Consider the following 60,948-nt stretch of genomic DNA (forward strand, 5'->3'; position numbering starts at 1 on the left):
CTTGTCTTCAGAGGTTGCCTCCCATCCTCCTTTGTAAACCTCTTGCTTGAGGAGGCCCCAGAAGTCTTCGATGGGCCTCAGTTGAGAGACATTTGGGGGGTTGTCCCCTCGTCCCACGACCGGCACACCCAGGGTATATTAATTGAAGGGTGGGACGAACTCTGGTAGGAATTTCTAGTATAACTACTAGAAAATCTACTATATGTGGTCGGAACTAGCAAAGTTAGTTCAAACTAGAATATGGTAGCGCTTATGGCTGGCAGTCGTAACGCGCACGTGACAGTCATCTCTTAGATTTCTTAAATAACAGGTTTTAGGGGCCGATTCTAGCCAAAATCATGCGGCGCTCCCAGGATTGGAATTCACGACCCTCGGATCCGTAGCCCGATACGCTACCGACCGCGCTACCGAGGACCGCGCGCCGACGATCGGGGAGGCGGATCGCGGGTGCTGGCGTGCAGAGAAATCTTTACCCTGTACGCCGTAGAAGATCGGCTGGGCTTCGTGAAAAATGGTATAGGAGTTGTCGAAAGAAAATTCATCGATCTATCATTTCAGACTAAGAACCATTGATTTCTTCAAAGGTTGATCGAGATATCGCTCGCCGAAAACAGGCCATTTAACATGTAAACCCTATGGGCTGGTAGGAAATGTACGCCGTGGAGCAGCAGTGCTACCAACTAACCGGCGGGGGTCGGGCACACCTGCATCTTCCAGGAACTGGAGCGTCGCACGCGTTGAGTGAGCAGCCGCGAGATCTGGCCAGAAGGTGTATTAAAGGTAGTGTGCCACCTTTGAAAGATTTCCCATTTTATTTTTCCTAGGATAAGAAGCTTCTGTTTTTACCTAATATCGCAAAAAAAATCAAAAATGGGCCTGGAATAGTGCCTTTTTCGCCTAAAAGTTTATCGGTTTTTCGATATGTATAACAACTGTAGTGGGCTGAGCTGCAAACAGGCGTCGGCAACAATCGCGAATGCGGCGCACATCAACATGTGACAATAAGCAAAGGTCATTATAGAGTTACGAGTACGGGAATGAGTTATCAGCTGTCTAATCGTAGACAACACAATGTCGAGCCTTAAACTGTAAGCCTGTATTGGTATTGTTTCTTTTATTTGGCTGTCGAACATTATTTATGGTTTGAAATATGATTTTATGTAAAATAATTGATATGAAAAAGCCGTCTCTTAACCCTATTCCTGGCGGGGGGGCCTCAGGAGCCCCCCCCCCTGAGGTTTTTTGGTTATTTCTCCCAAACGCGTTGAGCTAGGAAGCTCAAATTTTCTGACTTTTCCTAAAAGGCTTCTACGCAACATGTCTGAAAATTTTGAGTTGATCTGACCTCAGGTCAGGTCACCAGAGGCGGTTTGGTGACCCTACCTCAGAAAAGTTTGCAATCACGCCAGAGCTAGAGTTTTTGACCGATCAATTTCTTCTCTTCAGGCTTTAGTTAGGGTACCAGTATGTGCAATTTGTATATCTCGGAATTTTGATATCGGTGACCTAAGGTCAGGTCAGTTTCGCGACCTCCCCATTATAAGTCAATGGGGGAAAAATCAACTCCCTGTTTTTACCACTAAAACGGGTCGGAATGGCCCCATATACCATACATGACTTCATATACGATCAACCTTCACTACCTTGAGGTCTGTTTTGCTGTTGGGCAGCTGTGAGGTCATGTGACGTCATCAAAGGTCACCAAAGGTTTTTGGCCAATAACTCCGTACAGGAACAAGATACAGACGCGTGGATGGTCTCATTGTGTTCAGCTCGTCAAGACGCATCGAATGATATACATGATGACCTCGAGGTCACGTGACCTGAGGTCAACCTTTGACCTTGACCTTTCGAGGTCAACATATATATCATTCGATGCGGATTGACGAGAGGATCACGATGATGCCCTTAGTTTGTTCCTATCTTGACTAATTCGAAAGTTATTCGAGAAAAACTCTCTCCATATCTAGCGCCGCCATTTTGACTTTTTCGACCCCTGTGACGTCATCTTTGACCTGACCTGAAAATGACCTTTGTAAAAATTGTAGACCTTGTCCATGCGTATCCGATGCCGTTTACCGCTTGTCGCTATCTTGCTTCGTTCTCGAGATCTCAGGGGGGGGGGGCCGAATCGGCCCCCCCCCGCCAGTTTCTTGTCCCGGCGGAGCCCGCCAGGAATAGGGTTAAGTTATGACCCCATTTCACCACACGCAAGTGGCAGAAATGACAATGATCAGCTGACGCATTTTTCTTGGCCGAAGTCGGAGCGCGCGGCCCGACGCACCACCACCGCACCACAAAGTATGAGCAGAAGTCGCGCCCAAAGCCAGGGCCCCGGTAACGTGAGGTAGCCGAGTCGTGGCAGCGTGCGCTGACCCAAGCCGGGGCCGCAGCTTTGGGCGCGGTCTACCGCATCCCCCCGGGCTATCACATGACACCGGGAGGACGCGCGGCCCCGGCTTGGGTCAGCGCACGCTGCCCCGACTCGGCTACCTCACGTTACCGGGGCCCTGGCTTTGGGCGCGGTCTACCGCACCACCTACCCAGCCAACAATTTTGCTCCGGGCCCAAGCAGGCTCAAGTGCGGATTGCCCGAGATTTTTAGTCGGGCTAAAGTCGGCTAGGGCTTGGGCTAAAGTCGGCGTATGACACAAAAACGCCGACTAAAGCCCATGCTCTGCCGGAGGTATGCCCGCTCTGCGAGCTCCGGACAGCCGTAGTTTAGCCCTAGTTGAGCGACGATTGGCGTTAGCCCGATTTAAGCCCGAGCAGTGAATCCATTTATATAATGGAGATTACTCTGGGCCCGAGCGGGCTGAACTCCGGCAAGCCCACTCTGTGTGCCCTGTCTATCCCGACTTAAGCCATAGAAGTGAATGGGGTTTATACATTGCAAACTGCTGTGGCTTTGCTCGGGTTCGGCTCAAGTGACGGCTCTTGTTTTCTCAAGTCTCGACTTGACTTCATCTTGCTTTTGCTTCACACTGGATCAAGTAGCAAGGAGCAGCCAATGCACTTTCAGCAGGTTGTGCGGTTTCAATGCATATTTAAAATTGTTGCGGTCACTATATGCTCTGTTAACCGGTCATCGAGGCTCGAGCATTGCAAAAGGAAAGTAGTGGTTGACTTTGATTGAATGTATATTTCAAACGACTACAGACACGTCAAATGAAACACAAATACATGAAACAGTGGACTGCAAACTGCAGCAGTAATATGGCATGAGTCATGAAAAAACGCCATCAAAACTATAAAACAATCACAAGGCCCGCTAGCCTCCTTCCCCGTTCATAATACTTGGTTAAACACTCAACCGAAAGCATAAAGTAAGGACAGCAAGTAATCGCTCATAAGACATAAAGCAATAAGCAAACAATCGTTTATAAGGAACTTCACTCTGGTGAATGGGAGCTTTGGCGGCGTCTGGCTCCTCCACACACACACATCTGCAGTAGGGGCATTCCACGATAGATCGACCAAAGCTGTGCACCCTCATATTTTATTTTTCGCTCAAAATTCGTCTAGGGGGTTGTTTTGGGTCGGAAAGCCAGCTGTGGCGATGATTTTTTTTTCGACGAACGGTTAACGAGATATAGCCTCGGGCAATTTCTGGAGGTCACGCTTCAACCCCATGTTTGGCGGCTCATAACTCAAAAACTATTGACTTTTGTATAAGGATAACTTTATGTCTTCCAACTCAAAATCAACCAAGGAAACTTTTGGCTATCTCGGATTTTCGATTTTCGAAAATTTTGGTCACGTGACCTCTTGACCTATTTTTTGAAGAGTGACCTTGACACTTTCCCACCTGAAAGTTAAAATTTGGTCTGATGACGATTCAAGCCTTATCAATGGTCGTTCATATGCGACAATAAAAAACATGGCTATCGGCCTGCATTGACCTCAGGTCAGGTCATCTTTGTGACCTGCCCATTATAAGTCAATGGCAAAAGTACCGGTTAGGCCACTAAAACGCATCGGACTGGTACAGTTACTTCATAATCATACCATATTAGGTTATTATTGATCACTCTGGTGCAATTTTGCATCAGTGACCCGCGGAAAGGTCATCCGAGGTCACATTATGACTCACGACATTCATATGCCTTTTATGTCTATATCTTTTGATAGAATAGGTATAGGGATTTGGGAAACACATCAATTAGTTCACTTTGGCCAGGCGCATCATGCCATACGCAGCCTTATATGTTAAGGTCATTTCGTGACCTTGACCTAGGGTCAAATTTTGGTCAAATTTCATATTTGACCTTTCGAAATAAAAACTTATACAATTCGACCCGACTGGAAAAAGCAAACACGATGGCGCTATTTTATACATCTGACTTCATAAACATAATAAGATATTGGCGAAAAACGTTTTTATTCCGTGAAAAATGTTTATTTTCAGCCAGATTAAATAACAATATTTTGGCGTGGTAAAGGCATTCGAGGTGCATAGACATGTTGGCGTAAGTACTTGTACCTAAGCAATTCACGCTCATATGACTCGGTGTTGCGGTCATTTCTACAGGTACCAATCTAAAAAAAAAAATAGCATAGGTAGATATGTGATGATCAGCAGTTTCGTACATTTGGCATGAATAATAATCACTCACATAAAACATTTTCCTATGTACACCCTAATCGGCACGCACGGCACACAGCAAACCGACAACATATTCACAACAACACAACACAACATTGGTCCGATCCAACAGTGCAACTTTCCAAGCTCGTCTACTTTGTATGTGCTTATCTAAGACACTTTGACTTCCTTGCCCTCCCGATCTTCTGAAAGCTCGTGGACGCGGACTGTGGTCAGGTCAACTGGACAGAATCTGTGGTACTGTCTCGTCCCCTTCACAGTTTTGGCCCTGGCGAAGCGAGCTTGTGAGTGATTTATGTGAGTGATTATTATTCATGCCAAATGTACGAAACTGCTGATCATCACATATCTACCTATGCTATTTTTTTTTTTTAGATTGGTACCTGTAGAAATGACCGCAACACCGAGTCATATGAGCGTGAATTGCTTAGGTACAAGTACTTACGCCAACATGTCTATGCACCTCGAATGCCTTTACCACGCCAAAATATTGTTATTTAATCTGGCTGAAAATAAACATTTTTCACGGAATAAAAACGTTTTTCGCCAATATCTTATTATGTTTATGAAGTCAGATGTATAAAATAGCGCCATCGTGTTTGCTTTTTCCAGTCGGGTCGAATTGTATAAGTTTTTATTTCGAAAGGTCAAATATGAAATTTGACCAAAATTTGACCCTAGGTCAAGGTCACGAAATGACCTTAACATATAAGGCTGCGTATGGCATGATGCGCCTGGCCAAAGTGAACTAATTGATGTGTTTCCCAAATCCCTATACCTATTCTATCAAAAGATATAGACATAAAAGGCATATGAATGTCGTGAGTCATAATGTGACCTCGGATGACCTTTCCGCGGGTCACTGATGCAAAATTGCACCAGAGTGATCAATAATAACCTAATATGGTATGATTATGAAGTAACTGTACCAGTCCGATGCGTTTTGGTGGCCTAACCGGTACTTTTGCCATTGACTTATAATGGGCAGGTCACAAAGATGACCTGACCTGAGGTCAATGCAGGCCGATAGCCATGTTTTTTATTGTCGCATATGAACGACCATTGATAAGGCTTGAATCGTCATCAGACCAAATTTTAACTTTCAGGTGGGAAAGTGTCAAGGTCACTCTTCAAAAAATAGGTCAAGAGGTCACGTGACCAAAATTTTCGAAAATCGAAAATCCGAGATAGCCAAAAGTTTCCTTGGTTAATTTTGAGTTGGAAGACATAAAGTTATCCTTATACAAAAATCAATAGTTTCTGAGTTATGAGCCGCCAAACATAGGGTTGCTGCGTGACCTCCAGGAATTGCCCGAGGCTATATCTCGAAAACTGTAGGTCAAAAAAAAATTATCCTTGCCACAGCTGGCTTTCCCGCCCATTTCTACCCTATACACCAATTTTGAGCGAAAAATAAAATATGAGGGTGTCAATTTAATTTTTTTTTTTGGTCGATCTATCGTGGAATGCCCCAGTAGGTGGTCGGCCAGCTTTCGGCGCAGTTTCCGTATATGTAGGTATACCTACTTAATTATAAGCAGGCAGTTTCCGCTAAACCACTTGGCGAGGGCGACTGCGGCGTCCACCCGGTCCTGGTTTGTATAACTATTCCATTTTTTTGGAACCATTTGCTCTAATGGTACGTACCTGAAAAAGAGATTAATTGGTTTAATTTACATTGCATGTTTGCTTGAAAAATAACTTATTGATGCATTAATACTGTAAAAGCACTTCTCATTGATCCGTATAAAATGTTCATTTGATTTTAAATGCGGACAGAGAATGAGCGTGCTCGGTGATAAGTAGATAAATATTTGTGTTTTGTATTTCATTTTCCTGGTTCAGAAGTGCTGGTATTTCACAAAGATATAAAGGCACGGAATGCAGCTTTTCTGAGCGAGGGTATAAGTCGCCAGGCTGAACAGCTATTCAGCTTCATGTTTGATGGCGTCAAACTCAGTCAAAATCATGACGTTTACATACGATCAAGCGCACCATTCAACACACTTACCTACCGTAAAACTCCATGCCAGTCCACTTGATAAGAGCAGTGAGCACTATCCCTTCTTCGCGCTGTCACACGCGCCCAAACATCAACCACCAAATGCCCCAACACCGGTGTGTCGTTTCGTCGCACAGCGCGCAGACTGTCACAAACGCTGCACATGATTGGCGCAGAACTGCGCATGCGCGAACAGCCGAACAAGTATGGCTAAGCTCCGGCTTTACTCCAGTTAGCCGAAGGACACAGCCAGCTTGATCAGCCCGCGCTCCGCCCAAGTTAAGCCTGTTTTGGATGCGCGGGCAGATGTCGGGCTGAGCTACTGCTATCCGCACGTGGGCATAGCTGCGGCATGCCCCAGCTCAGCCCTAGTAAAAAATACATTGGTTTTGATCAAAGTGGGCTAACCCAAGCTAAGCCCAAGCTGCCCGACGCTTGCCACAGTTCAGCCCAAGCGAATTGCTGGCTGGGTAACAGGCGTGTTCGAAACCGCAGGAGATGATGATGAACGGGTATATCGAAACTTGATTGGATGAGCATATCGGTAATACCGATTTCAGTGTGTACATTTATTGTTCATAGTGGTGTGAAATGTGGTTGGGGTACGACCGACAACCCGTCGGGGCGAATTTCGCACTGGGGTACTCAAAATTTGAAGAATTTAAGACGTTTCCATGAGTTTTGAAGGTATGGATAAGTTCTAAAAATCCGGTTCTCCTTATCTGGGCCATTAACTCCATACGGTCCAGGAAAGCTGGCACACTACCTTTAAGGCCCAAAATACAAGGTTGCACGGACAAATTTCTACTAAACCTACCAGAATATAGTTTCACGGTTGAATATTAAAATATTTATTCATTCAAAATTTCTTAATTATTATCTCGTTATCATTGATACGCAATTTTATAAATTAACTTTAAAATTGCTTAAAATTGCCAAAAATGTTTCTAAGTAAATAAAAATTCAAAAAAATTGGTTCCAAAGGCATAATAATGCAAATGAAAGGAAACTCGATGTGTTACATATAAAAAATTGTTTATATTACAAAATTTTAAAAATGCATATTATTCTTTATTTCAATGCAAGTTCAATGCCGCATAGCATTTGACATTTGGATTATCCGTCTTAGAGTTACAGCCCGCCAAACTTGGCGCTGCAACGCAAGATCCAAAACATGTTATACATTATAACTCAAAAACTACTCATCTGATTAGCCTGAAATTGTCACAGGAGGATACAGAGCCCCTGATTACCCCTTCGACCAATTATCGTTAAAATCCGAGAGATGAGGGTGTCAAATTGGAAAAAGTGATACGATCTATCGTAGAATGCCCCAACTACAAACGCCCATGTGCAAGGAATAAATCAAGGCTTATGAAAATGGTAGTAGGGTTGGGAAAAGCAGAAAAGGATCACGTGACTGGCGTCCCAACCTTATTTGTAAGAATCTTGCCTTTCCCCACAACAATATTGGCACTTTATGTTTTAGCTTACGTGTGAGGCTCGCTTGAAAAAGGTCGATTTAACATGGAAACCCTATGGGGTAGTAGTTTTTGAGCGCCCATTTGGCCTAACCCGCGCCCCGCTGGGGGGGGGGCAGAATCTGCCCCCCCTCCCGTTTTTCGCCAATAACTTCTAAACGCGTTACGCCAGCGACGTCAAACTTTCAGTACCTTATCATACATCAATTTGACACGTTCCCTGAAAATTTGAGCGAAATCCGTCGGAAAATTTTTGAGAAATTGCCGTTTTAGTGACGTCATGTTCGCCATTTTCGCCTAAAAAACGGCAAAATTTCAAACGCCGCTAACTTCTTCATTTTTAAAGGAATCAAGACGTAACAAAAAAGGTTATACGTGATTCTACTTTGTCTATCAAATGGCTATCTCGGTTTTTTGAAAATTTTGGATTTTGACCAAAAATTTTCAAAAAAACTTACTTTTTTGGGAAAATATTTATAAAATCCAAAAATTTGAGTTTATCGAAAAAACCGGAATATATGTCAAAGAAGTGGTCTATGTGCACCTACATACCAATTTTTAGAAGAATCGGTTCAAAAATGTGGGAGTTATTCAAAATTTTATGACGTCACGACACACAAATATTTTGAAAAATGATTTTTTTGGAAGTTCTAGACCTCGTACGGAAACAAAAATAGCACCATTCGATTCGCCGTGAAAAACTGCATCGGATAGACACCTTTTTAGGCCTTAACAACCAACTTCAAAATTTGACCTCACTTGACCTGACCTTGACCTGACCTCGACCTGAAATTCATCCAGAGGTGGTCCATATCACTTATTGAGTGTGCCTATTGAATTCCATGAGTAAAATGACCCATAAAACATGTGTCGCACATGCCCTTTTCTATATTTTGTTTTTGGTGACCTGACCTGACCTGACCTGACCTTGACCTTGACCTTTGAATGACATTGTGTGCAACGAATATTGTCTTGGTAGTCTAAGAACACGTTTTGGGCAATCAGTCTCAGTCCATTCTTCGGCAACTACGGTGCAAGGCCGATACTGTAGATACTTGCATTTTGTACCCTTGACCTGACCTTGACCTGACCTCTGACCTACTTAAGCAAAAAAATTTGGGCTCTTAAGATCCGCCTTGTTGAGAGCTTTCGATTGCCGTTTTCCCCGTCTTTCTACGACCATCGGTTCGGAAGTTAGACAGGGGGGGCAGAATCTGCCCCCCCCCCCCCAGCAGGGCGCGTATGGCTGAATAGCCCAGCGGGGCGCGGGCTAATGCTACCAACTGTTACTGGCTACCCCTGCTTCCTCTGGCATCCATCGTCTTAAGGAATATTATATAGTCGATCGCCCTATTTCCAAAGGGGCGAGCAGACGAACGATTTCCGCCTTGGCCAAAAGTGGATTTTTTCCCTAACCTTGCTCACCATTTCCCTGACGTGGTGTTTTTCCATTGGCCCCAGGTGAAAAGTGTGTCCAAGGCCATCTATAGAAGGTACAGTCACTCCCCCGCCGACCAGTCAGAGACAGATCCTGAGTGACGTCACCCCTGATGCTCGCAAGGGGTACTCCATTCCTTTACAATGTAAAAATGGCTAACTTCACTTGAAGATTGTTAGTGACACTACACATATCGCTCAACCGTTGGTCATTGGAAAGTCCAGCTAATTTTCTAGCGATAAAAAAGAGCAGCAATATGCTCAGAAATGGCCGGTTTTGAAGATATAGACGATTTAAAAATCCTTTGCAGTTGCAGGAAAGCAACGTAAAAACGCATCGAGCTTATATTTTTACTATGAATAAATCATTTTTTCAGTCAGTAAGTTTTTAGATATGGTATCGATTTATTCCACAACTTTATTACAATATTTTTATTTCTTGGAATTTTATTTCAAAATAATGTTTTCACAGATGGCAACTGTTGGCAAGTAGCTTTGAAGCGATTGTGGCGCACCGCGCCATTATTGTCCTGAGACCCCCTTATGATGTCATCAAAAGTGGAGTGACATGGGCCTGGCATCCGCTTCAGCGCGTCACACATCTGTTATGGAATGGAGACCAACCTCCAACAATTTCCTACACCATCCTTTGTTAGCATGTGTCCTTATAACTAACTTTTCCTTTCTTGAATCGTTATTTCATGCATCGTTAGTCGCGTCATGGCTTTATTCATATTAGTGAAAGACAGCGGAAATGATTATTTTCCTCAATCAGTTTTGTTCTATTTTGTTGGGTTAGGCCCTTTCGGTCTGACGAGACCATTTCAGGGCCGGAAGGATGATAGGAATTAGGGGGAGACATTGGTCTGTGCGAGCAGCGCCGGGGCTGAGCCCGTCCAGAGAACAGGCCGACATGCCCCCAACCACTCACTGCACCCGGCTACGGGCGTGTTCTTACGCCCGTAGCGTGTTGCGGTTGTTCGCAGATATCTCAAAACACCTGCTCGTGCATCTTCTCCGCACATGTGAAAATTTCAGACCCAGGCCACCTTAGGTCAGGTCACCAGGTCACGCCAAGTGACCTCACCTCAGAAAAAAATAAGATTGCTCGTCATAGCTACACCGACTGAACGATTGCCTTGAAATTTTCAGCGATTAATAAGAGCAGCACTATCTATAAAATGTATATCTCGGAATTTTGATATCGGTGACCTAAGGTCAGGCCAATTTTGCGGCCTCTCCATTATAAGTCAATGGGAGAAAATTGAAAAGCGTCTGTTTTGAACGAACGCTATTCTAGACACTCTTAAACATCGAGATGTAGATAAAATTGACACACTGAACCAGAAAATGGCAACTGTGACCCCTCGTTATGTCCCCGAGGTCATCTCAGGTCACGAACAGAATCTAACAGTTTTTCGCTAATAACTTCTGATAGAGGCGTGCTAGAGCGCTGAAAACGCCTTAGATGTGTTCGGCTCGACGTTGTGGATCGACTGATATGCAACATGACCTTTTCCGGTCAGGTCATGACCTTGACCTGAGGTCATATTTTCAAGTTGACCTTTCAGGGTCAAATTATAGTTCAGTCGACGCGTCTCGACGAGAGGAACACGATGCTGGCAAAAGTAATGTCATGGCTCTTTTGAGTCAAAAGTTATTGCCGACAAAACGTTTTTCGTAAATACGGCTATTTTTGGAGTTTTTGCCCTCTGGAGGCTAAACCGTTGACCTGAGGTCAAATCTGAGAACATTACTCAGAAAGGTTTGTAAAAGGGCTATCGAATTCGCTTTTCCGCGGCGCTGTAGCTCTATCGGTTCTCGAGATAGCCGTTGGCAGTTTCCAAAATGTTGAAATAGTCAACATTTTACCTTTGGTGACCTCTGGTGACCTGACCTTTGACCTGACCCAAAAAATGACCAAGTGTTTTCGTCCTTATTTTGGACGTTCTTTTGATTGCCGCTTACCGCGTGTCGCTACGTGGCCCAGGGGCCGAGTTAGAAGGGGGGGGGGGTTCAGACACCCCACCCCCCCCGGCCCGGCGCGGAATCTCAGCACCGGCCCGGCGCGGGTTAAGACAAAATCACCGGGGCTGCTATCCGGAACATTTGAGGGTGCCCGGAATACCATTGGGTGCTCATTTGAGCATGGGTGCTGTATCACCCCCAAAGGTATACAAATCCGCACCCATGCAAGATGTCATGTTCAGTTTTGTCGGTAGTCGGCATGAGAATGAAAGTTCATTACCGACATCTAACTAGCACGACAGAGGTAACCAACGATCACTTATCACACAAGAATCAGACGTCAAGTTGAGTTTCTACTTTTCCTCCTCGCGCCGCAATCTGTTACGCGCCCGGGGTTCCCCTCCAGCCCCCTCCGCCACTCGCGACACCGGTCGACTCATGCCCCGCCCCCGGACAGTGCCGCTCGGCGCGGCGCAAGGGACGACGGCAGGGAAAGACCTCTACAGTGGTGCCATCTGTGCGCCTCTTTGCGAACTACCACCATTTGCAGCGCGGCAGTCGTGTTCGGAGGCTGGGGTGCGGCGTGTCTGCGTGTGGTGGGAAATGCTATTGTGCTGTGGATTTTGACGCGTGTGATAGAGCCGGCCTTCTTTGGAGTGATTGGTTCGCAGGCAGCGAATGATCTGTGCTCAACTGCAGGGGTCAGGTGACAGTGGGCGCTGGAGGCCTGGGGCGTTTGCGTGAGCGGCCTTGGATGGCCCTGCCCGCGGCGCGAGCTAACATGGAGGTCAACCCCGACACCACCAACAATCGCCGAGCTTATCGGGAAAAGACGACCGATCAGCGGACACGACTTTCGTAGCGCGGGGAGTGAGAGGCAGCCGGACTGCCCTGCACACCAAAGGTACGCTCCTGCCCCTGCCAGTCAGTACGTGTGGACTATCCACCTCCCTGACCCCCCCCCCGTTTCCGGAAGTTGGGGGAGGTGGAGATACGGTGCCGGTGGTGTTGAGGCGTTCCGCCGTTGCCGAGATCTAAGCCCGGAAAGCGATACATGTCGGCTCGTTTTCGCCCGTTCGCGATTTTTGCCGGCCTCTGTGAGAGCCTATGATTAAGCCTATGAGATCATTAAGCCTATGATCATAGGCTTATCATCATTAAGCCTATGAGAGCGCCCTTTTGCACGTGCTGACGGCACACCCCTGGGCCGATCACCCCCAAGTTTTAATACCAAGACCCCTTACACCCACAGATTCGGCATGCCGAATTTCACGTCGCTACAGGCGCCATAAGACACATGAGGCGAGGCATGGCGGATGGATGGAGATCGTTCAGACAACTTATAAGTCATAATATAGAGCGTGAACAAGGTGTGAAAGTCAAACGAAATATTACAAAATCGGGGAGGGTAAGGAGGGGGAGGGGTGCGTCTCGCTTTTCGACGTCAAACAAGCGGAGCTCTCCCGTCGCTTGATAGCCCGAACACCCAGGGGCCCTTGATCCTCTGCCCGTGGTTTTGGGCATCCGGCCAGGCACGCCATCTTCCTGCAGCATGCGGCTTTTCTTGTACTTCCGCCTTCCACGGAACAGGGACCTGTCGATCTCGACGATCTGCCCGGGACTGTCCACCCTCGGTGCCTGCTGCAGCTGATCGACCATCAGCTCACGGGTCAGGGTGAAGTTGCGCCAGTGGATTATCGCCTTCTGCTGCGCAATAGTGACGGCTGCTAGGCTGATGGTGCTGGATGTGCCTGTCTTTTTTTTTCGCCATGGCGTACATCACCCAGAGCACGGCGCATTTTCACCATTTTTATGTTAGGCCGCCCAGCGCTGTCCTGGCTGGCGAACGACGTCATGTCCCCTGCACTCCCGACTGGTGCCAGTCCGTGCTGTTGTGACAGCACTTTTCCACACTTCTTCCAACTGTGATGTTGCTTAGGCCCATTCTTGTAAGTTTTATGGATTGTTGTTGCATTGCTGGTGCAGTTCGGTGCTGCCGGATCCAATCGAACTTGTCCACATACTTCCCAGAACTCCATGATCTGGGCGTGCGGCGGAGCTAGGCGCGAGGACGGAATAAGCTTAGGTTCCCGACAAAACTGAAGGGCCGCTTTTTCAGAAGCGCAGACTGTTTATTTCCAAAACGGATGGGTCACGGGCATTAGCCACACCGTGGACTAAACATAGATGTTTAATACAAACTGTATAGTAACGATCTAATACAAACTGTCTCCAGTCTCTGAATGGCTGTCTCTGATCAACCTTGACTACCTTGAGGCCTTTTTTGCTCTTGGGCAGCTGTAAGGTTGTGTGACGTCATCAAGGGTCACCAAAGGTTTTTGCTAATAAATCCTTACAGGAACGAGATACAGCCGCGCAGATGGTCTCATTATGTTCCGCTCCTCAAGGCGCATCGAATGATATACATGATGACCTTAATGTAACGTGACCTGAGGTCAACCTTTGACCTTGACCTTTCGAGGTCAACATATATATGATATGATGCGGATTGACCAGAGGATCACAATGGTGCCATAGGTTGGTTCCTAGCTTCTCTACTTCGATTTTTTTTTTACAAAAGCTCTTCATTTCTAGCGCTGCCATTTTGAGTTTTTGGACCCTTGTGACGTCATCTTTGACCTGACCTGAAAATGACATTTGTAAAAATAATAGACCTTGTCCGTGCGTATCCCATGCCGTTTACCGCTTGTCGCTATCTTGCTTCGTTCTCGAGATCTCAGGGGGATCGGTCAACCGCCCCCCCCCCCCGTCGGTTCCAAGTTGGCGCGGACCCCCGTCGGTGCGCGGGCTAAGCTTTGCCTCCCAGCATCACACATCGCATCGTAGCTGTAGCTCTTGTCCAGTGACATTTCATCAAAGGGCACCATGCACAGCTTCTGTAGATCGCCATGCTCTGAACAGTTACATCAACTGCCAAGGATGGTCAGTGCTATGTCAACGATTCCAAGTGTGATCCTGACAGATCTGGTCCATCGTGAGAGTGTGGCACGGGACGGCATACTGGTCAGCGTACCATCGAGGGCCTTACATCGCTTGGAAAGAGCCCTCGCTTTCATTTCTAAACTCATCCTCTACTTGCGCCACAAACGGTGCCTTACAGCCAGCGCCCATTCAGACTCGCCACCTGCTGAAATTTGACGAGCTCTGCCAGTGGTGTGGTATCCTCCAGCATCATCACCTGTTCCTCTAGCTGCTCCGCATCTTGTGGAAAGTAAGGCACCTCTTCCTACATCTCACTCCCGAATTAAGATGTGTTGTCACATCTACCAATTGATATACCTACATTTTGGTTCACAAACCAGTCTTGGTTCACACGATGACAACGGTGTTTTTCTAGTTGTCTATTATTGTCAGGAGACCAACTTTGCCACCAGGATGTCAGTATTTTCTTTGACCCGGCAATTATCAGGGGTTTTCGTCACACGCCGTTTGCTGAGGGGGGGGGGGTAAATGCCCCCCCAGCCGTTAACTCTAGAAACAATAGGCGCAGCGAAACGCACGAGGCGACTAACGAAAGAGCGCAACGAAACGTTTTGAATTAGTACTTGAAAGTTGAGTTTCGAGGTCACAGTTCAAGTCAAGGTCAGTCAAACACCTGAAATTGGGCATTCACTAGCATGGACACCTTATCACCTTGAGTGGGTCTCTCGTTTACTCTGTCAAGGTGTACAAATTACAATCCATATAAGTGCTATACGAGTGTCAGAACATGTAGAGGCCAGCCAGCATATTTACGTCTGGACAACGAGTTGCGTTGGAGAGGCCGGAAATAGTGGCGATTTCAGGACCGCAAGAATGGACCGTCATTGGAATGATTCTTTTTTAAACCGTGCACTGTTTTCGGCCGAAATTTAATAGTTACTACAAAATATTTTGTAATTACGTTTCCACCAAGAATGAATGCCATCAGGGCTAAATTTTTAATACTATTGCATTTGTCAAGAAGCATATAGTGCTGTTATATTGCAGTTTTAGCGCGTTTGTTACAAAATATGAAGCTAATAAGCGTCAGTGTAATTCATCAACAGTGCCAGAAGTCAACTTGAGGGGAAGCTATGCTGATTGCTCTTGTCCATCCACTAAAATTTACGAAATATTTTGCTTTGTGTATTCCAAAAGGAGAGGGAACTATTTCATTTGTGCCTTCATGTCAGAATTGAAGGTGTATCATTAAATTTTCAACGCAGTTTACAAACAAGCATTTGGTCTTTCTCGTTTATAAGCAGTGGCTAAGAATTAAGGTTGATCAATCCTGAAGTTCAGTCATCGTACCTCAACTTGGCAGCAAGATCCCCCAAGGACAGAGGATATATTGTATACATGTCCTGTAAATCAAAACAAACAAGCATTTGGTCTTTCTCGTATATAAGCAGTGGCTAAGAAAAGGTTGATCAATCCTGAAGTTCAGTCATCATACCTCAACTTGGCAGCAAGATTTCCCAAGGACAGAGGATATATTGTAAACCTGTCCTGTTAATCAAAACATTTTTGTGCCTTCAAAGGCTTAAGTTATCTGGTGTGTTCGGAGTTAGGCTATATGGCCGTTTTTGTTGTATGTTTATGTGGAGATTGAATATAACTGTGACCCTGTGCTTGTTTGTATACTTATGGTCAAACAGGGAACAGCACATTCACATAACATGCTCACCTAGCACCTAACTCATAGCTGTACCCTGCAGGATCTGTACTTGTTCATGTCTTGAGCATTAACAAAGCACTAAAGTAGCTTAGTAATCATTTCCCACATTTTCTGAGCATCTAACATGACATACAGCAGTGCAGAGCAGCTTCAGAGAAGAAACACTTTAAATGCACAGACTAACACCAGCCACCCAATGAGCCAGTTCCTCAGTTGACTGTTTCCCTGGACACAGCTTGGCAATGTGAGCTAACTTTTGGCAAGTTGAAGGTTAGCAGGTAAGATTGAGTTAGGGTGAGTACCTATCTATAACTGGGTGCTACTGCCACGCAGGTCTTGGGTAGGCTGCAAATATGTGTGATGATTGAGGCTAGGTCAGCTGTCAGGTTAGTCAGGTTCAGGTATGCTCATTGCTCAGGTCACATTTTTATGGACATTTGGCAAATTAAAAAACTAACAATCTGATCTAAGCTAACCCGACTAAACATACACAACTGCTGACTATAGGAACTGAGCACCTACCTACTTGTGCCTACATCTCATACCATGTCAAAGTAGAGTTCCTTGGTGGAAGATTACCCTCAGTACTTTTTATCCCAGCCCTGTGAAGAAAACTAATACTTCTAAGCTCTGAGTCACTGCTGGCCATACACAGGAAGAAATGCTGAGACTGAGAGCTTTGCCATTGTATATTGGACCATTAATGACTATCACGAATGACTATGAACACATAATATGATCACATCGTTGCATGGATTGTCACATTGACAATTTTACTACAATCCTTTTTTTCAAGAAAAACAGTGATGATGATTAACATCAAAATCAACATAAAGTGGATTTAGTGATCCAAGCTTTCTCCTCCAGTAGCAATGGAATGATCGCATGTTTCATTTGCCAGACACTGAGTACCTGATGCACATTACAATCTGCAATCTGCATAGCATCTAAGCATAGTAAAACTGCCCAAGTCCATTGATTCTAGATTTTAACTTGATAGTTAGCACTATTTTATCTTGCTGTTGTAAGTTATCATTCAATATTCATACCAATACATCAATATGCACTCATCAGTCAACATTTTCTGGCATGATCCTGCTCAGCGTGCTCTTCAGTATTGCTCCAAGGTCTGCAATATTATAGCTTGTTTTTGGACAATAAGCTCTTTTAATTTTACTTTTTCTTGCTGATATATGAGCCCGATCAACTTGCGTTTATCAACCAAAATTTCATAACTTGTTCAACTTGATATTGATATTGCTCAGTAGTCAGGACCTCTCTCAGCCTCCTGGATACTTCAGATTGTTTTCAGTCAACATGCTTCTTAAATATGATTGATATAAGTCAATCTTAAGGGATTCAAAACATCCAACAAAACAACGTACAAGAGCAAGAAAACCACCAGATAAACTAAAAAATGGCCTAGGAACAGAGCCAAGTGGTGCTCCATTTGTTTGTTTACAATGATTGTAGTGCTGATGTATTTTTAGGACTCTTCTGAACGTCGGCTTATAAAAAAATGAAACGTTTTTGCAAAAGTTGTAAGGCAAGTAATATTTATCTGAAAGAACTAAAATATTCAAAAGCCAAACACTACGAAATACATGAATCGGAACGAAAAAGTAACCCAAAAATCCAGCCTAATCACCGGCTCCTAAAACTGCAACACAATCAGCACTTTTCCCCGCAACTCGTTGTCCAGACGTAAATATGCGGCCAGCCAAGCATAGGTCAGGAATTCAGGTTCAAGGTCAGGTCAATCCGGTAAGTTATATCCCCGAAAATCAAAATTGGTATTCGCAGCATGTGGCACACGTTTTAAAAGGGATTCCTCGAAGGTGGGCTCGGGATTCGCAGACCATTGTTGGTCACTTATTAGAGCCTGTGCTGTGGGAGAGCCTTAGAGCCTCGCCGGACCTGCGTGGAATGCCGGAAATCAGCATGGGTCACCAAATATTTACATATGTTGGGCTATAGAGCTTTCCGAGCTCAATGTCAGGTCTTCAGAAGCCAGTGTCGGCGCTAAGCGACCGAGGTGAGCACTCAGATCACAGTGTGAACCATCAGGGACAGCTTCGAATATTAACCCTCGCCCAGCGGCGTATTTAGAAAATCACGAAGGGGGGGGCAAGGTTTTGGAGGGCGCGACCTCACCCCAGGAGGGCGCCATACGGTCGCGAGATAAAAATCCGCTCAGCGGGGGGGGGGGGGTGGAGGCGTTTTTTTTACCACGCCACCAGTTTTTTGCGTGACTTGGTATATAGGTTATGCTGCATTGATTTGGCATCGTGTGTATTTTGTTTTTACTCCAGGCCAAAAAAGGTCAAGTCACCCGCTCAGCCTAAGTGACAATGCTTAAAACTATTTTTAAGTTAGATCACTTGACATGACCTAATGGCCTTGCTTTTAGCGACTATAGTTTGCATTTTTAGAGCACGTGTAAGAGCAATGTATAACCAAAAGGTGTGCCCCTCCCGCTCACCCACTTCCCTCTCTCCCCCAGGGAAAAAAACGGAAGCTCGTAACGTAGTGGCACCTTTTTCGGATCTTTTTTAACCGCATGTCTGAAGAAACCTGGCGCGGGTTCATTTCACACGTGACAAAAAGGTTGCAAGTTATTGGCATAGGTACTAAGTTCCTAGTAAAGAAGATGTTGTGAAATGCTGCGCCGAAGGCGCGCGAAATTTTTGAAAACAACCTTTTCCTCCGCTTTTTAGGCACATCTTTTGCGTGCTCACTGTTCAAAGCTCTTCCCGCTCTTTTACCAAATTTGAAGGTGTAAAAAATACCTAAGGTTTGGTGGGGCCGGTGCCACACAAGCTGTATAGAAAGCTTCGCCCATGGGTGACGATGTAGAAAAGTTTATTGGCGGTGGCATACACACCAGATCACCATATATATCGGATTGATACCGGAGCGCGAGGTGCGTAAACACAAGCGCACAACGAGAAGGCGGCAACAACAGAAAGAGAAGCCATAACAGGGCTGTTCCTCATGAGATCGATTAGCCTTCTCGGGCTTCTCATCCAAATTACCTCGACCAGCCCTCATGACCTTCTCACAGATGCATACAGTGTTGAGCACCTTCAATCACCGAAACTTGGACGCCAATGGGTAGAAGGGCGGCGATCAAAAGGGGGGGGGGGCGCCAATAGGTAAGAAGGCTCCGATCAACAATCAACAGGAGGGTGCCACCATGGGTGAGAGGGCGGCAAGGAACAGGAGAGCACCAAACCAATAGATAGGAAGGTGGCGATCAACAAGAGGTCGCCAATGGGTAGGAGGGCGGTCATATCAGGAAGTCGCCAATGAGTGGAAGGGTGACGATTAACAGGAGGGTGGCAATGGTGAGGAGGGGGCCTTTGCCCAAGAGGATGACATTGAACAGGAGGGCGTCTGTGAGGAGGGCGCCGATTTAACAGGAAGGTGCCAGTGGATAGGAGGGCGGCGATCAACAGGAGGGCGCCAGTGGTTAGGAGGGCAGGGATCAACACGAGGGCGCCAATAGGTAGAAGGGCCCCGATTAGCATTCAACAGGAGGGACTAGGAAACCAATAGGTAGGAGGGCGCCAATGGCTAGAAGGGCGGCACTCAACAAGAGGGTGCCAAAAGGGAGGAGGGCGGCCATCAAAATTTCACATGAGGGCGCAATAGATAGGAGGGCGCCGACCAGCAGAAGGGTAGCAATGTGTAGCAGGGTGGGGACCTACAGGAGGGCGCCTTCGGGTGAGAGGGCGCCTATTTACAGGAGAGCACCAATAGGTAGGAGTACACTCATGTACACTCAATCCAGTTGTGAAAGGTCATCCCTTCTTATCTGTGTCTAGGCCTAGTTTGCCGACACAGATAAGAAGTGCATCTAAAAAGGAATTGATTAAATATCTTCAAACAAAGGAGCACACAGTTTAATTGTCATACATGGGACACATGGTTATTTATATCTTCGCGTATGGATTGCTTCACACTGCGCCGAATATTGTGTTAGTCGATTAAGTGTTCATATATGAATATGTGTGTAATTGTATGCATGTGTGCGTCTGTTTGTGCTATGCCACCGTAATGCCCACTGTTCTGTGGTTGGTGGATGTTTGACATAATGATAATAATAATAATAATAATACACCGATCAAATGAGGGCACCAGTGGGCAGGAAGGCAGCGATCCTATATAGGCTTACGTATCCAGTCGCGATTGCTTTTCGATTCGATTCTATCACAATTGCATTCGCGATTGGAGGGCGCCTTCGGCGCCCTCCAATCGCAAAGGGCGCCTTCGGCGCCCAAGGGGGGGCATGGCCCAGTGGCCCCCCTGCCTACGCCCCTGCCCTCGCCCGTATGGGGGTGGGGTCGAACTTTTCGCGAATAACTCGCGTAAAAAGCGGCCGATCGCGACGTCCTTTTCGGTACCCTCGAGTTGATCAATTTTACATCTAGGCCTTGCATCTACCCTGAAAATGTCATGACCCTGACCCAAAGGACCTTTGACCTGTGACCTACTTTTCGAGACCATGTTTGGCCGGAAACGCGATTCGGCGTATGTCGGCTCGCATTAGCCGCGCGTTTGCAGTCTTTTCGTGGTTTCAAACATGTGAAATGATGTTAGTCTCATGCGTAAGGGTGGGTGTCAAGGTCATCCCAGTTCAAACCCCCCATGTTAAAAGTGGTGTATTTTCTGCAACAAAGTCAACAAAGTCGCGCGAGGTGTCACAGAAACAGACGGCCGACACATGATGCTATGAGATTCCCCGAAACATATATCCCTAGCGATTCTCGCTTGTCAAGGAATTAAATGTGAAAATAGTGCTTTGGTTGTCGGTGGTACCTGCAGGGCTAGGCGCCAGCGAACACTGATAAAGACCTAAATGCTAGGAAAATGTCTCGGTATGCCCCTAGTCCAGCCACTCAGTCTGACAGTGTGTCCCCGATGCCGCCCTGTCATATAAGTCCTGGTGTTACCCCAGCCGAGTATTTCAGTCCGGATGCGTCCCCACTACAGTTGCTCACTGCTCAGTCCTGGTGTGTGAAGTCCAGTCACGCAGTTCTGGCGAACTGTCCCCAGCCCAATCAGTGGCGGTGTGACGCCCCCGGCAGTCGTCCTCGTCCTTCCCAGCCTGACGTAGGTCGTTGCTGTCCGTGCAGGTAATGTGTTCAGCCGGCCGCCAGCCGGGTCCGCCTGCAGCGTACCGTGCCAGATGGATGAGGCCAGTGGCCCGGCCCGGCCCGGCACCCCTGCCAGCGGCTCATCCCACTGCACGGCCGACTGCGTCAGCGCCATCGGCTCCCCGGAGGTGAGCAGACCCCCTGTGGCAGACACCCGCCAGTAGACACCCCTCGACAGCCGCCTGCCGAACGGCAGCGCACAACCCAACTTCCATCCCCAGGCTTGCTATGGTTCAACGTCCTTCAAATGTCGTCAGCGACGGAGTCCAGCACATTGCACAAGGCCAAAGTATTAGGAGTAAAATACCGAAAGCGGCTGATTCACCTCGAGCCAACGTCCCTTTTTCCAAAGATGCACTTATGTTTTTCAGTGTATTGCGTTTTTACTTCGAGCCGCTCATGAAATGTGGAAGCGGACTTGGCACGACCGCACGTGCTTACGTTGGGTTAGGTTAGGATACGACTTTAACAGTTACAAATGAAATTTAATGTTTGCATATTGGGTACCATTTGAAAGACTTCAAATGACCCAAAGTGAAATGACCCAGTTTAAGCGAAAGGTGCTGGATTTTTTTTTTTTTTTGACAGCAGAATAATTTTGACGCCACCAATTGGTACCTTTCATGTGCCATGATTGTTGCAAGTCCAGAATACAGATCCATTAAATCAGTCAAAGTCGAGGGAGAAAGGATGGAGCCACTCGACATATACAAACTATACATATTCGCTTCACAATCGCTCGTTACAATTGTAATTGTGTAATTGTGCCCCCCCCCCCCTACGGTTTACCTTTCACAAGCGCTTAGTGTCTGCTCTCCAGCCACCCCTCTGACCTGGTCTGTGCGGTCTGCCGCAGCGACCCTCTTCGCCTGCGGCAGTGCGCGGAGCCACTGAGAAGGGACACCGGATCGGGCCCCCGCCGGCGGCCACCGAAGCCGCCGAGCTCAGCACCAGAGAGCGCTACCTGGCCGCACAGAACCGGATGCTCAAATCCACACTCATCAAGGTATGGGTTTGGTTCTTTCGGATTTTTGATGCCTGTGTCCTATGTTTTTATGAATTGTTTCCTTAGTAATGCCTTGAGTTTGCGACTTGCGTCACATTTCCACCAATTGAGCGTTTTATGCGAGTTTTATAGCGCACTTTGCGCAGTTTATTGAGGAACTCATTGTCTAATTATTCCTCATCGTTACTGTAAGTCTCTTCGTTCCTCTATTAGCCATATGCCTTATCATTTTCCAGATTGATGCCTGCGCCTTGTCTCGCACTGAAATAGCCAATATGAACATGTCAAGCAGTGCGCAGGCTTGACGCGCATTATCGTTCATAGCTGCTGTTGTGGCACTTATCCTAGGCTACTGAGTGTTTGACTTTGGAGCCCACCTTATCTCGAATGGGCATGTTCAGACATGTCAACAAGTTGTGACAAAAATAGGTCGCGTGAAGTGGCAGTATGTAAGGCAGGCCTATCGTATTGGCCGGAAGGAACGCCCTGTGCCTCTACTCCAGTGCATTGTTTTAGAGCGGTCTAATCTTGAAATTGAGCGTTGTGTATTGTTCGGTGTTATTTTACTCCCCATAACCTGATTGCTTAGTTGTGTCATGTGTGAAACGACATAAGGGCCGTGCTTACCGGGACCCCACTGATCCCAGTGGCCAAGGACTAGACCTTGCTGAGGAAGTGAACCCGGGCGGCGGTTTCCATATAACTATCGGTTGATTTGGGCCGCTGATGACGCCACTGTCCCTCTGCGTGCAGACGCTGGAGAAGCTCCAGGTTCAGGTGGAGGCCAGCGGCCGGGCACGCCGGCTGCTGAGTCAACTGCTTGCCCTGCGTGGCTCCGGCTCGGAGTCGCAGCCGGGCCGAGCTGCTGGCCCTCCGCAGGTAAGCAGATCGGAACAATGAACCACGGCCTGAGAACACTGGGCCCATCGGTTCTACTGGCCCAACGAACGGCATCGGAGCATAGCAGAGACTTACTGATGATGTACTTCAGTCGCTGGTAGATTGTCCTGTCCTGTTCTGGACTGCACTGCCGCATTCCCTCCGGCCTTGTCACCGTCTCTGATCTCTTGAGGCACGTTGAGTTTCTTCCTGATCTCTCTGTCCTTACAGTCTTGTGACGCTGTGCGGCACTGTCGGCAGGATACCCCGGTGCCGGACGACCTTTACGCCCGGTACGCCGCCCTGGTGAAGCAAAACTACCAGCTGGAACAGGCGCTGGGCCGGGGCGACCGGGCGCCGACCCGCTCTGGGCGGGCCGAACTGGACGAATACCGCGCACTGGTGGGCATCCAGGTGAGGTTGGCGGGACGCCGCAGCTGCCGGCTGCTGCTCGACTGCTATCCTGCACGCCCTGTGCCTGTTCATTGAATGTTGTCGCATGTCATTGCGGTGTCGTTTCACCCATTGACGTCATCTGTTGACATCACTGGCTGATATTGACGTCATCTGTTGACGTATCCGCCGGCAGATGAGCACGCTGCAGCAGGACTGGCGAGACGAACGCGACGAGAAGGAGCGCGCGCTGGCGCTAAACGCCGAGCTGCACCAGCAGGTGGAGCAGCTGCAGCACCAGCTGGAGCAGCTGAGCGCGCGCCGGCCACTATCCGAGCCGTTCGAGTCGCTGGAGCCGAGCTTCTTCACGGGCAGCAGCAGCTGGGGACCCGAGTGTTCGGTCCGCTCCCAGGTGAGCCCTGTGTCCGATAGCAAACGACGGGCGCTTGTACGCGCTACAGACCCAGGTGGCGGACCAAACAAACCCACTGTCCAGCAGTGGCCAGTGAACCAGCTGATATCACTACGTATTATAACACTGCGTTTGACCATCGGTGGGACTTCAGACCGTTTCGCCCTAACCCATGTTTTGAACAAACACGACCGCATTCCCATGCGATGATTGTCTACACTGCTTTATGAGGATCGCCGGCAGACGACCGCTTCGTTCGCACGTTGTTTACAATGCATAACAGTGGATACTGAGCTCGGTAAGCGTCTGAGTTGTTGCGTGCTATTTTTACATGCCGGGGTATGTTTCAAGTACAGCACGAGCCGGATAGTAAAATTATGACTAAGAAACTTGTAGGCAAATCTCCACAGGAAATGAAAGTTAACGTCCTGGGGTTTCTGCCCAGGCGAATAACCTGTGACTATATGATTCAAGGTAGCGATTGTAGGGAAACCATTGTGGGCCTCAATAACTAGACGAGGTGTTGCAGGATTGCCGCGGTTCTTTTTTACGAGAAAATAAGAAGCTTAAAAGAGCGAAAATCCACGTTGTATTTCATGCCAAACGATGCCGGCAGGCCAATTAGCAGCTCGAGTAAAATGCATGCACTCGTGCATAACTAAGTCGACTGCTACTGCTGACTATTTCACTGCTTGTTAATATACGCCTGCTTGCAGCTTGCATTGTTGCCAGCGGTTGCCAGCGATTCGGTCGCCATCAGGGCATGTCACTGTCGATGTTTACTCCCCGCACTTTACTCTTTTGTCGGTGACCTCGGAAGTTATGTCCCATCGTTGCTGAACATGTAACCGCCTGTTTTAAATGTTTTCCCGTCAGCGTCGGTGCAGACGGTAGACTCGCCACGTTCTTGCGGCCCATTAGTTGTGCTACATACGCTGGAGGACATCCAACATTGAGTGCTCAGTTGACAATCTTCCTTGCATAGTGGTTTCTTTTCTTTCCCGGGACACCAGCGGTAACGTTTCCTGATTTCAGCAGCTCCCCCACCCAGTTTGTTCCTCACCATTGGTGCCTCCATGAACCAGTCTTTCGAATATGATTGATGGCGAGATTGAAGGGATTTGCTTCTTCCATAGACGGTGACCGTTGTTTCTCGAATTCCTTGAAGACAATCACTGGGCATTGATTGCTCCTTATCAACATTGTTGGGGAGATCTTCGGAGAAAAAAAAATCCTGCTGCCCGTCTGATTTTCACTTATTTTTGTCATCGTTTCTCTTTCCCCGAACAGTAAATGACCATTTCCATCCACACCCCTCAAAGGCTTTTCGTTACCCCACTTCAATTCTCGTGATTCATCGCATCCCCTAGACTCAACAGCAAATTGGTGATAACCACATATATTTCTGGTCCAGAGCTTTTCTTCTTGGAAAGTTACAGGCTTCGCACGACTAGGCCTGTTCCCTTTCTTATCCCTCTTGAGAAGTCGTGTCGTAGTTTCGCTGTTTAACCTCGTGGTATGCTTTGGGCAAAGCACGTTCAACGTTAGTCAGTTTGTTCTCTTTCAACCACTTCCCACAAGTCTTGAGAAGTTCGTGACACTACAAATCTCGTAGTTTGTTCCGTCCTCAAGCTTCATTGACTTCCTATAACTGCACATTAGTTTTGCGGTTCCCTGCTTGCTTTAAGCTCCACGTTATGTTGTGACATCCAACAGTCTCACGATTTTCTGGTAGCCTTTTCAGCCTCAATTCCATATTTTGCTGCTTTTTTCTGTGGTATTGTTCTTTGTAAACTTCATCGATACTTGTTTCATGTCATCCCTGCCGCTATTCGGCAGGTTCAATACTAACACCGGACGAGTGACGAGTCCTATCAAATACATTTTGAGGCATAGTGCGTCATGTAGGAAAACTTACCGACATCAGCCTACAGAAATTATTTTGAAACACTGTTCGCAAAATTTTAATCGACAATGCACTCGGGCCTCTGCCAATTTTGCAAACCTTGTTTCCAAATACTTTCGTCCGCTCGGTTTGTAATATATAGTACCTATAGCCCGAGTGCTGTGTTTCACGTCAGTGCAGGTTTGTCTGTCGGATCGCCCTCGGTTTTCAGACAATGTCTGATATCTGACTTCATGTGTCCTCAGCCGCGACACGGGATCCCTCCACCCGGTGTTGGCCAGACCGTCAGGGGCCTGCAGAGCACGGTCAGTAGTCAACGATGGGAAATGCATGGCACTAGAGGACCCTGTATTCGTCTGTGCCCTACAGTAACTCAATGTTCACATTTTATGACCATTCTCCGAGCCGTTTCGCAAAACAAAGGGTGATGAAGTAGCATGAAAGGATGAACAACTCATAAGAACACTTTGTAACTGCCTGAATAAGCTGAATTCAGCAGTTGGACTAGCATTTGTTTTGTTTGGTTGTGGCCGTAATTAACTCATGGCCCTATAATTCAAAGGCACTGGGTATGACTCCCACTGGACGGTGCGGGGCCGCGCCCATATGTACGTCTTCTGACCATTGTGTTCCCCTCGGCGCAGCGCTCAGCGTCGCGGCACGCGCCAGGCCCGCCGCGCTCTGTGGAGGAGGTGCTCTCGGCGCCGTACGAGGCGATCCGCACCGAGCCACTGCCGCCGCCGCGCGGCCGGCCGTCGCCCCCGGTGGAGTCGGACATACGCCGGCCGCTGCCGCCGCCCGGCCGGCAGCCGTCCGCCCAGCGGCGGCCGGCACCGCTGCTGGCGCGCGACAGCGGCTACTCGGACCTGCTGGCCGCCGCGCCGGGCGACGGCAGCGAGCCGGGCCGGTCGGCCAGCGGCGGCTCGGCCGAGGGGCACGCCAGGGACTGGGAGCTGCCGGCCGAGCCCCGCACGGCGCTGCCGCCGGCCAGCGCAGACACGGGCGCGGCGCACCAGATGGTGTGTCCCCACTGCCGGACAGTGTTCGCACCCGACCAGCACCTGCTCTATGTGGACCACGTGACGACTGAGTGTCCGGCGCGGCGGCGGCGGGGCTGTGCCTCACGGACCTGCCCCGGCTGAGCTCGGCGCGCGCTGCGGTGTGCTCCAACCAAGTTGCCACCCCGCGCCGCCGTTCCGGCGCCAAGCGTGCTGAGAGGCGCCGGCGCAGCCATTTGACTGTGGGAACCCGTCGTTCCCGCCTGCTTTTACATGGTGGTCGGACGTTGGTCACCATACCTGCACAGTAATATGAAATACAAACATTCCACTTGACCCGATTCAGTGGTAGATGGGCTAGCCATGCTACTTTGTTCCTCAATGAACGTGAATAATGAAGGTGGAAATGGTATCGTGCTTTATTGGTTTATTTGTGCCGTTTGAAGAGAATCAATGAAGGTGATAGATGACTTACACTCAATTCGCTATTGTGAAGACCGAATCTGAGTTATTCACCGCACCCTCCAGGAGAGTATTGCCACTTGAATCAATACATCGCTCACCAAGTGAATAATAGAATTGAGGCATTGTTTTTTTTCTTTTTTACATTGACTCGTTCACTCATGCTTAGTATCTGCAGCACACCAATTGTACGTGAAGTTGCTGTTCACCTGCCTCATTGCGTATGTGAAACATTTGAGCATGATTATTGGGTAGTAGACGTGATTTCAAGGTGTATATGTGGCGATGTGTGTCGACTCATCGAGAGATTCAGTGATTATGCTGGGACGCGCCCCAAGGCCTCCTTTCCTCAATCATGTTTTTAGACGATTATTTTTCAATTCCGTTGCGACATTTTCACGAGATGCTTGAACACTTGAGTTTGAAAGGATCCATGGTCCTATGTCATCATTATGTCTCACTTTCAACTCTAAAAATCCTTGTCAAAGACACGTCGCGATTGTCGCAAAGCGCCGTCATCATGCTTTTTCAGCTGTGCGAATGCTGCTCACTGCTGTTCGCTTGTGCGAATAATGTCGATTGCGCCTCATATAATGGATTGTAATGCTTGATTGATGGTAGTTTTGTCGCTGAAATACACTACTGTTTGCTGTGACCATTGAGTGTCTACTCGGTACGCTAAGCGCTTATATTGGGCGTTCCACGCCTGACGTCCCGCCAGACCAAGTCTGATGGTCGTATTGCCAGCGCAATTTTAATGCTGCGAACACTGCTTTGGAACGGTCTTGTGTAGGTATGTGCGTTTGTTAATCGTATCATTCGTGATAATCGTTGCCAGTTACCAGTGCCATGTCTTGACAGGTTGCCCTAAGACCGGATAAATGCCTGAGATAAATTTACATAGTTAATTACAAACATTGCAAATATTAGCTGCAAACAAGTATGGCTACTTTGATGCAAGTTTATTCCACGACATTGCACCATGTCTTTATTTTCCTTGAGCCACCGTCGTTGTGGCTATTGCTGCACTTAAACAAGACGCATTCATTGCTAGTCAATCGGCCGGCAAGGCCTGTGGCTGTGTATATTGACTGAATGCAGTTACGCTGACCGTCAAGTCGCTGTCACGGGCTGGCGCTCCTGAGGCTGACTCCGCTCCACTACACCTGTTCGGGATCAGCCCGCCCGCTGCTGGTGTCAGTCGGTGATGGATGCCGTGGTGCGCCGGCGGCGGGCGCGGTGACTGAGCGCGCGGCTCTCCCGCCGGGCGCCCAGTCGGCCAGGTACTGGAGCACATGTCTGTACACCAACCGGTCGGCGTCGATACCCCAGAGGAAGTCCAGGTGCTGCCACAGCGGCCAGGCCACCTGCTGGCTGGCCACCAGGTTCGGCAGCCGGCTGGCCAGCGAGGCCACGTCCTGAAACAGGCCTCGGTCAGTTCAGTGGCGCCGACAGAGGGCGCCGCTGGCAAGGCGGGCTGCCGACAAACGGATCGGAAAAGTACGCCTGGCAAATGTACGCCAGGTCCCAGGAAATGTACGTAGGACAAAAGTACTTATCGCCAATGTGCGTAAGGTATAAAGTACGCGCGGACAAGAGTAGGGTGAAGTCGTATAAGAGTACGCACTTAGTGGATTTCTTGCTCTCATTTGTTTAATATTTGAAAGAAAGAAATCGCAAATAGGGAATATTAAAGTTCATTGAATTAGCCATCAACCCATGGGGCAACGATCCTTTAGCGTAAATGGAAGTGGTCTAAAACTGACATTTTCTGAACCGCTGCAGTTGCGTACTCTTACCATATCGGGTGTGTAAGAGTACGCACGCCAGGCGGGTGGAGTACGCAAGCATATGAACACACACCTATGCAGTTTGTACTGTCCAAATGCTTAACTTCAAACTCAGAAGGCATTTAAGTTAATTCTAGTATCCAAAAAGAAAAACATAAAATAAATCTTTCAAGTCTATAAATCAGGAACTAATCATGTCGTGTGTTTCTTAAAAAAATGCACAATCAAAAGGGAGAATAACTCGTATTTGGAAGAATTTCGGGTACGCATCTGCATCACAGTGCTCCATTGATGATATACATACAAAACAAACGTCATTGAGCGATAGATTAATAATCTTATATTTCTGTATATTCGATTTAGTATATAATTCTGCGTACTCTTACCCTCCTGAACAGTGCGTCCTCTTACCGTACATGCAATTCGCGCACAAAACAACCCCGAAACGTTGTGCAAAACTTCGCAAACAGAATATTGCACTGCACAGTATTTCCCCAGATAACCTCACAAGTTTCCCACGACAATCACGGAAATGTACCTTATCTCAACTGACAAGTATCAAAATTATTGTACCATACCATAATAATATCATAACGCTCGAAAATAATATTTATCGCCTTAAACTCAACAGCGTCGCCGCTCAACGCCCACGTTCCGTTGGTGACAAGCACGCACTGGCGGCTTCATGTCACTTCATGAACTCGACAAACCCGCGTTGCTAAGCAACCGAAACAGCTGATGCGTACTCTTATCGCCCGCGTACTCTTACCCGCCCTTACCCTATCTATGGGTTAGGTTGGGTTCGTTTGGGTTGGGTTAGTTTAGGCTGGGTAGGTTAGGTTAGGAGTTGCATTTTTAGCGATACATTAGCAGGTATTTGGCGCCTACATACTTTTGAGTGCTTACTTCCGTGAATCGTCCGTGAGCAGTGCAGCGAGTGAATTGGGTATCGGGAATGGGAATTGGGTATCCCATTCTCACCACTCGCCCCGTTAGGGAGCAGAGTGGTGAGAATGGGAGCAGAGAGACTTCTATAGATGTTATTGTTTAGCTGGGACAGAGACATTCTAGCATAAAAATATTCAAAACACCAGTTTCGTTTATTAATTATGGGAGCTTTCGAAAGACGTTCGTCTTTCTTCGTCAGCCTGTCTCAAAAAGCACTTAAAACACACATAATACACCAGGTAAAGACAAGATCAAACACTTCTAATGACCAAAAATGTACAAAAAAAAAAACAGTAATGAATTTCTGTGCGAAAAGGCGCGACATCGTTTCACACATACCTCGTTCGGTAACTCGTCATTTTTTGACACAATCTTGTCTTTACCTGGTGTATTATGTGTGTTTTAAGTGCTTTTTAAAGGTAGTGTGCCACCTTTGAAAGATTTCCCATTTTATTTTTCCTAGGATAAGAAGCTTCTGTTTTTACCTAATATCGCAAAAAAAATCAAAAATGGGCCTGGAATAGTGCCTTTTTCGCTTAAAAGTTTATCGGTTTTTCGATATGTATAACAACTGTAGTGGGCTGACCTGCAAACAGGCGTCGGCAACAATCGCGAATGCGACGCACATGTGACAATAAGCAAAGGTCATTATAGAGTTACGACGTACGGGAATGAGTTATCAGCTGTCTAATCGTAGACAACACAATGTCGAGCCTTAGACTGTAAGCCTGTATTGGTTATGTTTCTTTTATTTGGCTGTCGAACATTATTTATGGTTTGAAATATGATTATATGTAAAATAATTGATATGAAAAGCCGTCTCTTAAGTTATGACCCAATATCACCACACGCAAGTGGCAGAAATGACAATGATCAGCTGACGCATTTTTCTTGGCCGAAGTCAGAGCGCGCGGCCCCACGCACCACCACCTCACCACAAAGTATGAGCAGAAGCCGCGCCCAAAGCCAGGGCCCCGGTAACGTGAGGTAGCCGAGTCAGGGCAGCGTGCGCCAGGCACGTAGCTAGGATTTGGCCAAGGGAGGGGCGGAGGAATCCCGGGGGCCTCCTTTCTACAGAGGGCCTCCTCCCTAAAGGGGCCTCCTTTCTACAGAGGGTCTCATGCCTACATAATTACATATACAATATAATGCAGACTTTTGTTCAGCTTTCATATGGCCAGCGCACTGGTATGTTTCTTTATTCTAACCGCTGCAGCGGTAAGAAACATACGCATATCACAAGTCTCCGAGTGGCATGGTAATTGGCAAAAAAAAAAAAACTCGGGCGCCGCCGGCGGCGGCGACGGCGGCCGGACCGCAGCAGGAGGGGAAGGATCTGCGAGGAATGGGTGGATACTGGATGACGGCCAGAGTAACACTTGGTGTATTATCATATATCGTTCAAGCGCTTAACCGTATTCCGGGCGGGCTCTGAAAGACTCTGAATCGGGCGGGGGCCTTTTTGGCCCTCGTCAGAACTCGAAAAGCACGAATCGTAGCGACAAACGGCAACGGCGTTTGATAGTTCGTTGAACGACTTACAACTTTTGTAAACAACTTTTTTGGGTCAGGTCAATATTGAGGTCGCCAGAGGTCATAACAAATAATATGGTTTATAACGACCTACATAGATAGGTCAACTTCAAAATCTGACCTAGGAAGGTCACGCTGGGTACCAATCGGCGCGTCATGACCAGGCGAACGGTTTGGTACACTTACAACTATTTAGCCCCATCATGTCGTGATTTATTGGCTAAAAACTGTTGATGACCTCACCTCACCTCAGATGATCCTTCCCGGTGCCACTGTCAGTAAATGCCACCTGGGTGCTTACAGATCAGCTAATCTGACGTAATTCAGAAAGAATTGGGTGATTTTGACTCGTTTACTCGAAGCAGGACACAGTTCATTATATTTTCCAATAGGCTTGTCACGATTCTGACCTGACTGACGTCTGCAAGATTGAAACTATACGGTTATCAATTCTTTCTGTGTGAATGATGCCACGTTTACTTGCTGTAAGTAAAACATGGTTTCGTTAGTAAATTTTCCTAGGTCCAGGTGGTTTGCTTCATTTACGCCGTAGATGAAACAAACAAATCGATGGATAGGTAAATATTAATTTCCCGGTCAAATAAATTACTATGAGTTGTGCGAAGCATGGCTATGGGAATATCACCACGGTCTGATAAATGGTTTGGGTAATTGCATGCATCGTAAAAATACCAACACAGCCACAGGTAACTATATATTACAGAAATGGGCTGCTGTGTTCATGCATTAACCCGCGCCCTGCCGGGGGGGGGGGGTGTTAAACACCCCCTGCAGTTTACCGTGAATATCTCAAAAACGGCGGCGCACCACACTTTATCCTACATCATTACGGAGCGAGCGAAGCGAGCGTAGTCTTTCCTTAGATTAAAGGGACCCTCCCACCTTAACATTAGATTTGAGTTGAGATAGCCAAAATGGGGTCCCTGGCTCACAATTACCGGTTTCGGCACTCACAACATCGAGAAATGCCTTAAATCGGAAATATTGAATTTCAAAATTGCAGCATTTTGATTCAGAGGGGCTAATGCTTAGGAATACCCCTCTGAATGTGTGACGTCAGCGCAGATATCTAACGATTTTTAAATGTTTGACTAAAACGTTTTGTAGCACGCGGTGGTATATGCTATTTGCGCGCAACATCTGCCGCAAACGCCGCACTTCTAAAATAAAGTCGCTAGAAACAGCGGAGATCCCAAAAAGTAAACAAAAGTAAAAGTCTAATATCTTGAAAACCGGTGAATATTTTTCGGTGAAATTTGGTAGATATTCGTTTTCGCTCTTTCTGAACCGAGCAACATCACTTTCATGCCAATTCATAAACTTTTTTGAAGGTGGGAGGGTCCCTTTAACGGAAATTTCTGAGTATGAGCGGCCGGCCGGCCGGCCGGCCGTGCGGACGCTTTTGCGAGGCTTATATCTCAGCAACCGCTTGACCGATTTACACGCGGTAATTTTTGTAGGGTAGCTTCATTCCTTCTACCAAGTATTGGACTATTCCCGATGCATGTGGGTGACCCCTTATGCTCGTGCCACGTGCAAAACGAAGAGGTGTCAGTTTTGTAATTGTTGCAATATCTCGGTAACTACTTGGCCGAGTGCGCTGAAAGTTGGCATGTAGGTAGGCACCCACTAGGCACTGCATATCCATGTGCCAGAGTTGGGGTGCTGCTGCACGTGCGCACGTGCAGGGGTCGTTTTCAGATCTCGAGAACGGCTCGACCGATTGCGCTCAAATTTGGTACACGGTTAGGGACCGGTTAGTAGGGTGCCGTACACAAGTCAGTTGGGACCCATTTTGCACGTGCGCACGTGCAGGGTGCCGCTTCCAGATCTCGAGAACGGCTGGGCCGATTGTGCCCAAATTTGGCACATCGCTAGAGACCGGCTAGTAGGGTGCCGTGCACAAGTCAGTTGGAGGTACCCCCTCGCAATTTCGCACGTGCAAGGCCCACCCTCTCGCTCGCTCCGTTAGTCGCCCCAAAAGGCGTTATACTGGTTTCTACATATGTTGTGAAAATTTCAGACCCTGGTCACTTAAAGTCAGGTCACCAGGTCAGGTCAAATGACCTCACTACATAAGTTTCAATGTCTGCCAAAGGTACACGGAGTGACCAAACGCTTTGAAACTTTCAGAGATGCAAATGCACAAGAGCGACAAAATGCAAAAAAAAATGTATGTCTTGGAATTTTGATATCGATGACATAAAGTCAGGTCAATTTTGCGACCTTAAATTGAAAGTCGCCTTTTTAGACGGAAGTCATTATAAGCACTCTAAAACACTGAATTACTATATCTTTGACACACTGAACATGAACATTGCACCCGTGACCCCTTTTTATAACCCGGAGGTCATCTCAGGTCACCAATGGTATCTGACTTTTCGCGAATAACTTTTGATAGAGGCATGCTAGAGCGATGAATACACCTTAGTTGTGTTTGGCTCGACGATACGGGTGGACTGATATGGAACTTAGCCCTTATCGGTCAGGTCATGACCTTGACCTGAGGCCAAATTTTCAAGTTGACCTTTCAAGGTCAATTGATAGTTAATTCCACACGTCTTGACGAGAGGAACACGATGCTGGTAAAGGGAAGTTCGTGCAAATTTTTAGACGAAAGTTATTGCCGAAAACTGGTTTCCGAAAATATCGGCTATTTTGGCAGTTTTTGCGGCCACTGCAGATAAGCCGTTGACGGCAAAATCGTTGACTGCACCCGGCATGATTTCTCTGAGCGCATTTATACAAATAATTTGTCTACATAGGATAGGGCCTTCTGTTTACAGAGGACCTCCTCCCCTGTCCCTTCCTACAGTGCAGTGGGCGGCGACGCGGTTGGGAGTCTATTCTGTGCAGTTTCCTGAGTTCTCAGTTGAGAACTCTCTATAGAGAGTAGCAGGGAACAGAAGCCGGAAGGTAATTTGCTTACAGTGGGCCTCCACTCTATGTACTTAATATACGACGCTGTCTTTGACTACCGGGGGCCTCCTGCCCACAGAGGGCCTCTTATCTACAGAGGGCTTCCTCTCTACAGATTGCCTCTTATCTACAGAGGGCCTCCTCTCTGCTGAGGGTGTCTTTCTCTCCAGAGGGCCTCCTTTACAGAGGGCATCCTCTCTACAGAGGGCCCCCTCTCTAGTCTCTACAGGGACCTCCTCTCTACAGAGGGCTTCCTATCTTTGTAGGGCCTCCTCTCTTCAGAGTCTCGTCTCTACACAGGACCTCCTCTGTACAGAGGACCTAATCTCTGCAAAGGGCCTCCTCTCTTCAGAGGGCCTTCACTCTACAGACGGCCTCCTACCTACAGAGGACCTCCTTTCTACTGAGGGAGTCCTCCTCTACAGAGGGCCTCCTCTCTTCAGACGATCTCCTCTCTACAGAGGGCCTCCTCTCTTCAGACGATCTCCTCTCTACAGAGGGCCTCCTCTCTTCAAAGGGCCTTCTGATTTCAGACGGTTTCCTCTTTACAGAGGGCCTGCTCTCTACAGAGGGCCTCCTTTTTTACAGAGGGCCTCTTTTTACAGAGGGCCTCTTTTTTGCCGAGGGCCTCCTTTTTGCCGAGGGCCTCCTCTCTACAGGGGGTCTCCTCTCTAAGGGGGCCTCCTCTCTACACAGGGCCTCCAACCCACAGAGGGCCTCCTCTCTACTGAGGAGTCAGAGGGGCCCTAGCGGTCAGACACAGACACTAGTGGTTATTCACAGGAGATGAGAAGGGCCCTAGCTGTCACTTGTCAGGCTGGTCAGAGGGCCCTGATTGTTCTGACGTCATTGTTTAGATTCCCGCGTGAATTTCGTTCGCCTCCGACGTGATTTTGGCCAACGTGGGCCGAAGGCCCACGTTGGATTCAGGCCGAAAGGATTCAGGCCAACGTGGGCCTTCGGCCCACGTTGGCCTGAATCCTTTCGGGGGGGGGGGGGCCTCCTGAAAACCCCAAGGGAGGGGCGGGCGCCCCCTCCGCCCCCCCCCCTTGGCTACGTCCCTGGCGTGCGCTGACCCAAGCCGGGGCCGCAGCTTTGGGCGCGGTCTACCGCATCCCCGCGGGCAGCCCCGGGCTATCACATGACACCGGGAGGACGCGCGGCCCCGGCTTGGGTCAGCGCACGCTGCCCCGACTCGGCTACCTCACGTTACCGGGGCCCTGGCTTTGGGCGCGGTCTACCGCACCACCTAACAGGCGTGTTCGAAACCGCAGGAGATGATGAACGGGTTTATCGAAACTTGATTGGATGAGCATATCGGTAATAGCGATTTCAGTGTGTGCATTTATTGTTCATAGTGGTGTGAAATGTGGTTGGGGCAGTGTTCTAAAATTGGATATTGGTTGGGTGTGCCGATGAAGAAAAAAAATCTTAGGATGAGAAAAAAGAAAGCAAATAACTGCAGTATTTTTGCAAAATGGTGTAATGCCAATTTTTATGCCAACTGATCAACAAGGATTTCATGTCAGGATCTTGACAGGGTGTGGAACAAAAGGATGTGGGTGCATCCATTGTCAGGTGACATGTGAATTGGCTGTTGGGAATACATGAAACTCTTTTCAGAGATGAAGTAAAGTCGGTCATTCATATTTTAGGGATGAAAATATTTTCCCCATTAGGTGTGATTTGCCACCAAAAGGTCTGAAAAATGGAACACTGGGTTGGGGTACGACCGACAACCCGTCGTGGCGAATTTCGCACTGGGGTACTCAAAATTTGAAGAATTTAAGACGTTTCCATGAGTTTTGAAGGTATGGATAAGTTCTAAAAATCTGGTTCTCCTTATCTGGGCCATTAACTCCATACGGTCCAGGAAAGCTGGCACACTACCTTTAAGACAGGCTGACGAAGAAAGACGAACAGCTTTCGAAAGCTCCCATAACTAATAAACGAAGCTGGTGTTTTGAATATTTTTATGCTAGAATAGAGAGACTTTATGACATTTTTTTTGCATGAACGGGGAAAGCCTGGTATGCTGATGGAACTAGGAATGCTAGGCATAGGCGGCGGAACGGGGAGGGCACCGGGGCACCGTGCCCCCCCCCCCCTTTGATTTTGACATTTTAACATAACGCTATGAGCGATGCATGGAAAGAATGGGACTAAAACTCGGCAGTGTCCCCTTTAATTGAAGGTGTTCCGCCGCTACTGATGCAAGATCGGAAAACCGGTGCAGTAACGACCTTTCATTACAAGTCATAATCGCCACGGAATTTGAGAATGCGCATCGCTCATGAATGCGCAACAAAATTAAAATACAACACAATTGTCTAAAATCTTTTGAAAATAGTCTTAAGACTCTAAAGAATAGTCTTAGTCTTAATAGTCTCCTTTGCCTTCATCGCTACTATTTACTAAATTACAATTAAATAGTTATGATCAAATGCACCGTTAACTAATTCAACTTTATACGATTTAATGACCAACACTATCCCTAACCGTTCGGGAGTTATCGTCAGAGGATGGGACGATAAACGTCCCCCAGGCCCGCAAAGGTTAAAGGTAGTGTGCCAGCTTTCCTGGACCGTATGGAGTTAATGGCCCAGATAAGGAGAACCGGATTTTTAGAACTTATCCATACCTTCAAAACTCATGGAAACGTCTTAAATTCTTCAAATTTTGAGTACCCCAGTGCGAAATTCGCCCCGACGGGTTGTCGGTCGTACCCCAACCACATTTCACACCACTATGAACAATAAATGCACACACTGAAATCGCTATTACCGATATGCTCATCCAATCAAGTTTCGATAAACCCGTTCATCATCATCTCCTGCGGTTTCGAACACGCCTGTTAGGTGGTGCGGTAGACCGCGCCCAAAGCCAGGGCCCCGGTAACGTGAGGTAGCCGAGTCGGGGCAGCGTGCGCTGACCCAAGCCGGGGCCGCGCGTTCTCCCGGTGTCATGTGATAGCCCGGGGCTGCCCGCGGGGATGCGGTAGACCGCGCCCAAAACTGCGGCCCCGGCTTGGGTCAGCGCACGCTGCCCCGACTCGGCTACCTCACGTTACCGGGGCCCTGGCTTTGGGCGCGGCTTCTGCTCATACTTTGTGGTGCGGTGGTGGTGCGTCGGGCCGCGCGCTCCGACTTCGGCCAAGAAAAATGCGTCAGCTGATCATTGTCATTTCTGCCACTTGCGTGTGGTGAAATGGGGTCATAACTTAACCCGCGCCCCGTAGGGCTACCGGCGGACCCTACCACCCGTAGGGGGGGGGCCGTTTCGGCCCCCCCCTAAGATCTCGGAAAGTTACCGGCCGATTTTCAAAATTCAAACGGCGTTTGATAGCCCTACCCGGGAACTACCTTGTGACCAAATTTCATTGACCTAGGTCAAACCGATGACGTCACAGGTCAGGTCAAAGGTCAGGTTTTCACCGTTCACAGGCAATTCAAGAAATGTGCTGTGAAATCGAGTAAATTGGTAATTTATTGAAAACCATCGATGGTATATTGTTCGTCAAACACATACTTTGCTATCTGAGGTCACTGATACCAGGTCAGGTCACAGCGAGGTCAGGTCACCGGGGGTCACAATATGAATGTGTCGTGTGATACATGTTTTATGGTCCATTTTACATGACAAATGCGATTATGTGGGTTAGGCAGCCTTTGGGGCCAGCCTAGGTCACGTTTTGGTGAAGGTCAGGTCAAGGTCAGGTCAAATTAGGTCAAATTTCAAAGTTGATATTTTTGCATAAAATGGGTATCCATTCGATGCAGCTCGTCACGGGGAGTCTAATGGTGGTCTTTGTTTTGCTCTACGAGTTCTAGAATTGCCAAAAATTGAGTTTGAAAATTTGACGTCATCATTTTTGAACAGTTTTTTTCGCTCTAACTTGGCCAAAAAACGAGGTATCGATCTGAAATTTAGTATGTAGATAGAAGACGGTAGGTACTATCACATATATTCCGGTTTTTTTCGAAACTCAAAAAACTTTTCGGATTTTTTGGCTAATATATCCAAAAAAATGCTTTTTTGATTTTTGGGGATCAAAACTCAAAAATTTCAAAAATCCGAGATAGCAGTTTTGTAGCCCTGTCAATTCTACACCTTTTATGTCTTGATCATTTTTCTGTATCTTCAAAGCTGTAGGCCTGACAGGTCTTCTCGCGAAGGTCTTTTTTCGGTCGAAAATGATAGAACATGACGTCACTCTGACGTCATTTGTGGCCAACCTATCACAGCCTCTGGAAAAATTTTTGGTCACAATGTGTAAAATTGATGCCCGGAGGGGTCCTGAAAGTTTGGTGGCGATATCTCCAGCCGTTTAGGAGATATCGACCAAAAAGGACAGGGGGGGCCGTTTCGGCCCCCCCCTACGGGGCGCGGGTTAAGAGACGGCTTTTTCTTATCAATTATTTTACATATAATCATATTTCAGCATTTTTACGTCTGGACAACGAGTTGCGGGGAAAAGTGCTGATTGTGTTGCAGTTTTAGGAGCCGGTGATTAGGCTGGATTTTTGGGTTACTTTTTCGTTCCGATTCATGTATTTCATAGTGTTTGGCTTTTGAATATTTTAGTTCTTTCAGATAAATATTACTTGCCTTACAACTTTTGTAAAAACGTTTCATTTTTTTTATAAGCCGACGTTCAGAGTCCTAAAAATACATCAGCACTACAATCATTGTAAACAAACAAATGGAGCACCACTTGGCTCTGTTCCAAGGCCATTTTTTAGTTTATCTGGTGGTTTTCTTGCTCTTGTGCGTCGTTTTGTTGGATGTTTTGAATCCCTTAAGATTGACTTATATCATATTTAAGAAGCATGTTGACTGAAAACAATCTGAAGTATTCAGGAGGCTGACAGAGGTCCTGACTACTGAGCAATATCAATATCAAGTTGAACAAGTCAAGAAATTTTGGTTGATAAACGCAAGTTGATCGGGCTCATATATCAGCAAGAAAAAGTAAAATTAAAAGAGCTTATTGTCCAAAAACAAGCTATAATATTGCAGACCTTGGAGTGATACTGAAGAGCACGCTGAGCAGGATCATGCCAGAAAATGTTGACTGATGAGCCGCGAGCGCATATTGATGTATTGGTATGAATATTGAATTATAACTTACAACAGCAAGATAAATTAGTGCTAACTATCAAGTTAAAATCTAGAATGAATGGACTTGGGCAGTTTTACTATGCTGATGCTATGCAGAAATGTGCATCAGGTACTCAGTGTCTGGCAAATGAAACATGCGATCATTCCATTGCTACTGGAGGAGAAAGCTTGGATCACTAAATCCACTTTATGTTGACTATGATGTTAATCATCATCTCTGTATTTCTTGAAAAAAGGATTGTAGTAAAATTGTCAATATGACAATCCATGCAACGATGTGATCATATTATGTGTTCATAGTCATTCGTTATAGTCATTATTGGTCCAATATACAATGGCAAAGCTCTCAGTCTCAGCGTTTCTTCCTGTGGATGGCCAGCAGTGACTCAGAGCTTAGAAGTATTAGTTTTCTTCACAGGGCTGGGATAAAAAGTACTGAGGGTAATCTTCCACCAAGGAACTCTACTTTGACATGGTATGAGATGTAGGCACAAGTAGTTAGGTGCTCAGTTCCTATAGTCAGTACTCAGTAGTTGTGTATGTTTAGTCGAGTTAGCTTAGATCAGATTGTTAGTTTTTTAGTTTGCCAAATGTCCATAAAAATGTGACCTGAGCAATGAGCATACCTGAACCTGACTAACCTGACAGCTGACCTAACCTCAATCATCACACATATTTGCAGCCTACCCAAGACCTGCATGGCAGTAGCACCCAGTTATAGGTAGGTACTCACCCTAACTCAATCTTACCTGCTAACCTTCAACTTGCCAAAAGTTAGCTCACATTGCCAAGCTGCGTCCAGGGAAACAGTCAACTGAGGAACTGGCTCATTGGGTGGCTGGTGTGAGTCTGTGCATTTAAAGTGTTTCTTCTCTGAAGCTGCTCTGCACTACTGTATGTCATGTTAGATGCTCAGAAAATGTGGGAAATGATTACTAAGCTACTTTAGTGCTTTGTTAATGCTCGAGACATGAACAAGTACAGATCCTGCAGGGTACAGCTATGAGTTAGGTGCTAGGTGAGTATGTTATGTGAATGTGCTGTTCCCTGTTTGACCGTAAGTATACAAACAAGCACAGGGTCACAGTTATATTCAATCTCCACATAAACATACAACAAAAACGGCCATATAGCCTAACTTCGAACACACCACAGGTAACTTAAGCCTTTGAAGGCACAAAAATGTTTTGATTAACAGGACAGGTTTACAATATATCCTCCGTCCTTGGCGGATCTTGCTGCCAAGTTGTGGTATGATGACTGAACTTCAGGATTGATCAACCTTTTCTTAGCCACTGCTTATATACAAGAAAGACCAAATGCTTGTTTGTTTTGATTTACAGGACATGTATAATATATCCTCTGTCCTTGGGGATCTTGCTGCGAAGTTGAGGTACGATGACTGAACTTCAGGATTGATCAACCTTTTCTTAGCCACTGCTTATAAATGAGAAAGACCAAATGCTTGTTTGTAAACTGCGTTGAAAATTTAATGATCCACCTTCAATTCTGACATGAAGGCACAAATGAAATAGTTCCCTCTCCTTTTGGAATACACAAAGCAAAATATTTAATAAATTTTAGTGGATGGACAAGAGCAATTAGCGCTTTCCCTCAAGTTAACTTCTGGCACTGTTGATGAATTACACTGACGCTTATTCGCTTCATATTTTGTAACAAACGCGCTAAAACTGCAATATCACAGCACTATATGCTTCTTGACAAAATGCAATAATGTTGAAAATTTAGCCATGATGGCATTCATTCTTGGTGGAAACGTAATAACAAAATATTTTGTAGTAACTATTAAATTCCGGCCGAAAGCAGTGCACGGTTTAAAAAAGAATCATTCCAATGACGGTCCATTCTTGCGGTCCTGAAATCGCCACTATTTCCGGCCTCTCCAACGCAACTCGTTGTCCAGACGTAAATATGCCATATTTCAAACCATAAATAATGTTCGACAGCCAAATAAAAGAAACAATACCAATACAGGCTTACAGTTTAAGGCTCGACATTGTGTTGTCTACGGTTAGACAGCTGATAACTCATTCCCGTAACTCATTCCCGTCGTAACTCTATAATGACCTTTGCTTATTGTCACATGTGCGCCGCATTCGCGATTGTTGCCGACGCCTGTTTGCAGGTCAGCCCAATACAGTTGTTATACAATATACATATCGAAAAACCGATAAACTTTTAGGCGAAAAAGGCACTATTCCAGGCCCATTTTTTATTTTTTTTTTGCGATATTAGGTAAAAACAGAAGCTTCTTATCCTAGGAAAAATAAAATGGGAAATCTTTCAAAGGTGGCACACTACCTTTGAACTACATAACTACATGTCTTGGACTAAATATTCGTATATCGAGGGTTCGAATCCCGGAGGCGCCGCGTACTTTCAACCAACTCCCCAAGAACCGTTTCAACCAGACTTTATTTTGATGTGGTGTTAAATGTTAGCTGTATCATTTATCAATAGTTATTCTTATCTATTAACCCTCGTCAGGCCAGGGCCTTTTCCATAACACGAACAGTCAGGGGGGGGGGGGGTGTAGGTACGAACCCCCCTGGCTATTGCCTCCTATGGCACTTAGAAACGCTAAATTTACAGGGTAGATGGGCCCTCAGGAGATCTCTCCCCTATGCAAATTTGGTTGATCTCAGTCAATATTTACATAGAGGGATTTTGGGGGGTATAAATGCGAAAATTTACGTGGGGTGAATGAAAAGTTTTGAGCCTAACACAGTTACATGTGACGCAGGTTAATGAAAATTTGGTCACACATTTTGCCACTATTCTTAGGTGTGTACACCAAGTTTTGAAGTCCTAGTCCTTTTCGTTTCGTTTTTAGAGCCTGTTAAAGTGAAGAAGATTCCGCGTTCGGTGAAAAGGGAGAAAATCGAGAACCGAGCTTTTATAAAGTATTGCAATTTCAAAGCCATGCCTTCATCTGAAATTAAAAAGGGCCTGAAATTAAACTTATTGGTTGTGGCCCATCATACGGCACTGTTTAGGTTTGAGCTGCTAATTTCAAGCAGGGCAGGAACAGCGTCCAAAATGAACAAATATCAAAAAACGCCGTAGAATGTGACGAAATCAGAAAACATTGACCCTCCTCTAGGGGTGTGGATGCTGGATCAAAGACTGTGACCTCATCAGATAGCGGTAAGAATGGGCATCTCCAAGGAGCAGGCTGGCGACATTCTTACCAATGGGTATGGCATGAGAAAGGTCTCTGCGTATTGGGCCTTTTGGCTTTTTGCTGCAGAGCACGACGAGAGATGTGTAAAGACATTTAGCGCTAGTTGAAGCAGATTCTGAGAACTTAAAGTCACTTTTCGCCACCGCTGATAAACTGCGGGTGTTTCACTTCAATCTAGCATTGGAAGAACAGTGGAGTCAGTGAAAGAACGTCTCTACTCTAATCTGAAAAAAATGTCACAGTCACAACAAGGAGCAGTGTTCCGTAATTGGGAAAATAAATGGCATGTCTTGCAAGTGCGCTCCTTTTCAAAGGGTCTTACTACTGCAATGGGGCATTACTAGGATGACCCACCGATACACTTTTGTTAGAAAATCAGAAAGATCAGAAGGGCAACGCTGACAAAATTGGTCGTGTTTCACCAGGACAATAAATCGGGGTATTTTTCACTGGTTGCAATGTAAACAATCAAAATTACTGAGCCTTCGAATGTATCTCAAATAATATATATATATATATATATATATATATATATATATATATATATATATATATATATATATATATATATATATATATATATATATATATATATATATATATATATATATATATCAGACAAGACCATCCAGGAGATTGGTTTGCCCCTACGCAGCAGACTAATTACGTGACCCCTGGAGTACTGACCCGCCGGTCGGCGACCTTGTCGTTTTTGCCAAAGAGCAAAACCACGGGTGCGGTGACATTTTCTGGGTAGTAGAGCGTTGGATGGGGTTGCCCATATGCTTGTTGGTTTCTCCTAGGGCCATAGTCGAAACGCTGAAAATTCCCTGCAAAGCGGAACAAAAACCGAAAGGCTGAGCCGGCAAGACTCTATCATTTTGCCAAGAAAAAAAAACAGGTGAACCATTTCTATTAAACAAACAAAAGGTTACTGTACTTTGATCAGTACACATATATACCAAAACGTTCCAGTCAGATTTCGGATAGTGTTACCACTGCCCCCTGACGTCAATAAAAAAGGTGTGTAAATCACCTACTAAACAGCTTACCTGACTTGATGGCCTGGTCCAGCTGCTGGATTACCATGTTGCCACAGCCGGCCGGCACGTGTGTCAGGATCACGGGTAGAGAGTACTGAAACCCAATAGATCACCATAACAAATATACAAGAGGAACAAGACTTGACCCACAGTGTATGTATATAAACCAGTAAAACGCCTTTTGGGCGAAGAACGAGCGAGCGAGATAGTGAGCCCTGCACGTGCGGAAGGGCGAGAGGGTACTTCCAACGGGTTTGTGCAAACCATCCTTCTAACCAGGGATGCGGAGCCGTGGAAATTTCAGACGGCTCCGGCTCCGGCTCCGGCTCCGGAGAAAAAAATCGGCTCCGGCTCCGGCTCCGGCTCCGGGTGAAATGTCATGGCGGCTCCGGCTCCGGCTCCGGCTCCGAGTATAATGATCCGGCTCCGGCGGCTCCGGCTCCGGCGGCTCCGGCTCCGGCTTCTACTCAGTACATCCCCTATGCGATCAATTATACGGGTGGAAGAAAAAAGGCGATGGGATTGGTACACGTTGCTTCTGTACCTATTTGTATAACAAGGCTATTTTGAATACCAGATTGTTTTACGCCTTGTACTGTCAAACCGAACTAGGTAAATAATTGTTTCCTCTTAACCCTCGCATGTGTGCGGCGTTTGCCAGCTTCTAATGTGTAGGGGGGGGGGGGTCGGTTGGACCCCCCCCCCTTGCCGTTTGGCCCCTGATCGAGCTAGAGCTTCGCGGAAAAAAGGAGCGTGTTGCCCGTGACGAGAGGAAGCCGATGATACCCAATTTTAAGGTCCTAGGTCATTGGTTGACCTTCCAGGTCAGGTCAATGACCCAAAGTCGGGAAAATCGGGACCTGTTAGAAAGTCGTAAAGTGTGGCTGCTAAGGGGTTTTTCGGGGTGCTGATCACGAATATCGTGTTAGTTTTGATCACAGATGATGTCTTTAAGCATTTAGACCAGGTCGGGTCAGGTCAGGTCAGGTCAACCAGTATGCGTCGTGACGGGTATTCGTAGTACGGTTCAACCGCTTCTGACAGCTTGGCACCAAAACTACTTAGTTTTGGTTTTCACTTAAAGGGACCCTCCCACCCTCAAAAAAGTTTATGAATTGGCATGAAAGTGATGTCGCTCGGTTCAGAAAGAGCGAAAACGAATATCTACCAAAGTTCACCGAAAAATATTCACCGGTTTTCAAGACATTATACTTTTACTTTTTGGGATCTCCGCTGTTCCTAGCGACTTTATTTGGAAGCAATAGTTTGGCAGCTGAAAGTGCGGCACTTGTTGCGCGCAAAGCAGCATATACCACCGCGTGCTACAAAACGTTTAGTCAAACATTTAAAAATCGTTAGATATCTGCGCTGACGTCACACATTCAGAGGGGTATTCCAATGCATTAGCCCCTCTGAATCAAAATGCTGCAATTTTGAAATTCAATATTTCCAATTTAAGACATTTCTCGATGTTGTGAGTGCCGAAACCGATAATTGTGAGCCAGGGACCCCATTTTGGCTATCTCAACTCAAATCTAATGTTAAGGTGGGAGGGTCCCTTAAAGTAAGATAACGGGTACTGGGAGGCGGCAGAAGGGATTTAAAAACCAGTTCCTGAAATATATCATTTTATAGATCACCAATATTATCAACAGGCTCCTAGCGAGTGTGAGGGCAGTTACCAGACGGTATTGTAAACGCAGGTTGTTAGAAATAGACCAACACTTTTCGCCTAAGTTCCGTTTTTTATTGATAACGTAAGAGTCGACGCATTCTAGGCGTAAGTGCCGTGAATAATTCTTGAGATACCCCCATAATACACCACGAACAAATCTGCGCGAAACTCCGGGGATACCAGTACCTACCTTATCCAGCTGTTTCGGGTCCCAGCCGGCGTACATGAAGAACAGTATAGCGCAAATAGGCTTGGTCGGCGCGTATTTGTTGCAGAATATCTTCCCGATCCGCCCGTTTTTGGGATCGTAAGGCATCGTCTCGTACATGCCGAAGAATTCGGCCAGCCTCTGGAAAGTTACGGAACTGACTTAGTATTGTGGATATGCCTGATTGATGGAAAATTGATTGTCAACATGACACAATGAATGATGACGCATAAGAAAGGAACTTGGAACAATAAAGACGACGTACTTTCAGGAAAACAAAGAGCGCTATTGCATTCCGCACTGCACACTGAATCAGACGTACAAATCTGATCAGTTTAAATGTCAATATGCTGACCAGAGACTTGATAGACCTCCTGGTAAACTCACGTGGAGCGGTACTCTAATAGGCACCATTTTCTTCGCGAAACTCCGGTAGTACATTCTTGTGGAGATAGGAGCCATGGCGACCATCAGCCGTACCTTGGTGTTGTAGGACGGGTAATAATTCATCATAGCCCAAAAAGACCATGTGCCTGGCGGAATTCAAGTGAAGTGGGATTTCGACCCCGCCACCATGAATTACATCAGCTCATGAATCGTCATACTACCAGCAAAGTGCCTTTAACTATCAAGAGCGGTACCCCCAACTAAACTGCGAGCCACCCCTCTTACGGCGTACCTAAACTCAGTCCGACTGGACCAGCTATTCTTGAGATGCAGAAGCGGCACCCTGCATGTGCGTTAGTGCAATTTGTGCGTAATGGTACACACACACACATTACACATACAAAAAAAAAAAATAGATCGCAATTGTTTCAGCCGTTCTCGAGATGTGGAAGCAATCCTTGCACGTGCGCACGTGCATGAACTTTACCGTTTATTCGAAGGGCCTACTTGCCCAAACTTGCATTGCAACAAAATCATGGTAGTATCATAATCAATCATATCATAATCAATAGTACTAGGTCGTTCAATAAGTAAGGTAAAATCACACGTATTTCAGTCCACATTTGATGAAACGACACAAAACTAGCAACATATGTTCATTGAAACATCGTCTACAAATTGGCTATAAGCATTTGTTAGCAGGTCTCTTCGGACAGCCTCCCAAGCCTTCGGAACTGGCACCTACATCCAATCACCGTTCAGGCGCACGCGCTTATCCCACCACTCCACCCGGCGTTGAAATCCTGCTTGGAAAACTCCTTATTGCTATTCCAAAGCCATGTCTTGATTATTTTATCGATTTTCTGATCAGTTAAGATTCCGGTGATCCAAAGGCGATAGGGCTCCAAACAGGTTCAAGTGGGACGGCGCCAGATCACGGCTGTACTTCAGCTTTCCTGTACTGCTTAAGCAAAGCCGATCCCACACTGATGTCTCGCTGGGCGTCCTTCTGTTGTTCAGTGAGCTGTTTGGTTTGGCTTTATTAACCTCGTGATGACCTTGTAAATATAAAGCATATCTGATGATGCCTAGAACTGTTCCGACATAACACTTCACCCTCATGTTAATGAAAGCAGCCACACAGATGCTTCGGGTCTCCATAATCAGCTCCCCAACTTTACAGATTGTGCCAAGTCCAGAGAGGCCTGCGGGCAAAAGTCTACCCTGCTCTAGAACTTTGTCTCTTACACTGCTGTGTTCTTGTTGAAATCGTACCAGCTGTTCACCAGCAAGCATTGCTAATGGCAATAGCGTCATCAGGGTCAACTCACTCATTTTGAGGTGAATTTTGGCTCGCGTGACAAACCGGGGATTTTTAGAACGGAACTCTGCTGCATCAATGTTTTCACATCGACCGTGTTCGGACAATGAGCCAAACTCCCAAAAACAGTTTCGAAGGTTGTGTAGAAAATTGTTCAAAGATTCAGATGGCATATTTGATTTTGCTTGAATTCCTCATATAAATGAACTATGGTACATTTTACCTTACTTATTGAACGACCTAGTAGTTAGCTTACCTAGTAGTTAGCTTATTTGGTTCACTTCTTTGCCATAACTACTCATTTCTATTTGTTGAATATCAGGAGTTGTTTATGATATTGTTACAGTGTTGTTGTAGTTTACGATAAAATTTCCATTCGAAATACAAATGAAGTGAAAAAATTAATGCAGCCAATCATAACAGCGCAAACGGAATATCAACCAAATCCAGATATAATTACGAGCGAGCGAGCGCAGCGAGCGAAGCGAAGTCTTTTTCAAGTACAATATAGGTAACGGAAAAATCTCAGTATGAGCGGCCCGGCCTGTAACGCTTTTGAGAGGCCTATATCTTAGCAACCGCTGGACCGATTGGGCTGCGGTCTTTTTTTTGCTGGGTAGCCCCATCCCTTCTACCCCGTAATTGACTACTTTTGACACATATCAGTGACCGTCGTGGCACGTGCCACGTGAAAAGTCAAGGATGTTCAAGCTGTTTTGCAAAAGTAGCGATTTTGAGAGGCTCATATCTCAGCAGCCGCTTGGGCGATTGTCTTGCGGTAATTTTTGTAGGGTAGCTGCATCCCTTCTAGTTTCTACCAAAGGTCGGATACTCTTGATCTATGCGAGTGACCCCCACTGCACGTGCAAAATACAAAAAGAAGAGGTGCCAAATTTGTTCCCATTTCAGTAACTCAGTAATTTCTGGGGCGATTTCGCTGAAACTTGGCATACAGGTAGGCACCCATCAGGCAATGCATTCCCATGTGTTGCGGTTAGGGTGCTGCTGCACGTGCGCACGTGCAGGGGGCGCTTCCAGATCTCGAGAACGGCTGGGCCGATTGCGCTCAAATTTGGTACACGGTTGGGGACCGGTTAGTAGGGGGCCGTGCAAAAGTCAGTTTGGACCCCGTTTGCACGTGCGCACGTGCAGAATGCCGCTTCCAGATCTCAGGAATGGCTGGGCCGATTGCGTTCAAATTTGGCACACCGCTAGCGACCGGTTAGAAGGGTGCTTTGCACAAGCCTCATTGGAAGTACCCTCTCGCCCTTCCGCCCGTGCATGGCTCACTATCTCGCTCGCTCGTTCTTCGCCCAACAGGCGTTTTACTGGTTAGTAGTAATGATGGGATTAGACTCGGTATCCTCACTCTCATTCTCAGCATCGGAACAGTGACATCTATATTAATTACAACATGCTTATATATTTGGAATATTTCTGGAAATGTACATACGTACCTACTTACTTATCGAGTAACCAACGTAGAACAGCTCATTTTCTCCGGTGTTTTGCAGGATGTAATCGATGAAAGCTGGATTGTCATATTTGGCATATGAATCGGCTCTGGAATGATAAAAAGCAGGATTATACGAGAACAGGTATTTTCGTAGGGGACATTTTTAACTCGAAAAAATCAACATCGTTAAAACAAAATCACATGAATTACATTTCGGCGCTAAAACAGGCCAGTGCTTAACCCTCGCCCGCACATGGGGGGGGGGGGGTGGTTGCCACCCCCCCAGGCAGTCTTTCTGCTCTGCACTCAACGTTTTTAGAGCTAGAAGGCTGATTTTTCGTATAGCTGCTTGTCTATCCTTTCTTGATGTCCACTGAAAATTTCAAGTTTCTGTGATTTTTGGTTTCGGAGATATGACCTTGTTATTCAGGTCATGTCATGACCCAAATGGCCAATTCTCAACATCTTGCGTTTGCCATGGGCCTTGTGAGCTTTTGACACCCTGATTTCGGCCTTTTTTGCCAGTCTGGAGAGCGGGGTCAAATGTAACACGGGGCAATTGTAACAGTGTTAATAATTCATAAACTTACCAATGGAATGAGCTGATGTTAAGACCGAAAATGCGCAATTCTATACTGCCTTTCCCAACGGAGTTTGAAGCGAAAGTGCCGGGTATGTCGATTGCTGTGCACAGTAATGTGTTTTTGAGTACATTTTGTAAATTTTTATACCGTTATATTTGATTAGCTCATTCCCGCCATTGAAAAGATATCGACTTCAGACGTTGTGTAAGCGTCGGCAGGCTTGTTGTCCATAAATTGAAAGCATTAAATGTTGTACATGCAACATCTTTTTGCGCCAGTTTCGTCTAAAATATGTCAAGGCGAGACGGGGACAATTGTAACATTTTTGCAGGGGTCAAATGTAACAGGTTTTAGGTCAGTGGGCATTATGTCAAAGTCGTCAAATTTTCAAGGGAGTTGAAACATTGCTAGAATTAAGAGAACTGTAAGTTTTGTCGCAATCGGCAGCTTTTTACGCGATTTATTTGCAAAAAACCGAGAGAGAGGAGGTCCATCCAACCCCTGTATAAGTGCAAGGTTTTAAGCCTTTTTTCCTGAGAAGAACCGTCTCTACCAAGTCTGGGAAGATGAACAAGTGTTCAATACTTTCGTTAAATCAAAGTTTTGGGAAAAATTGTGTTGCTGTAGCCTGTAAATTAGCATGTTACAATTGTCCCCGGGTGGTGTTACTTTTGACCCCGTATCTGGGGTGAATTGTAACAGATGAATTGACTTTTTCGGACAACAATTTTGACCCAAAAAATAAGTTATTTCGGAAATGTTTTAACTGTATTTTAAAGACAAAACATCATAGTTTCTGAAAATAAAAGAAAGAGTGTTATAACTGCAAACGTGTTTGCACCAGATGATGAAATGCAAAAAATGTTACAATTGACCCCGTTCTCCCCTACCTCCCACCTATCATGGAACATGTTGTTCGACGATGTACAGGGGTCAAGGTCAGGGTCAAGGTCAACCTAGGTCATCTAAGATAATTGCGTTTTAGGCCAGCTGAATTTACTTTTTGTGAAGTTTTTTGACTGCATTTTTGGTAAAAGCTTCTCAGATCATGATTTCATGTGATATGGACCCAAAAACAATCGGTACACACATCAGTATACACACAGACACACACAGACATACAAAGTACAAACACATATAATTGACCTTGACCTAACTTGACCTGAAATGACCTCAGCAGCAAAATTCTGGTCGGATAGTGTGACAAAGAGGTTCTAGCTGGCTTGGCACCAGAAAACAGCATCGTCATCGGTATTTGATAAGCAGCGCACTTGATATCCAACGGTGACCCAAAACAGGCAACATTTTTTAGTTTGACCTGACCGGGAAGGTCAATGACTGACCTGAGAAGGTGAAACTGGGTATCATTGGATTCGTCTCTTCCCAAAGAATCTTTTTGGTCTTTACTGCTAAGCTCTATCTCCAACAGGAACGAAATGGCGCGGGGGGGGGGGGTGGCAACCCCCCCCCCCATGTGCGTTCTAGGATGGGAAAATGGCATGTGCGGGCGAGGGTTAAGACAATTTTGGCATATCTCGTCAAAACGACCAAGTTTGTTGAACAATTTTAAGTTTTTTTTTCTCGAACATGCTTTATCGTACAACATGCTTTATCGTATATAGTCACCTGGCATCAGTTCGAAACATTTGAACAATTCACAAGACTCCTAAACCGAAAGTAACAAAACAAGTAGCAAATGATAGGTCCCCTCTGCAGACTTATTGGCAAGCAGTTTTTACCTCGTAAGTCGTCGTTCTATACTCTCCGAATGCACTTTTCAAACCGTTTTTTTAATTCAGGCCTCCCCATGAAGACAAACGTCCCCATTTTCGTTTCTTTATTCAATAAGCTTACAACCAAATCACGCCAGTACCTTCCGGAACGCTGCCAGGGAATACTGATCAATCGGCAACTAGTATTTAGAACAAGAAAATCTGCCGTTCAATACGGTATGCAGTAAGGCATGCAAATACACATTGCACAATGCACAGTGCACACGCGTGTAAGTGCATGTAGGAATGTAATTGGATATAAGACCGAAAAAGGGAAAGCATGTGGACAGCTCACCTTAAAAACTGCGCTTGAAATCCCTTCTGTCCAGTGGAAGACAGAACTGAGAAAATTGAAGTTACTCACGTGAAGTTCCAGTATTCCCTAGTATCAGTTTCCAGGTTGACGTGTCTCTGCGAGTATAAATTTCCCCTATTGTTTCCCAGCCATACGTCATAGCCGGCATCCGATAGCATAAATGCTGCAACGAAAGGAATCGGGTGTTATTTTGTATAATAATTTATTTGAAATTATGATACTTAGGACAGATGCCTTTCGCGTTAAGGGAAAGTGATATCTCGCCCAGTATTCCTTGTTCATCTATCAGTATTCAGTAAATTATCAATCATCCGTAGGTTCAATAGCCTTTTTTAAATTATCAGATTTTTTCAAGTTCGAGAATTTTTTTTTAATTCCCATTGGGTAGAAGGGTACATGTGAAATGCGATACATTTTATATTTTTCAGCTGACTGGATATTTTTGGTGTCAAAAATAAAATATTCATGGTCAAGAACGGGGAGTAGTGCATGGCGCGCGGGGGGCGCGATACAGAAGCAGCGAGGTTCTAGTGACGAGCTAGTAATCAAGTTGGATCAAAGGTGTGGGGGACATGGGTGGAGCTTTTCCAGGGACGTTGGTGGGGCAAAAAGTCGTCAAACCCACAATGTCCGATTATGAAGGCCTCACTGAATCAATTCCTATCATTACAGATATAATATTTTGCATTTAACAGACATTCCAAAGCTCTTCGATGCAAAAAAAGATAAATTTGCAAAGCAACAAAGTCTTAGAAACCAGCTTAAGTTGGTGGGGCATAGGAAGCTCCGCCCCTGGTAGGGGGATGTTAACCCTCGCCGGCCGAGGGGGGGGGGGCGGGTGCCGCCCCCCCCCCCATAGGGTTTTTTCGCGATAGCTCCGAACACGCTGGCGATAGAGAGCTGAAACTTGGCATACCTGACCTTTGATCCAAGCCGCATCTTTTGACACCAACCGCATTTTTGGGTCAGGTCAGGTCACTGACCTATGACGTCATAAGTGAACCTCTGCACGGTCTTCAGATGTCGCAACTTCGCAACGCCCTCACTGCCAGAGGAGATGTCACAGGGAAATGAAACTTGCAGGATCTAGTATCCATTATGAGTCTCACAACTTGTATATCTCGGATTTTTCCTAAAGGTCATATGAGGTCAGGTCATTTTCGTGACCTCACCATTATAAGTCAATGGGGAAAAATGAAAACTGCTATTCTGGCGCCGGGAACGATCTCCAACTATCTCAAGCACACAGAATCGTGATTTGATGCACTCCTTGCAAGGTTAGATGCGTCACTTTTGCAATGTTGACCTTCCGTGACGTCATTTATGACGTCATCAAGGTCATATTAGTTTTTCGTCAATAACTCTTGATCAAATTGAGCTAGCGAGTCGAGAAAGCCACCAATGGACTCAGGAAGACCTGCCGAATCGAATGATATGCGACATGACCTCTTTCGACCAACTTCGTGACCTTGGGGTGCTGACCTGACCTTGACCTGAGGTCAACACCCCAAGTTGACCTGACCCGGACAAAAATTATATCATTCGACGCGCCTGAGCGAGGCGAACACGATGCTGCCAAAATCGCGGCTCTGCGGCCGTTTTTTGCGAAGTTATTCACCAAAAACTGAACCGTACCCTGGGGCACTTGACCTGACCTCAGAGGTCACCGGTTGACCTAGGACCTTAAAATCGGGTACCAATCTCTGCGTCTCGTAACGGCGCACACGCTCGTTTTTTCCGCGACGCGCTAGCTCCACCAGGGGCGAAACGGCGAGGGGGGGTCGTACCCGCCCCCCCCCCTCGGCCGGCGCGTATGTAGAAAACCAATAGGTCCGGCGAGGGTTAACCATCATTGAACCGAGTAGGCCAAGGGTGTTACAAAGACAAGGTGAAAGGAGGGCGCTGAAAGGCGTTACTGACGCAGGGGTTCAAATGACTGTTGGGTACTGACGCAGCGGTCGGCGCGGGTTGATGATCCAGCCGGCTGAGCTGGCGCGCAGTCCGTGCAGTAGCAGCACGGGCGGGCCGCCGCGCGCGTCCGCCGGCGGTGGGATGCGATGCACCTCCAGCAGGTATCCGTCGGCCGTCTGCACAGTGTGCACCTGCACCGGGTAGCCGGCAGCGGCGATCAGCTCCGGCTGCGGCGCCGCGAACACCAGCGGTCAGAGGGCTCACCGGGGGACCAGCGGGAGGGACAGAGGGGGTTTAGTTCACCGGGGAACCAACGGGAGAGACAAAGGGGGCCTAGCTCACCGGGGGACCAACGGGAGGGACTGAGCCAGAGGTGAGAGAGCATTTACTCCAGGGGGATGTCGTCCCGGTTCTCGCCATGTATTATTCGCCAATCAGCTTAACACTACCAGTGACGTCACTGGTGGATCACCAATCGGGGCCGGCGGCCGGCCGGGCCCGTAGAAGGCCAAACGCAGACGTTTTCAGAAAAGCGTAAGCCGTATAGATACAGTCGTGGATGGAGTTTTGCTGGGATTCGGCTCTCCAAGAGTGCGTCAGCGGACTAGGACCAGGATAAAGGTCATAGTGAACCGGCATCTGATAAAATCCGCTCACGGCTTAGCAGCCGGCCGACTTCGACCCTTCGCCCTCGTAAAATACAAAAGCTTGCCGGTTATCAATCCACCTGCATCTCCTCATCTGCTTACTGCCTATATCGACCAGAGCTGGGCAAGTGCGTTCCTTTAGTGCGTTCCTGCGTTCTTCCGTACGTACGCACCGCCCTTTTTAGGAACGCAAGAACGCAGGAACGCAAAGTTTTTCAAAGGAACGCAAGTAAGGGGAACGCACCACCCGAAATTTTAAAGCGTTCCTGCGTTCTTGCGGAACCATCCGAAAAATTATATTGCTGCCAATGACCTCTGTGTCAAATGTTTGAATCTCGAGTACGTGTGTTTGCCGGTAGAGGCGCCACTTGTCGGTCGAATCGAGGAAGGCGATTTAGTGGTGATGTTTACTATTCGATTCGGTTTCAGGCATTAAATGTGTAAAAAAAAATTAGTGGTGATGTTTACTATTCGATTCAGTTTCAGGCATTAAATGTGTAAAGTAAATATGATAACTTTTACTAAAATACATCTTTTAACTTAACTATTGTTTTTTTAAAGGTAGTGTGCCAGCTTTCTTGGACCGTATGGAGTTAATGGCCCAGATAAGGAGAACCGGATTTTTAGAACTTATCCATACCTTCAAAACTCATGGAAACGTCTTAAATTCTTCAAATTTTGAGTACCCCAGTGCGAAATTCGCCCCGACGGGTTGTCGGTCGTACCCCAACCACATTTCACACCACTATGAACAATAAATGCACACACTGAAATCGCTATTACCGATATGCTCATCCAATCAAGTTTCGATAAACCCGTTCATCATCAGCTCCTGCGGTTTCGAACACGCCTGTTAGGTGGTGCGGTAGACCACGCCCAAAGCCAGGGCCCCGGTAACGTGAGGTAGCCGAGTCAGGGCAGCGTGCGCTGACCCAAGCCGGAGCCGCGCGTCCTCCCGGTGTCATGTGATAGCCCGGGGCTGCCCGCGGGGATGCGGTAGACCGCGCCCAAAGCTGCGGCCCCGGCTTGGGTCAGCGCACGCTGCCCCGACTCGGCTACCTCACGTTACCGGGGCCCTGGCTTTGGGCGCGGCTTCTGCTCATACTTTGTGGTGCGGTGGTGGTGCGTCGGGCTGCGCGCTCTGACTTCGGCCAAGAAAAATGCGTCAGCTGATCATTGTCATTTCTGCCACTTGCGTGTGGTGAAATGGGGTCATAACTTATAAGACGGCTTTTTCATATCAATTATTTTACATAAAATCATATTTCAAACCATAAATAATGTTCGACAGCCAAATAAAAGAAACAATACCAATACGGCTCGACATTGTGTTGTCTACGATTAGACAGCTGATAACTCATTCCCGTACGTCGTATGGTCGTAACACTATAATGACCTTTGCTTATTGTCACAAGTGCGCCGCATTCGCGATTGTTGCCCGACGCCTGTTTGCAGGTGAGCCCACTACAGTTGTTATACATATCTAAAAACCGATAAACTTTTAGGCGAAAAAGGCACTATTCCAGGCCCATTTTTGATTTTTTTTGCGATATTAGGTAAAAACAGAAGCTTCTTATCCTAGGAAAAATAAAATGGGAAATCTTTCAAAGGTGGCACACTACCTTTAAGCAGGTCGTATTTTTGTTGAAAACCCTACGGATGATATTGGTAAAACGTATTTCAGATATTCGATTCGGAAAAGAGATGTCGAGTTGCTTTTCGGCCCCACGTCGCCATTCTGGGTATTCTGTGATCGATTCGCCCCGTGTTTGGTTGGACCCGCGCCGCGTGGTTCGGCGGTATTTTTGAGGGAGGAACGCAGGAACGCAGGAACGCTAACGCACCGAACGAAAAAAAAATTGAGGAACGCTATTCCAGGAACGCACTAACCGCGGCCGGAGGAACGCAGGAACGCTAACGCACTACCGAAAATCGAGGAACGCGCCCAGCTCTGATATCGACCACTTATTGCAGCCGTTTTGGAGCGGCTCACGGCCGATAACACACCGGGCGTGCGCTAGCCGCCGGTGCTAAGCGCTAACCATTGAGTGCGCGTGGCCGACTGATGGCGCTGGCCCCCGGCACCGACACCGGCGCGCCGCGGCGCCGCTGACCCATGGTGGGGGGGGGGGGGGGATTGCTAGAGCCGGAATTGGGATAGAAGCGGGTATGAGATTGGGATGGAAACTCAGCGAGACTAAGGGATTGTGTTGTGCCTTCGGTAGGCCCCCAAAAATCTCCGGTGTAGTGCCCTCAGGGCCGCCAGTTATGAAGCCTTTGGAGGCACTGGTGTGGGCCCTCAGAGGCATTGGTGCGGGGTCCCGGAGGTGCCGCTGTGGGCCCTCTGAGGTGCTAGTGTGTGGCCCTCAGAGGCGCCGGTGAGGGTCCTCACAGTTGCCATTGTGGGCCCTCAGAGACACTGCAGTGTGGGGTCATCACAGTTGGGTGTGGGACCCTTAGAGCTGCTGGCTCGAACCCTTTATAAGCCGACAGGGGCTCTCAGAGACCGACAAAGGGCCCTTAAGAGGTCTACGGTGTCTTCAGGAGCCCTGTGGAGTCATCAGAGACCAGCAAGGTACTCTCAGACGCCGGTGAGGGCCCTCAGAGTCGTCGGTGCGGGGCCCTCAAAAGTCACCGGTGAGTGGCCGTCCGATGCGAAGGTCCCGTCTTAGGCCGTCAGAGGCTCCGGCGTTGAGCCCTCAGAGCCGCCGATATATGGCCTTAAGAAGCACTGGTTTGGGCCTTTGGAACTTCATTCAGGGGTGTCGGTTGAACTCAGAGGTGGCAGTGTGGGGCCCACAGCTGGGCACCGCTTTGGGGCTTTCACAGCCGCCGGTGAGGGCCCTCGCAGGCGCCGTTGTGGGGGCCTTCAACCATTGGTTTAGGGGGTCATCACAGGCGTGTGTGGAACCCTTAGAGCTGCTGGTCCCTGATAGGCCGGTAAGGGCCCTCAGAGGCCGGCAAGTAGCCCTCAGAGGTCGCCAATGGGCCCTGAGAGGCCGGCAAGGGGCCCTCAAATGGAGACAAGGAACAATAAAAAGCCGGTGTGTGGCTCTTATGGAGGGAAGTGTGGCTATTGTGTGGCTATTCGGAGCGCAAGGTGTTCCTTCCAGCCCTGTGGGGCCCTTCTGAGTCGAAAATGCCAGCGTGGACCCTCAGCCGCCAATTGGCGTCGCAGGGCCCCTCGGGCCCGAGAGGCCCCCTGATCCGATGGGGGCACGTGCCCCCTGCCCCCCTCCGGGTGCAGATAGAGAATGCAATCGGCGGTGCGGGACACAACGATTGCAATCGTTCCTTCTCCCGTCGCGAGGTCGCCTGCATCCGACCCATATATCCCAAGATTGTCAACCCTGGGGCTCGGGTCGGCAATGTATCGGCAAGGAAATCAGCTTTAGGTGGGTAAAAAAGTTATTAAGAGTCATTAGTTGTCGTTACGTTCAGTAATAGCAACGATAAAGTGCCAAATGTACCCGACGTACGGCTTGGAGCCGGTCGCCGCGCGGTATCCACCAGTGACGTCACGCTAATGCTTAGCGACCGGTCCATTGGAAATTGCGGGATGATTCTACCTCTCTTATACGGCCTTGATTTACTCACACTAGAACACAAAATTCATAAATAACATAAACAATTGAGAGGGGACTTAGCTTACCGGGGAACCGACGTGACGAACATTGGTCGGAGGGTTCCGTTTACCGAGGAAAGGGGATGGGGACTGGGGAGGGGAAGGACAACAGTCAGAGGGCTCGGCTCACTGGAACCAAAATGTGACGGGAGGGGCAACGGTCAGATGACTGGGGTCATCGGGAAACAACGGGGGATTGGGTTTCGGGGGGGGGGAGTAGAGGAACTGATGCCATAGTCAAAATCAGACATAGTAACCAATTTAGATTAAAGTGACCACCCCGCGCACCGACGGGGGTCTGCGCCAACTTCGCACCCGCGACGGGGGGAGGGGCGGATGACCGCCCCCCCCCCTGAGATCTCGAGAACGAAGCAAGATAGCGACAAGCGGTAAACGGCATCGGATACGCACGGCCAAGATCTACAATTTTTACTAAGGTCATTTTCAGGTCAGGTCAAAAATGACGTCACAGGGGTCGAAAAAGTCAAAATGGCGGCGCTAGATATGGAGAGAGTTTTTCTCGAATAACTTTCGAATTAGTCAAGATAGGAACAAACTAAGGGCATCATCGTGATCCTCTCGTCAATCCGCATCGAATGATATATATGTTGACCTCGAAAGGTCAAGGTCAAAGGTTGACCTCAGGTCACGTGACCTCGAGGTCATCATGTATATCATTCGATGCGTCTTGACGCGCTGAACACAATGAGACCATCCACGCGTCTGTATCTTGTTCCTGTACGGAGTTATTGGCCAAAAACCTTTGGTGACCTTTGATGACGTCACATGACCTCACAGCTGCCCAACAGCAAAACAGACCTCAAGGTAGTGAAGGTTGATCGTATATGAAGTCATGTATGGTATATGGGGCCATTCCGACCCGTTTTAGTGGTAAAAACAGGGAGTTGATTTTTCCCCCATTGACTTATAATGGGGAGGTCGCGAAATTGACCTGACCTTAGGTCACCGATATCAAAATTCCGAGATATACAAATTGTAGCTACTAATGACCTAATAATATCCTGCGACTTGCAAAGGCCTCCGACATCTACTGTAGCTCTGGCACGGTGACAAAGTTGCAAAAAAGTGACTTGAGGTTGGGTCATTTAAAGTGACCTGGTGACCTGACCTTAAAAGGTAGGAGGTTCAAACTTGCACACCATGTGTAAAATTGATGAGGTTATAGTCATACCAAATTTCGCGGCGCTACGCGCCGCGGTTTTCCCGCTATTCGCGAAAAACCTCAGGGGGGGCGGATATCCGCCCCCCCGTCGGTGCGCGGGTTAACATAAGTCTTGAATTGAGATGGCCAAATTGGGGTCCCTGGCTTGCAATTACCGGTTTGGGCACTCACAACATCGAGAAATGCGATTCAAAAATGCAATGCAATGCAATTCAAAAATGCAAATTCGGAGATATTTAATTTCAAAGTCTGTTGGTTTCGGATAATCAGGGGTTAATGCAATAAAATACCGCTTAGGCTTTGTGTAGTCAACGCAGATCTAGCGATTTTTAAGTCTTATACTTACACCTTGGTAAGACAATTGTTGCTTTGGTGGTGTATACCGTCTTGCGCGCAACATCTGTCGCACTTTCCTAAGATTGCAAATTATTGCTCACAGATGACGTCATAGGAACAGCGGAGGCTCCCAAAAATAAACAAAAATCAGTCTTAATATATCAAACACCAGTTCATATTTTTCGGTGAAATTTTAACGCTGTTAATGATTGGTCTTGCTTGAACCACAATAGATCACTTTTATGCCAATACATTATTTATTTATTTTTTTGAAGGTTGGAGGATCCCTTTATTCCCTATAGTGATCGGGAGTCAGGACCCTGATGGTCATCGACGTCGGCAACGGCGTACAGATAAACGGCGCATCTATGATGTTTGATTAGTCATTTGTTAGTCACCACAGCCTAGCACTTGAAAGTTGTAAGACTTACTGCCTTACATAACCTAAGATACGAAACAGACAACTGTGAGTGGCATTCAAGTAACTACAAACTGTCCTGACTGGGTGACCACTGACCAGCCCGTGACACATACCGCTGTCGGCGGGTCTCGCAGTGTCCTGGGGTCAACGGCCACTCCGACCCCCAGGATCGTCAGGATGCAGCCGAGCCACAGGAGCAGGGGGTGGCGGGCAGCCCGCTCCCTGTCCGACACCATCGAGCCGCCGCGCACGGGGACTCGAGTCGCCACTGGAACAAACTGATGACAACTACATCACTGCGGTACTGCAACGGATCGCACCACGAGAACATCGCAGCAGTGAACCAATCATCGAGTCCAGTAAAAGATAATAGCCGAACTTCCGGACAGACCAGACGTGAGACGTCCACGTCGCTTTGGAGGGCATATCAGTCTTATTCTGCCGTCCAGTCAAAACACCACGCGTCAATATATGGTCATTTCTCGTTTTTTTTTTTACACTACTGTGACCGGCTCGAAAAGCTCTGTTCTGTTTCATGCTAGTTTTTCCTTCAAAAACAAAACATAACTTAATGAGGAAAACATTTAAGAATTCACGTCTTTGAAGAGCACGGAAATGGCACAGTAAAAACCCACTACGTCGGCAAAAAGTGCCGAAACCCCACACGTTATGGCTCACCTTCAGAAGCGCCACCGGCAAAATCCACTACGTCGACAGACCCATCTACGTTCTTGAACGTACCTCAATGTTTACGTCAAAACCCATTGCCTCATCAAAAAGATGACGTAAGGGCTTTGTTTTTATTACACCATTGTGACAGGCTGGAATAGCTCTATTTCATGCTGATTTAAAAAAAGGCTTTTGGGGAGAGGAAAAGCAAATTTAGGAATTCCCACATCATTGAAGAGCATGGAAATGACGCAAAAACCCACTACGTACACCAAAACCCTCACGTCATGGCTAACTTTTAGAAGCGCCACCAAGGCCGTATAAGAGGCGGCCTTGGTCACCAAAAAGGCGACGTAAGGACTTTTGACTCTCACTTATATGATGTCTCTACTGCAAACATTTTGGTGCCTTACGTTACCAAAAAGTTCGGCCAACCTTTGAAGGAATCAATAGTTTTTAGTCTCAAATGATAGATCAATGAATTTTCT

The 60,948-nt window shown here is 47.1% G+C and overlaps 2 protein-coding genes across 2 annotated transcripts; one reads left to right on the top strand and one right to left on the bottom strand.

The window, feature by feature from the left end:
* The first annotated feature begins 12,036 nt into the window (after positions 1 to 12,036).
* LOC122379522 lies at positions 12,037 to 28,024 on the top strand. Its single transcript, XM_043361798.1, has 8 exons — positions 12,037 to 12,398; positions 21,293 to 21,441; positions 22,170 to 22,319; positions 23,073 to 23,198; positions 23,460 to 23,612; positions 23,788 to 24,003; positions 26,155 to 26,214; positions 26,554 to 28,024. Exons 2-8 carry the CDS (start codon positions 21,346 to 21,348, stop codon positions 27,049 to 27,051), a joined length of 1,299 nt encoding a protein of 432 aa, XP_043217733.1. The 5' UTR covers positions 12,037 to 12,398; positions 21,293 to 21,345; the 3' UTR covers positions 27,052 to 28,024.
* A 291-nt stretch (positions 28,025 to 28,315) lies between these two features.
* On the bottom strand, positions 28,316 to 60,525 carry LOC122379521 (lipase 3-like). The gene is made up of 10 exons (XM_043361797.1): positions 60,470 to 60,525; positions 59,905 to 60,059; positions 53,620 to 53,806; positions 51,717 to 51,831; positions 49,006 to 49,103; positions 46,220 to 46,365; positions 45,815 to 45,973; positions 43,959 to 44,043; positions 43,594 to 43,736; positions 28,316 to 28,787 (listed from the first exon to the last, which is right to left on the bottom strand). The coding sequence occupies exons 2-10, from the start codon at positions 60,025 to 60,027 to the stop codon at positions 28,530 to 28,532; spliced, it is 1,314 nt and encodes a 437-aa protein (XP_043217732.1). The 5' UTR covers positions 60,028 to 60,059; positions 60,470 to 60,525; the 3' UTR covers positions 28,316 to 28,529.
* Positions 60,526 to 60,948: the final 423 nt, after the last annotated feature.

Source organism: Amphibalanus amphitrite, unplaced genomic scaffold (assembly GCF_019059575.1).
Source record: "Amphibalanus amphitrite isolate SeventyFive unplaced genomic scaffold, NRLGWU_Aamphi_draft 000079F_arrow, whole genome shotgun sequence".
NCBI lineage: Eukaryota > Metazoa > Arthropoda > Thecostraca > Balanomorpha > Balanidae > Amphibalanus > Amphibalanus amphitrite.

Excerpts from the sequence above, each read along its gene's own strand:
- LOC122379521 (XM_043361797.1), bottom strand. The coding sequence starts at position 60,027 with ATGGTGTCGGACAGGGAGCGGGCTGCCCGCCACCCCCTGCTCCTGTGG. Across the intron at positions 53,807-59,904 it reads TGCGAGACCCGCCGACAGCG|CCGGAGCTGATCGCCGCTGC; the intron begins GTATGTGTCACG and ends GCGGCGCCGCAG. Across the intron at positions 43,737-43,958 it reads GGACCAGGCCATCAAGTCAG|GGAATTTTCAGCGTTTCGAC; the intron begins GTAAGCTGTTTA and ends TCCGCTTTGCAG.
- LOC122379522 (XM_043361798.1), top strand. The coding sequence starts at position 21,346 with ATGGATGAGGCCAGTGGCCCGGCCCGGCCCGGCACCCCTGCCAGCGGC. Across the intron at positions 23,613-23,787 it reads GCGCACTGGTGGGCATCCAG|ATGAGCACGCTGCAGCAGGA; the intron begins GTGAGGTTGGCG and ends ATCCGCCGGCAG. Across the intron at positions 26,215-26,553 it reads TCAGGGGCCTGCAGAGCACG|CGCTCAGCGTCGCGGCACGC; the intron begins GTCAGTAGTCAA and ends CCCTCGGCGCAG.